Source organism: Symphalangus syndactylus, chromosome 8 (genome assembly GCF_028878055.3).
Source record: "Symphalangus syndactylus isolate Jambi chromosome 8, NHGRI_mSymSyn1-v2.1_pri, whole genome shotgun sequence".
Taxonomy (NCBI): Eukaryota; Metazoa; Chordata; class Mammalia; order Primates; family Hylobatidae; genus Symphalangus; species Symphalangus syndactylus.
In genome coordinates this window covers 80,645,561-80,717,649 of record NC_072430.2, presented here as the reverse complement: position 1 = coordinate 80,717,649, position 72,089 = coordinate 80,645,561, and the positions used below count along the sequence as shown (strand labels likewise).

The 72,089-nt window shown below is 39.1% G+C and overlaps 1 non-coding gene and 1 pseudogene across 1 annotated transcript; one reads left to right on the top strand and one right to left on the bottom strand.

Moving 5' to 3' along the window:
* Positions 1 to 14,783: 14,783 nt before the first annotated feature.
* LOC129489060 (U6atac minor spliceosomal RNA) lies at positions 14,784 to 14,905 on the bottom strand. Its single transcript, XR_008659876.1, has one exon. It is a non-coding gene; the product is annotated as a U6atac minor spliceosomal RNA (small nuclear RNA).
* A 25,287-nt stretch (positions 14,906 to 40,192) lies between these two features.
* LOC134737423 (collagen alpha-2(I) chain-like) lies at positions 40,193 to 62,638 on the top strand (annotated as a pseudogene).
* The last annotated feature ends 9,451 nt before the right edge of the window (positions 62,639 to 72,089 follow it).

Here is a 72,089-nt window from a genome sequence, read left to right as displayed (position 1 = left end):
GAATCAACTCCAAATTTGCAAAACCACCTCTTTTCCTTTGCCAGCACCCTCTGCCACCTGCCATCTTTCCTGTGTTAAAACCATGGGGCAGAGAACACTTAGCAAATTAATAGAAAAAAAACCTCACTTTTCTGGCTCATAAAATGTTGAGCCAGTTTCTTTGAAACCTCCTTAGCCAAGATACTGAAAAGAATGGAATTTATACTACAACTTTCCTCCCAGATGGTAAAGTGCTTTACAAATAATGGAACTAATGCAATTCATTTGTAGTGAGTAAATTTGTCACCTTGGATGTTGTATTAACTCTCTGAAGCCAATTCAATTGGGGATTCAATAAATAAGCTCTTCCAGTGTACTACATGAGGCCCTGCTGGTTAGAAAGAGTCCTACATAAATGGTAATTTGATCCTTTGCCACTTTGAATTCTTTAATCCTTGAAACATGCTTTTGAAAGATGTGGAAAGAATTAATGCTTCCATTTTCTTGCTGGAGAAGCTGAGGAACATATGCCATAAGGAATGCATCAGCCAATCTCAGTTCTTGCTCAATTCTGTGACCATTTCATTGCTCATTTTATAAACATCATCTAGACTGATTACTGGTCATGGGTGTTAAAGTGATCAGCAACACTCTGCTTGAAAATATTTCCCTGACTCAGCCGTAGTTGCTGCTGTCACCTCAGGTGAATTTGAAACTGCTCTTGTTTTGCATTCTGCTCTCATCAGCTTCGGTTCTATTCTTACCCTTAGCCATTCTGAAGGGTTTCATTCTTTGGAGGGGCACAGCTCTGTGCATTACGTACTAGATGCTTCCTTCATACCAAGCTGAAAGTCATTGTTTATTGAACCAAAGTTGGCACCAAGAATGGAAACAAATGGGAAAAGGATGTGTATCTGCATTCACATCGTGTTATTTATGCCCACAGGTCCATGGCATGTAGCACGTATTAGCATTTTTATTTATTTATTTTTTAGTGAACTCAAGTAGTCCTTAAAGAAATGAATAAATATAGAAAAAAATTGAATTGCAGAAATAAAGAAACTCGTATTAAAAAGCAATGCATGTCACCATGTTCAATGTAATTCCCTGAACAGAATTCCCTTGGAAAGGTAAAACTGACACATCTGGCCTCACTAAACTGTTATGATGAGTTAAACATTGATTATGGGGGAAAAAATGAACCCTGGACTAGAGGAGAAGTCATTCCTTATAGTGCAACGGATAATAATTCTGTAGCTGTGCCATCCAGAAGTCCACGTAATGCCCTTTTATTCCGGGATATCTTATGTGGGATTTAAAATGTCTAGAGGGATTTTCTAAAAGCGTTGTTTTGTTTTGAATAAGGAAGATAGGTCAGAATGGATAGGGTCTTTTTTTTTTTTTGGCCTTAAATAAGAAGGCCCATTTTTAATACGACCACTGATTTGGTGATTGTGTTTTCTTTATTAGTAGCTAGTAGTATTTTTGTTAGTATTTGCTGCATATTTTAGCCTCATGATGTCATCGTACATAGCTCAGTATTTCTGGGCTTCTCCAGATTCTTCCTTGTGAGTAATTTGTCTTCTTTGGATTTTTGATGGATAGCATTGTATGAAAAAATATTAAAATACTCCAATGAACAATGTATATATCTATTGTGAATTCCACATTAAAGGGGTCCAGAAGCATGTTATGAATACAGAGAATTGGTTCATTTGCTTTCTCCAGCTTGCTGAATGTACTGTTTGTCTTGATGTAGACTGTTATTTATGAAAAGTCTGCATAGTGGAAGAAAACATAGGCAGTACTGTTCAAATAATCGTTAAGGAGGTATTATTTCAGATAATAATGTAATTAGACTCCTTTAGAGGAAAATGTAACTTCATATTTTCAGCTTTTCTATGGGAACATAGCTGTGGCTAATTAAGGGAAAAGTCAACTAATTTATAATGTTTAAATTTAGTGTTAAACTTGATAATATATCTGAAATTACAAAAGCCAAAACAACTCCAGCCCTGGCTCAAAAGCAGTTCTTTAATTTAGGATTAGATGAACACTCTTTCTGTAACCAAAATTCTAATTTTGTAGAGCCTTCTAGATCTTAAAAGGCATCAAAGGCAAAAGAAATTTTCTCACAAATCTGCCATGTGCAAAGTATCTACTTCAAAACAGAACCTTTTTTTTAATCTCCAATTTATCCCGACAAAAATTCTCTTGGGCTTTTATTTCAAAAGATGAAAAATGAGCCATGGCAGTCAATGGAGTGCGGTGACTATTTATCTGTTTACGCCTATCCATGCGATTGCTAGAAAAACCAGATTTGACTTTGAATGTGATATGAAGAATGTATGCTAGTCATGAGCCCATATTCCTCAGAGGAGAAATAGGTTAAAAACTCAAAACTAAAATTTAGAAACCATACATTTTATTTTTGTAAAAAATAAGTCAAAGCCTGATTTTTTTTTTCAGTTAAAATGTGTGTCCAAGTTTTAAATAAACCTATCATATGGCAAATCAACTCCCAGTTTACACTTTTTCCCAAAACCAAAAAAAATCCAGGTTCCCTCTCTTGACTTTGGAGCCCCCCTCCCTCTGTCTCTGAACGGGGGAGCTTCTATCTTCTGCCTTCTCCCATCTTTCTTGCCTATTAAACTCTCCACTCCTTAAAACCACACACACACACACACACACACACACACACACACACACAAATCATAAGGCTAACTATTTAATAATATCCATGTTTTACTTTATGTAACCGGTATCTATCAGAAAAATACTAATTTTGATTAATTGAAGAATGACAAAAATGCACAAAAGATGCCTTTTATTTATAGAATTCTATGGCAAATACCTTTGCAAAGCAAACAGCATTTCTATAAAGCCAATAATAATTCTGAATCATTCTTATTTTGTAGTTCCCAATTTTCATAGATTGGGCTTTAAGTGGATGTACACTTAATTTATAAGGAAAAATTGATACAGAAAATTTATATGGCAGCCATTCTGCCATAATCAAAAAGCAAATTCATTTTTGAAGGAAACTAGGAAATACACAACGGCATAGTGCCTCTTTTATGGCCACATCTGCACAGCTCAGGGAAAAGTTAGCAGATATGTCTGCTGATCACATTACAAAGCTGTTATGAGAGAATAAAGTTGCACCTTTGATGGGCTATTGCAGCTGAGTTAGGGGTCCCCAGTCATTAGAAGTTTTGCATGTCACAGTTCAGAGCAGACTGGAGACCCAGAAATACTTTATGCAACTAGCTGAATTTTAGCCATTTCCATCAAATATCAGTGGACCCATTAAATAAAGATCACACACACACACACACACATACACACACACACACACACACACCCCAGAGATAAAGATGGGTTTAGGTTATTTCTGACTTTCACCTCTGTGACAGAAGGTCCATTGTGCTCACGCAGTACCTTCAGGACACCTGCTGAGAACAAAGCTGCTTTCAGGAGCAGTAAGTGATTTCATTCTATTAATGTCCAGGTGATATGTGAAGCCCATTATCACATCGCTAATGTGGCGGCAGACATTTCCTGGCCAACCCAAGGTAGTAGCTCAAATGTTTGTAAAATGTGTGACTGGAAAAGGTAGTCCCTAGAAATCTTTTCAATTTTCTACTAGTGAATGCTAAAAACAGCCATAAAACTGATCTTTTCAATTTCAAAAGAAGATGAAATTGAATGCTGCATGAAAAATCACAGGAAACATTTACACAAAACAATTTACAGGAGTTAATGGAAGGGTTTGGGTGAAGTGTGTGTTTTTCAGACACAATGGGTCCCATGTTGTCAGAGAAAGCTTGTCATTTGAGGGGAAAAGTGAGTAATGTAGAAAAGCGGGTAATTCCAGCTCACTTCACAGCACACCGAATGAACAGGAGTCACCCTTGACTGTCGCTCACTCTCCCCATGAGAACGTATCATAACACATTGGGGGCCACCTCCATGGTCCCCACTCAGGCAACGTGCCCTGTGAAACCAACATAATCAGCTCCTAGACACATTGAGTACACTGAAGTACAGAGATGAATAGGCAGGTTAAAAACAGAATCTGCAATATTATTAAAAATAACCACTCAATTTTAAGAAGATACTGGAAAATGATGCACATATTCTCGATTAACATCTTGTCAACAGTTCTGAATCCAAAGAGAGCTCATATTACCCAGAACTGTAACTACTTTTCTGAATTTAAGATCCCACCTCAAATAAATGAAAATGTATCATTTTTCAGAAGGCAATGACGGCCTACCCGGTAAGCCTGATTTTTTTTTAATGAAATATGTTACTTTAAAAATAGTTAAGATTTGAGTTTTAGGCAAAATTTTTAAAATCTAAAATGAATACAGTAAAATCAATATTGATTATTAGGCATAAAGGTGCTAATTGAGCCTGGAAAACCTTTTAAGAACTAAGAGGAGAAAATTTCCAGTAAAACTACAATAAATTACTATTCAATAACCAGAATATTTGTGTGGAATTTAACATCAGTATATCAGCCTCCCTTTAATTTTTTTAAAATCATGTATTACTGATTCACTCAGGAAGTCTCTTCCAGTAATAAGAACAGTGTCACTTTGGCAAGTTACCTTTTCAACCTATATTTCATTATGTTCTAAAGAAATCCACTTTTTAGATTTCTTATGCTTTTAAGAATTCGTTTTTAATCACCCCTTGTTGTTTAGCGCTCAAGTCTTTCAGAGCTTGATATATACTGTTCTCACAGTAAAGTGAAAGCAAAACCATTTTATTTTAATAATGGATCACATTTTAATATTTCACACAACATTCTGAGAGCAAATATTCTTGATGACAAGTTTAAGAGAAAAAGATTTTATTCTTTATTGTGTTACTACAAAAGCTGACCCAAAAGTTCAATAAATTGCCCTGACTGGGCAAATACTGGCAAAGTCCAAATCCCCTATAAACGTTTGCATTAAACAGTGTCAAGGCTGGTGCTGATTGTGAGTTGAAGAACCCCAACATTAAATTTGTATGTTAGCATTTAGACACTCCATTGAAGAACTTTTCATTCCCGAACACTCCAACGGCTTCATATAGGCTGAAACCTATTGTCTGAAGCAACATTCAAATGCCCTGAAACGTATTTCTGCTCCTGTTAGACACAAAAGCAATTCTGGTCCTTTCCAACAGATGCTTCTCTATGGTACCCCCACCCATTTCGTACTAGATAGACATTCAGTCTATCTAATTATCCTCTTAGAGAAAAAAATCTGTAACCAATTCATATTTCTGGCTTCCTAGACATATTTATGGTTTTCTTCCCATCCACCCAGGGAAATGAGAAAAATGGAGACATTTGAAACTGGGCAACAGTTTCCTCATAATCTTTTTTTTTTTTCTGAGACGGAGTTTTGCTCTTGTTGCCCACGCTGGAGTGCAATGGTGCGATCTCGGCTCACTGCAACTCCAGCTCACTGCAACCTCCGCCTCCCAGGTTCAAGTGATTCTCCTGTCTCAGCCTCCCAAGTAGCTGGGATTACAGGCGCCCACCACCATGCCCAGCTAATTTTTGTATTTGTAGTAGGGATGGGGTTTCACCATTTTGGCCAGGCTGGTCTCAAACTCCTGACCCTGTGATCTGCCCGCCTCAGGCTCTCAAAGTGCTGGGATTACAGGCGTGAGCCACCGCGCCCAGCCCTCCTCATAATCTTTATTGACTGGGTTCCCTTCTCCCATCTTACAGGTGACACGGGGTGACAGTGGTGCTCCATATTCCTGAAGACACCTGGAAATATTGTGGGACGTGCCCTGAATTGACATCAGGCAGGTCCTACCTTCCTGATTGGCCCCTGTTGGTGCTTGAAGAGCCCACTGAAACAACAGACTGAGCAAAGACTTATAAACACTGTACCTGGAATCTACCTCAAAGAATATCTAGTTCAAACTGGTCATTTTGCAGATGAGAAAATTGAGGTCCAGGGCCATGAAGAGTTAACAGAGGATTGAGACTAAGGCTCTGTCCCCTGATTTCCATCCCAGTGGTCTCTTTCCAGCACACAGGCTGTGCCATAGATTTTACAGGCATCTGGAATTTTGCTGGTAGTATTACTTCTAAGGAATCTTTCGGTGGAATCTCTTTAAGTGGCCCCTGGAATGTAAGCACTATGGGCAGTCTGTAGTGACCCAGAGCTCCAAAGCAGAGTTTCTAAACAGGCATGGCAGCAAATCCCAGCAACATCGGGCAGATGCTTTAGACATTTAAGGATCTGCAGATACTGCAGAATCCCTCAGTTGTATGGTCAGCACATTATAACTCACATAATTGTAAAATTTTTCTGCAATAAAAATTATTTTTATAATAAAAAACATACTGTTATAAAAATATTACCACTGGTAATAGCACCTGTTTTGACATCACTTTATAAAGACTTTTCCTGTAATTATTTCATCTTGTCTTCACAAAACCTGTGATGTCATATGAGCATACCTATTTCCATAAAAGGAAACTGAGGCTCAAAGGGATTAAGTGATTTGTTTAATGGTACTCAGTTATTAGGCAGCAGAACAGGAACCTGAATCCCAACTCCCCTGCTTCTATACTTTGCTCCTACTAAATCACAATCCCTCTTGATATGAGCTTTAAAATGGCTTTCTTCGCAAGTTTCATGAGCATCTTGATAAAGAAAGGTCTCTAGGAAGTCCAATGTTTTTCACTGACTACCACCTGGCTTCTAGTTCTCTTTCAATCTTTTCTTTTTAGTCTTCTTTGCATTTAATTCTGAGACAATAAGATCCTGAGGAGCTTGACTGTGGCCTGGGGATACTTCAGGATTGTGAACTCGGGGAATCTGAGGCAGGAATTAAGAGGTATATAAACACAAATAGGAACACATCTTCTCAAGAACTTAGGCTGTTTGTTTTTTTTTTTTTTTTTTTTTTTTTTTTTTTTTGGATAGGCCTCAGCCTCTTTAGTAGCTGGGACCACAGGTGCACCACCGTGCCCAGCTATTTTTTTTTTTAACTTTTTGAGACAGGGTCTCCCTATGTTGCCCAGGCTGGTCTTGAACTCCTAGGCTCAAGCAATCCTCCCACCTCAGCTTCCCAAAGTGCTGGGATTATAAGCATGACTCACTATACCTGGCAATTTATGCAAGAATCTTTTTTTTTTGTAATCTCTCTGTGAATTCATTATAACACCATTTTACTGTGTATTTAACAAATAAAGCTGTCCAAGAAAACAAACAACAACAAGAACAACAACAAAAACAAGGAATTCAGTAATTTACTACTAACTCAACATTCACCAAGCCTCATGTAATACTTATCTAAGGTAGCCAAACTACTGTTTGCTATGAGAAATCTTAGAATTTACAGCAATTTATGATCAGGACTGATGTCTGAGCTCTTGAAACAAAATTGAGAGCTGGGGTGTCCAGGAACCCAAAGAGAGTTGCTATCTGTTTTGTGTTTTGATTTGATTTGTTTTGCCTCTCATTTCTCAAGGAAGCCTTTCTGTGATCTATAGCCTTTGCAAAGAAGAAGAGTTGTATGGAAGGGCCAGCTTTGGGGTCCTTAGATGAATTATCTGGGAGCATTGCCCAACACTACTTTTACTGACATTCAGCCAGGTCAAGGCCATGGCTCCAAATAAGGAAAAAATAAAAGGCTACTGTCTAGCTGGGTCAGTGGCTGCTATCTTAGCTACTTGCACCAAATCTCTGGTATAAATATTTGTTTGTTTCTCTCTAGATTTTTTGGTTACATTTCTGGGGAGAATAGAAAAGCTACAGTATACATGCCTGTGTTTACACACACACACACACACACACACACAAACACACACCCCACCCCCCCAGCCCCCCCAATCACACGACAGTAAACATTCATTGGAGGTGGAATTGTGGTTTAACGATCAACTCTGCCCCAGATTGTATAAAAATAATAGTAGCATAATCTTTTATACCACTGTTTTGATCCCTAGCTTATTTTTACTTTATTAGTTAAATAATTAATGTTCACGTTAAGCCAAGGATGTATCAGTGGCTTTAAAGCTTTAAAGCAGAATCCAACATGTGAAGTTAATTTCTTCTTTATTCAAAGTGTTGTAGTGAATATAAATGTGAAATCACTTTACAAATTATAAAGCAATATACAAATGCAAGCTGATATGATCATTAATTGAGTCCATGCATTCATTCATTAAGCAAACATTTACTTAATGTTCATCACATAGCAGCACAGTTCCAGGTACTTGACAGTGTCAAAGTTGCCTGTAGACCCCTTTGATTTTGGTTTAGAACAGTGAACCAGAAATTTATCCAGTGAGTAATATGCCTTTGAAATGGGTCCTGATTTCAAAGAAAAGCATACAAAGCCTTTCAATTTTAAGCTTACAAACAACTGGATTTCACTGAGTAGGATTTTGAATACACACCAATCTATTCAAAGCAAAACTAGTTTCTTAGCCTCATCAGCTGAAAGAAATGTTACCTAGCAATTGAAGGCTGGAGGTTTACCCAATGCAAAGTAATGTAGTTATTTGGTGTTTTCTTAATTTTATCATTGCAGAAAGCAAATTAAAATAATTTATGCCTCTAAGGAGATTTTTCTTCTTTCCTCCTTTCCTTTTTATTTATTGTTGCTGCTGTTAGTGGTTGAGATATTTTGAGAGAAAGTGGGGGAGGGCTGAAGAATCATCTTGGTGAGCTGAGTAGATCAAAGGAATAGATTCCATGGGCTGGGCGCATTCTAAACGTTCTTTGGTTTTTGATGAGCCAAAATCACACTAGAACCTGTAATTTAAATTTCATTGTCAGAACTTTATCTAGTTAACTTCTACCTTACCTTATCAGGAACAAGGTTTCTTTGAATAGTACAGAGAAAAAAAGAGGTAGAGAGAGAATTCTCCAATAAACCTTTATTTAGGATCTATAGATAAATACTCATTTCACAATTTCTGCTTGTGTTCTATACAAGCCCTCATGGCACAAAGAGAGATTTTTAAAAATTTTTAAATAACAGATTCTTGAAAAAGAGTTTCAAGCTCCTTGCAAATAGTGAGTTTATTTTGTTTTATCTCTTCAGTACATAGTCTGGGCCTGGCTGTTTGTTAAATAAGCAAGTGAATGAATGAATTATGATAATACCAGCAGCATCTACCAAAACTACTGAACAAGGTTCCAGCCAGTACTAAGTGACATTCAACCAGAATTTTTAAAAAAGCATCAGGCACAAAGAAAGTTAGCCGGAGCTAGGAACAAAGCTATGCTACGGCCATACAGAGGGAATTTCATAATGTTGCTCATCCTAGAGAAGTGATTTCCCAAAGGCAGGTCTGTGCAAACATTTTCACAGGTCTAGGGCAAAATGAGGAAATTTTCTTAAGAAAGATTTTACTTTTAAATTATAGTCTTCTCATATTACAGTATAAAAATTTCCCTTCTTGTATGAAACAAAGGAAAAAAGAGACTGGTTGTGTTCACTGTCTTTACAGGAGTAAGGTGGGAGGGAGTTAGCAATTCTGTTAGTCTTCAAACTATTTTTGGAAACTGCCAGGTTATGAAAAGCCAAGATAAAATAATCAACAGACCACAGAACTTAGCCTCTCAGCCTGCTCTCCTGAAGGTAAATGGGACCTACAACTACAAGTCACAGTGACCTCCTATCACTCTCATGACTGCCTGCAACAAGGTAGTGAAAACACAGACCATCTCCTCCTGATGTCTCCAACTCTCTGGGTGTGATACTGATCACAGGTGAGGTTTTCACAGTCTGTTTCTAATGCATTCCTATGCTGACACAGGCTGCACTTTTAACCAAGTTTTTGCTGCTGAATGCTTCATTGAATTCTCCTTTCCTGGAGAGACTTCAGAATCACTTGATCCCCAGATTCAAACAGCATTCCAAGGTGCTGGGGTTAGGGGAAGCAAAACTAAGGGCACGTTTCAAATGACAGGAAAGGCCTCTGCTGACCTCCCTGTAGATGGTCCTGTTTGTCGTGATGAGACGCTAATTTCAAATCAGGAAGTCAATAGTATTTAGTCAAGGAATGGAAACTCCCCACATGACACCAGGACTGTTTATGATCACACACGCACAGTGCACTAAAGTCATTGAAGAAAATCACTCTGATTCTGGGCACTCCAGCTGTCTGAGAGTTCAAAAGCTTAGACCATCATGTGCTTGTTGCTATTATTCATGCTGAGAAAATCTTTTCATCTTTTTTAAAAGTTGGTCAGAGAAACTGGGTGGTGCTTTTCCTTAAAATAACTTGAACAAAAATTAGAAATGAGATAACATCATGACAAATGAAAACTCTACATTGTATTCATTCACTGAAAACTCTCCCAGCAATGTACAAAAACCCAGCCAAGCCTGGAAGGCAGCCTCCCTATCTGGGGAAATACTGTGAAGCTGGACAAATGATGAAACTGAGCTTTGAACAAATATACCCCTAATCCAACATAAGACATGGCTGAACAGCAAACTCAATGAGATCTTTGGTTTAGCAGAGAAATTATGTAATGTCAGAGAGCCCCAGACTTGCTTAGCTACATGTCTGAGAATGCTTAAAATGGTCCTTCCACAGCAACTAATACAGATGTACAATTCACTGACCTAGTTTTCCCAAATTGGATCAGTAGCAAATGATGATGATTTATGTCCCAAACCTTCCACCATGAGCAATCCAAAAACGTAGAATTCAAAGGGAAAAAAATCACATGTTCAAGGGAATACAGAATACCCGGCTGTTGTAAATTAGGTTCCAGGGCCACTGGCTAGTATCAGAATATATCTGCAGCATTATAAGCTGCTGCTAATCTATGAATATACAAAGAAAGAACATTGGTCTGGCACCTCAGACATTTATAAGGAACCATTCATTCATTCAAATGAACAAACCTAAGGAAAGAAGAGTCTACCTGTGAAGTTAGACCCTAATGCAGGGCATACACATTGGTATTAATATCAGAGGGCAGCCTAAAAAGAGGGTTCTTGTCGACTAACCAGCAATGCGTCTTAGGCAATTGATTTTGCTCTCTGGCCCTTACTCAGTTTTGTGATCTGTAAACAGGGATTAGATTAGAATACATCTAATGTCCTAAACATCTCTGATACTTTCTAATTCAAGTTGTTGATCAAATACCAAGAGAAGATTGTTAAGGACTAACATGATTTTCAAGATAAATTTAGATCAATCTCCTCAGTGCATACTGAACATCTTCCATGATAGACCACTGCCTTAGGATATGCGGGAAGTGGGCCAAAATGTTCAATTCCAGTCTTTAATTTGAAAGGGTCTGACACTTTGTTTCAGGAGATAGGGCACATGCATAAAATTGCAATACAGAGTAATCAATGCTAAATTCCAAATGTCCGGCACAGATACAGCACATAAAGGAAGAAAATCTTCTCCAAGGTTTAGGGCAGAAGGAATCATTTTCAAGGAACAGGTAGAGCTTTAGCTTAATTCTCTCTGAAGGTAAAAAGCTAAATTGGATAACTTCTCAGGATCCTTGCAAATCTAAAATTATCCTGTAACAACAATTAATGTTATTAATTGTTATTGTTAATGTTATTAGTGTAATATTAATTAATGTTAATAGTTAATAAAGGTCCCACCTCTAATAGGTATAGTAATATTACTAGTACCATAAAAATTAGTTCAATTTATATAGGACTTATTTTTCTAGTAAAGGTATTTCATAATTAATTACAAATTACCTTTGAATAATTATACCATACAAGCTAACTACCTACCTTATATGTGACTTAACAACTAATTCAGGTTTAAATAATTGCTTCAAAATAAATTGAAGATGATTGTCGAAAATTATGACTGCCCAACTACAAGGATTTATTTCTTGACCTTCCAGTAGCTATCTCCTCACCATTAGTACTTCCAGGGTGGAACACAGGTGAATTAAACCAGTTGTTTGGCAGCTGTAAAGAATTCCTCTCTTTCCATGCCACTGACCTTTTCATTGGTAAACTGGTGGACAGGTTTAAGAGAGTAGACTTAACAATTCTGCCATCATCAAGCAGTTTTATCATGTTTGGCAACTTTACTCAAATCTGAAAGAACACAAAAGAAAGCTTCCCCATAGCAAGCGGCAGAAGGTTACCTGTGACATATCCCTCCTTTTAGTGACCCCACCAAGATTACAGTACCCAGGAGAGAAGAGGACTCTCAGCTGCTACACTCAGGGGGACATTTAAAGTACATCCAATTCTGAATTAGAAACATGGGCAAAAGCCTAATTTCACAAAATTGGGCCATCCTGTGCTTGCAGCTCTGCTAATGGTTGAAAGGGAAAGATTTTTTAAAAATTAAAAAGAAAGCAGAAAATGGGAAAGCCCTTATTTAAAATTAATGTCACTTCTCATTTTCAATTAGTCTTTCCTGAACTCTGCCCTACCCCTAACTCTTTGCTTGTTGTATATACTTAAACCTGTAGACAAACGTGAAATTAGTTTGCATAAAGACACTAATTAACATACACTGCTTGATGATAACAAACCCATCTTTTCATCTATTTTTAAATTCTTATTGTGAATCCTTAAAATATACCGCATTTTAAAGCATCACTGATTCAATTTTAAAACATTGCCAGAACCTGCTTTGCTAATCTGCAAACTCGATAATTCTCCCCCAAACCTCAGCACACTCAGTAACAATTTAATAGCAAATATCTCTAGTGGGACCTCATATTACTAAGATTCTATTACTTTTTATATTACCAAAAAAGTGCTAGTACACTCTAAAGTATTATAAATAGTTCAGACCAGGCAATGCTTGTCAAAATATATGAAAGTTTATTTTTTTGCACTCAGAAACCCGGTATTTTTATCTTGTGTATTTATAACCTATAATGTGCCCTCCGTAATTAGTACAAAATGTAGATTACTAATCAACTTTCTAAAGTTTCTAGACATTTTATTTCTGTTAATGTGATTACTAAGGTTAGTACGTTGTATGCTTAATAACCTGATCTTGCTACTAAATGCAAATTACAAACATATCTTAAAATAATTGCATATATGCCTAAAATGGGCTTCTTTAATTATATTCTTCTTAGTCTGCTAAGCAGCCTTTTTTTGATTGAGGGAATTTGTGTTTATGCTTCCTGAAGATTTTTAGTTTGGGGTTTAAGAGACGGATATAATCTACACACTTATTTAATAGTTTTAATACATTTAAAAATGAACTTTAAGAAGTATATATGCCCCCTTAACTACCAAATGCTTTGGATCTTGTCAGAACTCACTGTAAAACTGTTCAACTTTTGAAACATTCAAGTTCTCCCATCATTAGTACAAGTCCAACTAGAAGTATACAGAAGTAGATCAATCTATAAATACAGAGATATTTCCATAAAGAAGAGATTTTATAATGCTCGATCAAGGTATGTCTTCAGCAATTTCATGCTAGCTCCATTTTTAAACAGATTATTACTCATTCTGTGTGAGACCACTGTGCTTTTTTTTTATTTGCAATAAATACTATTCACTATATAAACCAATCTTTAACAAACTACTCACATTCTTTATTACAGGTGAATTGCAAAATGCCACCTTAATTATAAAGCAAATCCACTGCTGATATTTGCACCAAGTGTGCATGGACAAACCAGCAACACAGACATATTAATAACCTCCAACTTGTATTCCCATGCCCTGTGAAATTTCTCTAAGGGTTAAAAAGTGATGCCCTTTTGGCCCAATTTTCTGCCCCTCCTCTAGACTTCACTGTTTCTCTAGTACGTTCTATCCCTTTAAATTCCCTCTCCATGCTAATACAATCTACTCTTTTTTTTTTTTTTTTTTTTGAGATGGAGTCTCGCTCTGTCACCCAGGCTGGAGTGCAGTGGCGAGATCCTGGCTCACTGCAAGCTCCGCCTCCCGGGTTCACGCCATTCTCCTGCCTCAGCCTCCCAAGTGGCTGAGACTACAGGTGCCCGCCACCACGCCCAGCTAATTTTTTGTATTTTTAGTAGAGACGGGGTTTCACCATGTTAGCCAGGATGGTCTCAATCTCCTGACCTGGTGATCAACCAGCCTCGGCCTCCCAAAGTGCTGGGATTACAGGCGTGAGCCACGGTGCCCAGCCCAATCTACTCTCCTTTTTAAAAATTTACAGTGAGGTATAACTGTCACAGGAACAAAAATACTCCAGCTTCTTCTCTCCCTGTAGATGGATCTAGCTGGCAAGCCAAATCATAAGGAAGAGGCTCTTTAACAAACTTGATCAAACAAAGGAGGGTACCTGGAAATAGACTCAAAGTGGATCCTGTGCATTGAGAGATGGTCTCGCTCATTGCAATGGAATTTTTCACCTCCCAGTGAAGGAAGCATAACACTGCTCTGGGCTCCCCTTGGCAAAAATGTAGTCCTGCTCCCTTACTATTTCCGTGGTATGATCTGAACCATGCCCCAGAGTGAGACTGACTCCATGGCAAAGCTAGAAGGGCAGGCTTAGTCTCTGATACACTAATCAGGTGGCTTCAAGTGACAAAAGTCAACACGCTTTTTCTGGCTTGATGGGCAGAAGTCGCCCTATCCATCCATTCCTCATTCAAACAATTTCTGACAAATTCAGCACCTACTACTATTCCAAAAACACATTTGTGCCACAGGTGTGGTCATCAATAAGCTTAATGCCCACCTGCTTAGAATCATAGAAAATTCCAAGCTCCTTCTATAGACACAGAAAACAAGACCCAGAAAGGTGATACGATTTTCCAGAATTAGACAGCTGGCTACAATACTCTGGCTTTTCTTTATATCCTTTTGTTATTTGTATTTTTTTCACAAGACAGCATTTAGTACAATCTTTACTGGTTTTACAGCTATTTTTTTATTTTATTTGTCAGGCCTGAGGGTCTCTTCCATCCTTGTCAAAGGGGGTGCAAACCTCTCTAGCTATTAAGTAAACTAGACCACAAGTGACTACTGCAACCAAGCAGGCAGGGGCAGGGTGTGGAGCACTGCATTCAACTTTAGTTTTCAGAGGTCCTCGGTAGGGTGCTTTTATGTTCTTGTTAATGAATATAAACAAAACCTTAAAGTTAGTCTCCTCAGAGTGAGGGTCTCTAAAAGCACAATTCAGACTCCAAAAACAAGGAAAACTCATGCAGATGTAGATCATTACTTGTGGAAAGCAGTAAAAAGGACATAGAATAATGTCTCTGAGCTTCTTGAATTTACATCTCTGCTCCTACCTTTGTCTGTGAGAAATAGATAGATATAGATATCACATTAATATATATGTATATTGCATATAATATATGCATTATATATATATATTTGTTTTCTATATACAATGTAAAGAATATGTAAAGCTTTAATGTTTTACATAAAGAATGTAAAGAATATGTAAAGCTTTAATGTTTTACATAAAGAATATTTAAAGCTTTAATGTTTTACATAAAGAATATGTAAAGCTTTAATGTTTTCAAGCTTCTATAACTGGAGCTAATGTGAAATTGTGAAAATAACTAGACTGAGTGGATTGGCTGTGTCACAGACAGATACAGATTTGAGATACGACTAGAGGATAATTTTTTGCTGTCCTGATCCTCAGTGTCCACCCTTCCCAACCCCCTGCTAAGGAGAGAGCATATCAAGTCATTTCCTCACACAAGTAACATCAGGAGTGGCGGGAGGAAGTCACACAGCTCCTAGGACAAGAGATTAGAATCAAGAGATTAGAATCAACTGTTGATGACAGAGGATATTTGGGAACTTAGAGTCCTGTGAATTATATCATGTATAAAAATTCTACATGAGTGAGCCAGGCTGTCACAAACCCTGGTTGACAATATAATTGGACAACAAGCCATTCACCCCAGGAGCTTCTTCTCCACCCTGGAAGCAACCCTCATCCTCCTGATGGCTCCCTACCCTCTAAAGCTCACACGTGTCTGCCTCTTCATGTTCCTTCCAGTCAGAAAGCTGCTCAGGAGGTAAGTATAGATGTTCTGTTCTACATTCTTCAGTGGCAGAAAAAATAATGAAGGCATTTTGGTTGCAAGAAGGCACTTGGCTTTTAGCCACTGGCCAATTTTCCCACTCATTAGCGGCCTTTGAGCCTTTTTCACTTATCGTATTTATCTTCTTGTTGTTGTTCTGCTTTTTTGGAAAGTATATCACTTCTGATAAAATAACTCAAAAAACCAGTGGTCTGAATGTTGTTTTAATCCCTGAGGACACTGCCACTGGTGCAGAATTCAGCCCCACGGATGTTCCCATACACCAGATCCTGGCCCAACAAGAAAAGATTCACAGTGTTTTGCATACACTGTGTATGACAGCAGGTGAAGGAGAATACTTTAGAAAGGCTTCTTTATGAAGTATTCAAAATTAAGGCAAAGTATCCAAATCTTAGCTCTTCAGAAAACCCAAATGCAGATATCCACATTTTTGGGGTTTTGAAAAGATCTTAGAGACCATCTCATATTGCTTTATTTTACAGACAAGAAAACTGAAACTAAATGAGCAAGAATCATTTGCTTTTTGAGAACTAAATGCATTTTTAAAAACTAAAATGAGAGACAGAATTAATCGGTGTCATAAAAAAGTAACTTCTGTCTGCATATACTTTCTTCTGTAAGCCACTGGTTACTATGTAAATATTAGTGCCAAGGGTCTATTTAGTAACCATGCTAAGTTACAGGAAAGACCTCATAATAGTGGCTTTTCTTAAATATTAGACTATCAACTGTGAGAACCAGTGGCTCATCAGAGAATGCTTCCATGCCTCTGACAACTTTAGAGCAGAACAGAACAGGGAGGACTGATGAGAACATCCAGCTGCTGTTGGCGTCTTGGACCATCCTTTCTGGAGGAAGCACCAGGATCCTAAGAAATAAATGACGTGGGGTCTAGTCTTAGATCTGCAGTAAGTAGCTATATGGTCTTGGGCAATACATACAGTCTCTCTGGGTCTTGATTTTTCAACTACAAATTAAAAGCTTAAAATTGTATTGCTTCCTTCTAGCTCTGAAACTCTTTGAGCTCAGTATGCAGAGCTGGGGAGTGACTATATGATGTGTATTCATGTGTTTGTGCAGGACAGATGTGCGTCCAACCTCTGTAACCAGCAAATAGTGAGTGGGCAGAAGGGTCAAAAATTTAAGCACGTTGGAGTAGCACCGAAATAAATGAGAGCCGCAGGTCCTACCTCTTCCTTATCGCCATTTGATTCATAGGAGAGTTACAGAGAAAGTGTCTCTTTTCCAGGGAAAATTAAGAGAACCAGAGCATCATTCTGATGCAAGGGTTCAAGAAGAATGGAAAGAGGTGCTGGGTAGAGTGAGAAGTGCACTGATAGGAGATGAGAGGAATGCAGACACGCATAGGCGGTATTGTGGGTTGGGTACTAGGCCACTGCAATAACACAAATCACACACATTTTTTGGTTTCCCAAACATATAAAAGTTATATTTATACTCTTCTGTGGTCTACTAAGTATGCAATAGCATTATGTCTAATAGCACAACGTACACACCTTAATTTAAAAATACTTTATTGCTAAAATTAAAAAAAAAAAGCTAACAATCATCTGAGCCTTCAGTGAGTTGTAACCTTTTTGCCATTGAAGGGTCTTGCCTTGATGTTGATGGCTGCTGACTAACCAGGGTGGTGGATTTTGAAGGCTGGGGTGGCTGTGGCAATTTCTTAAAATAAGACAGCAACGAAGTTTGCCATATCTATTGAGTCTTTCATGAAAGATTTCTCTGTAGCATGCACTACACATGCTCTTCACAGAATTAAAGAGAGTTAGGGCCTTGTTCTGGATTAGACTTTGGCTTAAGGGAATGTTGTGGCTGAACTGATCTTCTACCCAGACTACTCAAACTTTCCCCTATCAGCAGTAAGGCTGTTTCATTTTCTTATTATTCATGTGTTCACTAGAGTAGCACTTTTCACATCCTTCAAGAACTTTTCCTTTGCAGTCACAACTTGGCTAACTGTTTGGCACAAGAGGCCTAGCTTTTGGCCTGTCTCAACTTTCAACATGGCTTCCTCACTAATCATTTCTAGCTTTTGATTTAAAGGGAGGAACATGTGACTCTTCCTTTCACTTTATCACTTAGAGGCCACTGTAGGTCATTAATTAGCCTAATTCGAATATTGTTGTATCTCAGGGAATAGGGAGGCTCCAGTAGAGGAAGAGGGACTGGAGAACGGGCCAATCAGTGGAGCAGTCAGAATATATACAACGTTTTTTTGTTTTTCACAAGAAATACCTATTTATTTATTTTCTTTAATCAAATTGTCTGACACCCAGCCCCTGACACCTGACCAGGCTGATGGGAATCTTCTGTCTCCATCGTTAAGGAGCATTCTACCTTCCCAGGGATTTCCCAGTCAGGAAGCCTTACCTAGAGCCCAAAAGACTGTGGACATTTCTTGGTTGTTCTCCCAGGAACCATTCCCCCTCCACCATATTATTAATTCCAGATTTTCCTTTGTTGTACAGCAGTCATGGGGTTTAGGTGAGACTGACCCCATCATCAGTTTCAGAGGAGGGCCCTGCTAGTCTAAGGCAATCTTCATCGTCTTATCCCACCTGCCGCTGTGCTTGGTGTGTAGTTTGCATCAGTCCGGTCAGAGCAAACCTCAGGAACTTGTTCTCCGATTGTGGGAACCAGCAGTTTCTATCCTGTAGGTGAATGGGGAAGCTGCAGCCCCAGGGTTTACAGCAGCTTTCCTGAAGAGTCAGCCTGAAAATGAGGCTGATATGTGGAAGAGCGAAGAAGAAAGAGAATAAAGAGAACCTCAGAGCAAACAAGCTGGAGCCCGATTAACCATGCCTGAGGCTGGACTTACTTTTGAATAATCACATTATTTTTTATTGATACATAGTATTTGTACATATTTATGGGGTATGTGTGGTATTTCATATTTCATTACGTGCATAGTATGTATAATATAATGAATGATCAAGTCAGGTATTTAGGGTCTCCATCACATCACCTCAAGTATTTATCCTTTCTATGTGTTGGCAACATCTCGAGTCCTCTCTTTTAGCTACTTTGAAACAGACAATATATTGTTACAACACACCCAACACTTAAGAGTTAAGTTTGCCATTTCATATGAGCACAGTTAGTGGTGCCCCAAAATAACTACAATAGAAACATCAAAGATCCACTGATCACAAGATCACCATAACAGATATCATAAAAAAAAATCTATGAGGCACAATAAAGCAAAGTGCAATAAAATATGTCTGTCCATCACTCAAGTGTATGCATGGATAGGAAGAGTTGGCCCGCAAGTGTCTTATCACCTGCGATCAGCATGGTCTGAAATTTTCAAACTTCCTTTAGCTCAGGAATCTTGTTGTGGCAGCCTCTATTGGTTAAGGAACCAACAGTCATTCCCTTCACTCCTCCCCTTCTGCCCTCCCACACCAAATCTCAAGCAACCATGAGCTTTAGGTAGATAGGGGTTTTCTTTAGACCCAAAGACCAAAGTTGAAGAATCCTACCCAGGTGTTGAATACAAATGCCTGAACCAACATCCAGATGTTAATTTTAGTGTCTTTACTAAATGTGCCAGGGCTACGGCTGCCTGGGCACAGATTATACAACCAGCTTTCAAAAGGGATTAACCTCGACTTAGGTGCCAGGTAAGTCAATACTCCATCACCACATTTCTAATAATTGTTTCAATACATAAGTGTCAGAGACTGGGTAAGTGAGATCCAATTGCAGTGAGGAGGAAAGATAAAGACACAGCTAATCAGGCACCCACACTTCCTTCTTGAAAGGATGAGCACAGGGGACCAGATTCTGGCTACAGGGAAACCCAGCTGGACCGCCTTAGCAGCAGTCATGATAAGACAGGACCAAATTTGTTTGTATGTTTTTGTTGCTTGCTCACATTTTAATGAAAAAAAAAAAAGGTATTTCCTGTGCTTTTTGTGTTTTTGAAGATTTTCAGCATCAAAATCTTATTGCTTTTGTTAGAAAAATAAACCATAAATATTTTAATGGTACGAACTTTGATAACTATTGCTCCTAAGACTACATGAATTTCCCTTAAAATATGATACATAGTTATATATATATATATATATGTGCATGCATATATATTTTAAAAGAACCAGTAGATAGCATAGTACTTCAAAGAAAAAAAAATGTGGATATTGATTTTTTTTCCCTAATGAGATATTACCTGGGAATCACAGCCAAGGTGAGACTATTTAGACCACTTTATCATTAACCTTTCTCCATATGTAAGTTCACAGACATCTAACTATAGAATGTGGTTGCTATATCTAAAGGGACCTCAAGTCTAATACAAACCCTTATTTTGAAAATGAATATTTCTATCTTATTTCTAAAGTACTCCAAAAGTTCTTAGGGCATCCTTTCCCCACGTTCAGTCACAACCACAGGTCATCAAGTCTTCCTGTGTCTTAAAAACAGATTTTCTCCTGATGCAGTCTAAATCCATTTTCTTCTGTTCAGTCCAGTGAGATGGAGAAGGTTGACTGGTATTCTCCAGAGTTCCACCTCACTGCCCATAGGTTGTTAATTTTGTCTCCCTTCAGCCTTCTTTTCTCCAGAATAAACAACCCACCTCCTTTCCTTGTGTACATAGTCTCCAATCCCTGTCATCATTTTCCTCTTCTATACGTGGATTCTATGCAATTTTCCTGCATATGTTTTAAGTTACAGACCCAAAGTGTAATATTCAAATAAAAGCCCAACCTACAATAAATTTGACACAAGGGTTATTTCCTAGCTGCAAATAATACTTGTCTTAACACAGCCCAGGATAATATCGCTTTCTTAATGCCATCACTAGGTTAATGATGCATATATTTCTGGAATGCCAGATCTTCTGCAGCCAAGTTTGTGTCAAATTATACCCTCTATCTAGACCCTTCTCCTACCATCTATTCTCCAAAGGAAGTCATTATTAATAAATTTACATTTTATTTCTTCCAGTGGTTTCTACTTTAACTTCAAAGAAATAATATGCCTGCATCTCTCTTTCTTGATCTTTCAGTCTTAGGTAGCCAGTACCTACTGACTTGTCTGCATGAAAGATGAAGAATTTCATTCATTTATATGCCTTCCTTCCCTCCCCACCTGCTCCCCAATTTGGACTAACTCATGATTTTTTAGTTCTTCAGTTGGATAGATGCATTCATTTCTGGATCTAGCAGCTTTAGAAAAGAGTTATTGACCTTAACACTCTCAGATAAGAAAGTTAACATACCTCACCATCTCTGGACTTCTGTCAGGGTATAACTCTATACTGTCAAAGTTTATAATATTTATATTTTGTTTTATAGATATTATGACTACTGATATTAAGGAAATGTTATTTATCACAGACACAAGAAGAAAATTAATCCTATGTCACCAACTCATGCTATTCAAAATAGAATGTTCCAAGCATCACAGTCAGTAAAATACATTCTCTTAAACTCTAACAAACTCTCAAAATCATGCCACAATTTAGTTTACTTGTTATTTGAGTCCTGGATTTTTAGGCAGTGCTATAAATACTACAACTGCTTACAAGCAGTTAATTTAACAGATTAACTTAAGAAATTTGTTGGAAGTATATAAGAGTCACTCTCAACTCAGAGGAAAAGCTAAGGATTAATAATTAAAAATAATGGTAAAAACCGCAATTACTTTTGACCAACGTAAATACAAACTTTGAAGATCTTTATACTATTAAACTAGAGAAAGAGAGCATGAGTGAGTGAGAGCGTGCACTCATTACTGGAAAAGGACATCTTACTGGCCCAGCTCCAATCACAAGCTAGGTAGGGGCAGTGCCCCTCGACTAAGAGTCTCATCAAGGTTGCATGCAATGGTGAAGGGTAGTTCTCAGAAACAAAATCAAGATGCTGTCACCAGAAGAATAGAATCAGGGTAGACAAAACAACAGCATTTATTGCTTCCGATAGCACTTATCACATTTTCATTAATAAACAATTTGGGTAATTTTCTGTTTGATATTGTCCTTCCCAACCAGATTTTGTGTTCTACAAAGGAGAAGTTACATAGAGCATTCATTCTCTTAATTCACATGCCTAGTAGTGTCTGACAAATTACAAGCACTGACTAAATAGCTCTTGAATATTGTTGAATAAAAGCCAAGGGTTTCCAGGATGTACTGCCTAGACTATTTGTCATAGACTATTCGTATTAATTTATTTTAATAACAAGTATTTTCAGATGGCTGAATTACATATTAAAGAAGGGACTACTCTTTCCAAAGGCACGTTATCATGGAGGAATACAGCCTAAGTTTTCTATTACAAGTATTGTAAAAGAAGGGCACCTCTCCAAACTTTTGGATCATGGCAGGATACCACGATCTTGTCTGCATGCTACCCACACAACTGATGGTGTACAATCACCTGATCCAAAGACTTAGCCAGCAATTTAAATTTTCATTATTCATTCAGGACGTCATAGTTAACAGCCTGATGATCTTTGCAGTCAGGACTTGGTGATAGCACTACATAATACCTGGTCTAATATCTCCTCTGCAAGGGCTCAGTCCTTCTCCTGACTCCTCTCCATGCCATCTTTCCCACTTCTTTCTTCTTCCTTCCTCCTTCCTTCTCCTTCTCTCTTCCTTCTCCTTCCTCCCTTCCTCCCTTCTCCTCCTCCTCCCCCCTTCCTATCTTCTACATTTTTCTAGCTTCTACATTTTTCTCTGTGTTTCACTGGCACTTCTCCTCCCTCTGTGTTTCATTCCCCCTCATCCTCCTTCCCCCTCTCCCACCCTTCCCTCTCCTCCTCCTCCTCCTGAGACAGGGTATTGCTCTGTTGTTCAGGCTGGAGTGCAGTGGTGCAATCATAACTCACTTCAGCCTTGATCTCCTGGGCTCAAGTGATCCTCCTGCTTCAGCCTTCCATGTATTTGGGACCACAGGCATACGCCATCACACCTAGCTAATCTTTTAAAATTTTTTTTTGTAGAGATAGAGTCTCACTTTGTTGCCCAGGCTGGTCTCAAACTTCTGGGCTCAAGTGATCCTCCTCATCCTTAGCCTCTGAAAAGTGCTGGGATTACAGGCATGAACCATGGCATCCAGCCCTTGCCCACTTCTTAACAAACTGGGTGATATTTATTTACAAACCTGCCTCTCCAACTAAACTGGACCCCATGAAGGAAGGAAGGAAGGAAGGAAAGAAGGAAGGAAGGAAGGAAGGAAGGGAGGGAGGGAGGGAAAAAGGAAGGAAGGAAGGAAGAAAGGAAGGAAGAATGAAAAAAGGAAGGAAGGAAGGAAAAAAGGAAGGAAGGAGAGCTTTAGTTCTCTAAGCTGTAGAGAAAATTTAAGTTATTTTTCAAAGAACTTAAAATTCATGGATTAGTCAGAGGGGTCTAATATCTCTAAATCAAATGATGACAAAAGAAAAAACAAAGAATGCAGAAATTATCCTCTTCCAGGGTTTCATTCCTTTATGTCAATCAAGAAAAATGTTAATAAGGAGGGTTGGGCAGGGGTCAGTAATTCCTCACTGATGTCACAAATTTAGCTTCACTTTTCAGAGGCTGTTCGTGGCCATGCTTGTGAAATCTGTAATTCACCTCTAGACAATAACTAATTATTACTGATTACTATGAAGTAAGTCAACAAAGATTCTCCTGTTTACATTCTTATCAGACTGTATCAGAACCATCTGTTTTCAAGTTTGTTGTTGCTGGGTGTTTTTTTTTTACCCCAAGGGATAGATTCTCCATATTGTTCTCTGAATATATGCATGCAAAACTGCCTTTTAATGCACAGTTGCAGTTTTCACTAAAACATTTGGGTAGAGGGGAAAAATCACGTTTTTGTGAAAGAAGATTATAATAATTAGGTATCTCGCTGAATTTATTCTATCTTCAAATGAAGGATATGTTGGGTTCTGTCCCATCTCTAATTACCATCTCTTCGTTTGCATGGGGTGACTATTGATTTTGCTAAAAGTACTTATGTGGAGCTTTATGACACTAAAGTAACTTCAACCTGGAAAACATAGTAAAGGACTCCATTAACATGGAAAGAGTCTACAATTTTAAAACAAGCAATATGTGACCCCTTTGCTCCATTGTTCATTGACACCAATCTCCTGGGATACAAGCAATAATTTTGTTCCATTGTTAAGGAAGCACGAGTGTAAGATTTTAAATACTGGTACTCACCAAGTTGCTACATGGCTTTGGGCAAGCAATTGACCTTTGGTGTCTCAGTGACTTCATCTGTAAAATAGGGATAAGGATTTTACACAGGTGTGATGCCTGGACTAATTAGTATAATTATCATTATTGACGGGAAAATAATGTTGGTCATTGATATCACATCTCATGTTAGCACCTGGAGAATCACATTCTTCTCTACGTTGACTCCATTTTATAGGAGTCTGTAAAAAAAATGATGACAAAAGCTACATATGAAAACTGGGAAAATACAGTTAAAAAGGTCCATATCCACATAGGCTCATATCCTTAATGGATTATTTTTGAATTTGCATTTATCATTTAGATGCTTTCTAAAGTTAAACTAAACACATAAACTATGAAATTACAAGGAAATTTTTCAAGGCCCACATTCAATTGATAAGCTTCCTTGCAGCAAAATGCTTTCCAGTTCATTCATAGGTAACACCACGAGCTACCATAGAAGTTTAGGGTTGAGCAATAGAATTTAGGGTAATCAAAGTCAAGTAAAAGTATACACTGAAGACATTGCTCATGTAACATCCAGACTCCCCACTTGTGTGTGTGTATGTGCCCCGAAAGAACCCCAGCTCAAACAGTTAGGGACCAGGACAAACAACAGAGCTACATGAGAAGCCAACTCTGCAAGACTGGAGTCATTGAAGCTGGGGACAGTAGGGTGTCCTTATGCCAGAGCATGGGTAACAACTCATGGGGCAAGGAAAGGGACATGTTGAAAAAAACAAAAATGGTGTTTCTCTTGGGGTTCATCTAGGACTCCTAAGTGCACTTACTTTGATTCCTAAGTCAGGATGAAATAATTGCTTTAAAAAAAAGATTACCTCTACATGTTGGCAAAAGTGCCAGTGAAACACAGAGAAAAATGTAGAAGATAGAAAGTGCTCAAAAGATCAGTACTCAACACTATAACCTCTGTATCCATTACCATAGACTCATGTTCTTTCTAGGTCCAAAATTTCTTCTTTTGGCTTTAGTTACTCCCAGCAGAGAATTCTCTTTTCTTGAGCTCAGTAGATGTCAAGCCTCAAATCTCCAGTGTCTCCAAAGAAGCAGCCCTAAATTAGCCTCTGGACAAGTCATTCATACTAAGGACCGTGTTTTTTTCCTCTATATTTGCCTCAAAATTATGGGCAACAACTTCCAAATGGAAATGCTGAAGTTGTTGCCATTTTCCTATTATCCTCACCTATCATATGAAACATAACAATTAGAATTTTTAGCAGGATTGAAACTGCTAACACAACTTCTCTATGTCTTACACCATTAAACTTGATGAGAAATCCCTTCATGATTAACATTCATCTCGCTGTATCGTGCTTGAAGGTTAATAATATCTACCATCTCCTGAGAGAGGGGGAGGGGAGCTTATTTATTAAATGAATGGCCGAGTGAGGCAGCCAGGAAAGGAAATTCCCCTCTCAGTCCACTAGAGGGTGGCTTGGCAGAGCCAAGGGAGGATGGCCGAGGCAGAGAGGCACAGACAGCTTCCTGTCTTGCTCGCCTGCACTTTAGTTGGTAAGAAGAAGCAACATTAGTATTCATTGCTTTCTATTCCTCACCCTGGGTAGGCTTTGATTTCTATTACGGACACTTTACAAATGCCAGAAGTCAGTGTTGGCTGGGCCATGGCATGGTGGGGGAAAAAAAAACTATAGAATTAGACTGCTTAAAAGAACATCCAGTCTAACTTCTTCTAAATCAACACTGGGTGAGATAAATACATGTATTAACAGATCCTAAGTTTAAAACTTTCATAGATTATGTAGCAGTATGTGTGCACTTCAGATATGGATGTGGAGTGAATGTTGCATGTACATTATGGGAAATTATACATAATACATAAAGAAATGTACCTAGCCTTTAGCACACCAGCTGTTTCTGCTTATAAGCCTGAGTTATCCATGAAATGCAGTAGACATTTTGTAGTAAATATCCTACTTGGTTGACTTTTTTTAGGCCTAGTCACCTATGCTGATTTACAGAATTTAGGAAGAAATATAAATTTTAGCAATGAAAGATAGAATTTTAAAATTTCCCATATCAAAACATGTTGTGTTCTGAGAAAGAAGAGATGAGCAATTAGCCTGTTTTGGTGGTCTCTACATAGGTGGTAAAGCAAAAAAGAATACGTTTTTCCTATCTGTAATATTGTTCAGTGTAGCAAACCCTTTTGCTTGTTACAGTACAGCAAATGGAGTGTTTAATTTGGGATTCAATGTAGTCTAGAGTCAAGGTGCAGCAGTTTTATTACAGAAGTACAATTTTATTGGAGGCTGAAGATTTAATTTCCACCTTACGTAGAGAGCCATAAACGGCATGCCTGTTTTACATTTTGCATAGTATTTGATATATGTAATTCCTGGCCTAATTTTAGAGTTTGAAAAGGTGGAAGAATCACAATACATATATTCAAATTCTTCAACACTTCAGCCACAGATGACTTTTTAAAATGAACAATTTTCTGTTTCTTAGTCATGGATTTGAAACCCTTGCTTCCCTCCCCGGAGCTCTGCACCACATCCTTTTCAGGTCTTCCTAACTAGGTAAGCCACAAAGCCGCCTAAAGGACGCCCTCATGCTGGAACAAATGCTTTCTTTGTTTAAATCTGTCTACTAGATGGCATTCTACTAAAACCTAAGATGATCAGACGATATGGATAGTCTGCCATCAATTGTACCTAGTATCTGTTAGGGTCATCTGTTAATATCTGTTCAGATGTATGTATTTTGAATAAAATAATTTGTAAACATATTGGAATGACTGAATGTGAAAGAAATAATCAAATAACGTTAGCTGTAAGCCTATATCCACACTGGAATCCAAATTTGGAAGATTTTGTCATTCTCTTTCCTTCAAACGTATTCATTATAGGAGACACACACACACACACACACACACACACACACACAAATGTTGCTCTTCCATCTGTTTGCCTTTGCAGCATTAGCTCTCTTCATCAACATTTCATACCTCCTCTTTACCACCAGGTGGAGCCCTTTGTTTATGGACATCTGTCCATTTCCTTTTTCTCAAAGATGCTACCAGATAAATAGCTCCAGAGCTAAAATACTGTTGCAAACACGAAAATTTAACACACAGAGATAAAAAGTAAAGCTTTTCAGGCACTGGTATAATAAACCTTGCTTTGAGTCCTATTGCTACTAGATTTAATGGCTTACACATTTTCCTATTTACAACTCCTGCACACCAAACAGCAGAAAATAATATTGTTGCATGTGCCATAAACAGTGTTGCTGCAGGTCTATTTTATGTAGTACTATCGTTTTTATAATCTCAAATGTTAGGCAACTGCAGTCAAAGAGAAAAATCCTAACCAAATACTACATGCTGTAAGCTTCAGTTGTCTTCAGTCTTAAAAACATATACCACATTGAGAAGAAAATGTTTTTCTTCAGACAAAAGAGAGTGGTAATTCAGCTGTAACAGACAACAATGTAAAAATCTTCTCTTAGTCAAATTCATCTCTCCTTAATTTGAGATCCAGTTAAGGGTACGTCAAAATCCATTTCAGCTTTGATTCTATTTAGGAGCTAATTAAAACTGAATATTATTAGCACAGGTACATTGTTCAATTATTTTAATATTCTTATTTTAAGAATTTAATCAAAGCTCTTCTCATGAACAAAAAGCAATAATATTTTTAAAATTGCAACCCCAATTTGCATGTGCAAATAACTGTAGAATGAGCTCACTAAACTGTCTTGCCAATGACCTCAACCTTGATCTGGAAAGATCGTTTATGCACAAGTAAAACATTCACATTCTCTACGCTAACTCTGTGTTGGATCTTTTCTCAAGGTAGTTTACTTATGGCAACGTTGGAAGGTCTTTTAATAACATATGTATTTACCAACACCATTGAATTATATATTTAACTGGAATATCATTTCTGTCCATTTTTTATTTTAATCAGGATTTGTTCCCTTTGTACTTATATATGTAAGATTTTGGTTAAGCATCTGCAAAGCAGTGAGTAGAAGAAGATTTGCGTATATGGTTTATGTAGTCAGTCTCCCAGCCTGAGAAGTCTGGCTTTTCTATCGGTATACAAACTGGTTCTTCAATCAGAGGCTGAATGCGAAGGAGTCCTTATACAACAAAATGCTGGAACCACCATTTTGCCGTCTGCTCGCATACAATAAAATGGTGGCATGGAAAACAGTTAACACATTGTGCCCACGAGAGTTGTCTGAAAGTATTCTACTCTCTAATCCAGATATCAAGCTGCTTTCTAAAATACTGTTACTAAGTGGCTAGAGGTATTTGCTTATGTATATAATGCACATGTGTGTGTGTGGTGTGTGGTGTGTGTATGAGATGCCAGAAGAATTGGATGTGTACATTTGACGAAAGGATAGAAAGAACTAGTCAAAAATTAACACTCAAGCTGAGAGTGAAAGCAAACCTATGTAAAAGCACAGGTCCTGGAAATTGCTTCTAACAGTTCACAAAAGCTGTATAGTGAATTTGGCCTTGATAACTCCTTTCATTTTAGCATTCACTGCAAGCAACTTTGAGCTAGGAAATTTAAGGGAGTTGGTATTCTTTTTCTTTTTTTTCTTTCCTAATATCCTGTATAAATTAAAAGCAAGCCCCCGATTGACTCTCACCTGGAAACTCCACGGTCTCGCTTAACAGAGGGGAAGGAAAACCGAGCACCCATCTTTCTTTCCTCTTTTACTTCTTCTGCTCTTATTTTTAGTCATTACAAATGCTGCCTTGGCTCTTTTAAAGTGTGAAAATTCTCATTTTTCTGCAGTGCTTCAGACTCACGCAGACTCCTTGGGGATACAGTGAGGAGCTAACCACTTGCACATGGGAAATGAGACTGTTCGTGGTTAGAAAAACTGCAGTCTTTGGTAATTTTCCACATGGAGTAGAAGCCATAAGTGACTTCTTTTCCACATAATGACTTTACGTGAGTAGTTGGTATAGAATTGTAGGCTCAGGTTTGAACATGTGAATGCACTAATGTGTTTTACAAAATTTAATTTGACTTCTTTCTATAAACAGTTTCAGTATTTTCAAGTGCATAATAAATAGGTTAAAACAGGGCACCCTCCCTCTGCGATCCCCCCACTTCCAGACAGAATTATAAAAGGCTACTGTCTGTAAATGAGAAATAGCCCATAAGACCCACCAGCAGGTTATGCAATATGTGACACAGACCACCAGGGGCTGAACTGAAACCACTAATACTTTTTTTTCATAGCATCATTAGCTAGAGTTAAACAAGGTGTCAAAATGGAAAGATGGGGAGGTTAACCTGGCTCATTATATTTGCATGCCCTCATTTTAATTATTTTTTGCACTAAAACACTAACATTCAATTTTATTATTTAAATGTGTTACCCCAAAACAGTACATTACTGTTTATCTTTTTAAACGATTAATGCATTACTTTGTGATTGTTATCTAAACTTGATTTTCAATAAATACTAAAATTCTCTTGACAAAAATGCAATTTAAATGTAAGGCTAAGGAGAGGTTATTAGTAAAAATTTTCCCTGCTGTACTTTATGAGATAAAATTGATTTTCTTTTTTTGAAATTTAGATCTTAAATCAAAATCTGCCTCCAACCAAGATGAGTGGGCCCAGGGCTCATGGAGTGAGTTTGCATGCATTCTTGATCTCACGTTGACAGTCATCGGGAAAAAATATGTTCTCTTTATAATAGCTCCTTTACAATTTAGGACATTGCTAGGTTTTTACATGCACTAATATTAGTTGCCCCATGTACCTTAAATAAAGCCAACCCAATAAATTTAGGATTGTGACTGAGAAATAAATGCCATGTCAGTAAACCTCAACCAGATACCAGAAGAAGGATTATGTGATTGTTTAGTCCAAAAATTAAGTTTCATGTCTTTAATTGGTGTCATATCCTGTCCTAAGTATGTAGTGCTTAAATCAAAGGCAACCACATTAACCTGGAGAGGAAACATAATAACAACTCCTTTCATCCCCTGCCTCAAATGTTTGTATGCTCTACCCTAATTTTTGTTAAAACACTTTCAGGCAAAGACAACAGGAAATAGTAAACATGGCAACACCATGAAAATAATTTTCGGATGCACTATTTCTCTACGTGTTCAAAGAATCTGTTGTACAGGCTGCGGAAGAAACTGATGCATCATTAAACCCAGTGCAGACAAAAACAGCCACCCTTCCAGCAAAATGGATACTTCTGTTCATTTTATAAATCTTGGTTCTAGCCAGACTAAAGCCGGGAATTAACTCGGTCTCTCACATCAATGGCCTGAAACGGTGGTGCATCAGAGTAATACATTCAAAGGGAATCAGGAGTATCTAACCACAACTTTAGGAGCAGGAATGCAATTATAACTGACAGCCAGATGTCTGGTCGGGCTGCTATAACTACCCATCAAGACTGCAGATGGTCTTGAGATCTTTGCATCTAAACAGCGAGTCCAAGTGAATGATATACAGATAAACGACAATACCACAAATCATCAACACAAAGCAAAAAAGTTGCTGCGACTGCTAAAGATTTCAGATGTCAAGAGTTAGCCAGCTCAACTCCTTACTCTCCCGTTTCTCTTCTATCCAAACAAAAAGCTTGTTAGTGGTTGAGGGCCCAGCAGGAAATGTTTGGACACCCAGTGCCAAATGCCAGTCTTTCACTAAAAACTTCAATATACTTTAATGTTTAGATTACAAAGGCAAAAAAAGGCTCCAGTAGAAATAACTTTACATGTGGAATATTAATAATTTGACTAACTCTATATTACATGTATTGTGCTTCCTCTTTACCTTAGAAGAGTACGGTAAAATTCAAAGAGAAAGAAAATTTAATTACCATTAAAGTGATGATCCGCATAAAGCTTTTTGTTCCTCGAATATGTGTTTCAAAAAAAATTTGAGGTTATGCTAGTAGATTAGATAGCATTTCTTGACCTAGCTAAATACACATATTTCTTCATTTTCACAGATTCCATATTATCTTGAAATATTTTTCTTTTGTATACCAGATTTGACATGAATTTGCCCTTCATAAACTACTACAAATATCAAGCCATTCTAATCCAAATGTGGATAAAGAATTTGGGGGAAAAACTTAGAAAAAATGTCTTATTTTGTAAAGCAGTTTGAAATTTTAATGAATTTTATGGTATTAAACAGTTGCAAAAATAATGGAATTATATTCAACCTATTTATTCTTTTAGTGAGCATGGGTGGATATTTCAGTACCATCAACCATTTTGCAGTTTTCAAAGTCTCTTCGAGCAAAAATTATGCCCTTTCAAGCAAACTCTTTTTAATGAAGTTAATCCAAAGGTTCCTAGATTAAATATTTCAAATACATTTCACTTATGTGACATTCTTCTCCAGGGCTCTAGTGTACCCTCCTATTGTTGTCGGTTCCAAACCCATTTTGAGATCTCTGCTTTTTCCATGAGAATATCAAAACTGGAGGCCTTTCAAAGTAGCTGCTGTGAACACGGAGGCCCCACAGCCAGTCTGACAGTCCCTCCAGTTGCTCTCAGAGACTTGCTTCATGTGGATACACAGAGCAATTCTCCAGTCACAGACGCATCTGATGCCCTTTCCCGAAAACAACATTTCCAGAAAATATGCTGACCAAGAAGAAACAGCAGGGGTGAGAGAAGTGGCCAAAGCACTTGAAACATCTTAACAAGCACTAATTAAATGTCATGCTTAAAAAATATGGCTGAAGAAAGCCAAATACAATAACTTCTTACAGATGGTTTTAGGAACTAACAAGACCTGTAGGAAATGGCGCATTAAGATTAGTGTCCGCGAAGTCTCTTACAACCATTAGTGACTGAAGGTGCTGCGCACTTTAGAAAGAAATAATCAAAATTTGCCTGATGTGAAGCTGTTTTTTTTTTTTTTTTTTCTCATTTCTCTCTGAAGGGAACTGCGCATCTGTCAGTGCATTACACAGTCAATATTGACACGGCCAGCCAATGGAATACAAAAGGAGCATTAGCAGCCTTGAAATCTATTTTTTTCTGATGGGGTACAAAGCCATCCTGAAAAACAATTGTGAGTATCAAGAAGGCAGGGACTGTGCTCCATCATATATGTATGACAATGCCAATATAGTGGGCATTTTATAACTGTTCACTTATTTATTGGACAAATATTCCTTCGGTGGTTACGCTCTGCTGGCTATGGACTATGATTTGGAGATAAAGTAGACAGATATGGTATCTACCTTTCAGAGTGTGGAGGCTGTGTAAGGTTATTTGTTGGAGATGGATGAATGGATGGATGGGAAAATGTGTGCTAGGGGGAAAAATGCTGCTTCTCAGCCACAGGTCTGGTGGTCTAGTCTAATATTCCTTTAAGATGAGACCCTTGGTCTGAGCACATTCAAAGAAATATATAGGTAGATTCGCCAGGTGAGATGGCTCAAGACAAACCCAGTGGCAGTAATTAGTCCCAACATGGGCCTGAAACTAGGTGCTAGTATGGAAGTCTGAGCTTCTAATGAAGGGGCTTTGAAGTTAAGTGAGGTTTCCCACAATCTTAGAACCTATACGACATTATTGTTAGTATTAGCTTTCTTGGTAGAATCTGGAAGAAGAGCCTCTGGTAATAAAGGAAAATATAGGCCTAATATTTAAACATTTTTTAACCCAAAGTATAACTAAAAGATTGAAGGGTGTATGTATGTCTGACTCTATTGTCAAGAAGACACCTCTTGTTTCCAGTTGCTTGTATATTACCCCTTGGGAAGATGTGACTTAGCGGCCCAAACTGCCTTTCACGCTAGCAGGCTTCTTGATCTCTTTACTGTTGTTTGTTTGTCTTAATTCTACTCCCATTTGCCAAGTATTCAACTGTTTAATACTAGTATCCTACACCTTGTCTATACCCATGATGCAAATTGGGGTTCAGCTGTGAAATGACTGTGAGAAGCAGTTAAGACTCAGTGGAGGGGAGACTGGAGATTGTCAACCTGCGCTTTCCAGAGCAGCCAGCAGAGCGCTTTGGGGATAGAAGGAGCTTTGGGCGGGAGTTCTGTCACAGAAGCTCTGTCGGGTCAAGCTGGTCGGTTGGAAATAATGAGTCAATCTAGCCAGGCCATCAGGGAGGTGTGAGGAGACATTCAGTGAAAAAAACTTCTACCAACTTGGATGTTTTCCATAAAAGAACTAGTTAACTAAATTTTCATTTTCTAGCTGGTTGCTTTGCAGTTTAATGAAAAGGAATTTCCAAATGATTGGGTTGATGGGCTAGCCATCCGTAACTCCACACAACCACCTGTGCCACATCACTCCTGGTTATCAAAACCACATACCAACCACCACTACCTATCCCATTAAAAACAAAATCCTCATTAGAATCAACAAGAGAAAATAAACTTGCTTTGGAGGTGGTGGTATTGTTCACTTCATACAGTCACTCAACAAACATTCACTATTAAACTCTTCGGTGTCATCTACTGAATAACTCTACACATGCAAGTTGGTAGGAAAAAAAGGCTGCTGAAGGAACTCTTAAGGGAAAAAATTATCAAAGTTGTAGCATTACAAATACAAGTTTCAGCCTTGGGAGAATACAAAACCTAAAGAAAACAAGGCTGTTTTCCTCTAATGTCATGGATGAGGACAGAGTGTTTCAGGTAATGCCACTGATGAAGATGATGAGCTGATGTGGATGCTGGTGCTGCATTCATATGGTGAGGGCTCACTGCATGCCTGGCACTGTGCACAATACATCAGTTATTTAATTGCCGTAACAAACCTGTTAAATTGGACTGATTATTTCCATTTTACAGATGAGAAAACTGAGGCCCAAAGAGGCTAAGTAGCATCTAGTACTAGTGACATACAGTAAATGGAGGAATCCAGACTGAACTTTACAGTCAACTCACTTCAAAGCCCATAGCACTTTGCCTTCTTTCTAATTTGGTTGACTTGCTTTTGCTTGAGGCCATTTAATATCCAAGTCAAAATCTAAGTGATTTTCACTCACACATGTGAGAACTGGGTGAATGTTTTTGAAGCTAGGTCTGGAAGACGATTAAGATGATCTGTTAACTGCATATTTAAATGCAACATTCCCACGTATTGTCTGAATCATAGTAATATTTCATGGGCTCCAAATCTCATTCTTTGTGTTCTTTTACATCAGACCTCTCCAAAGAGGTGCCACAGATGTAATGTTGCAGGTCCCAAAGGTGTTGCCCTTCATGTCCAGATGGCACAGCACTGCCCTAAAGCTGGCCCCTCAGCAGCTGTGACAGTCAAGGAGCAACCCCCACATGTGCAGCTTAGCAGGATGCCACCCAGAGGTCTGAGACACTGTCAGGGAAGAAGAAAGAATGGAGGAGAAAAGAAGAGAAGGCGAGGGAAGCATAGACAAGAAAGTAAGGGAGAGAGAGAGGGAGAGAAAACTGCAAAGAGCCATCTGCCACCACCTCCCAGCTGGCCTCCCCAACCACAGGCCAGCCTCCTTCCAAGTCCCTTAGCAGAGAGCTGCATTCAGAAAGAAGCAAATGAGGGACGTGGAGGCAGAAGACCCGGAAGTCTTGGCTTGTCATCTGAAACGTTTGAACTCTGGCAAGCCATAAACCTCTCTGGGTCTCAGTTTCCTCATCTGTAAAAATGAAATAAGGATAAGGTCCATTTCACCAAATATTGAACACCTAATGAGATCATGTATTTTTAACAGCTTTATCGAGTTGTAATGGACATATAATAAACTGTACATGTTAAGCGATGATGCATTTGAAAAGAAGCATTTGTAAACCATAAAAGTTTCATCTCTACCAGGCTCTTAATCCCACAGTAGCTCCCTAATTTCTTTAAGCCATTTTCTGTCTGGTTTTTAGGAGTCTTCATAACTGGTCTGCACCTTATCCAGCCACCTCATTTCTCACCATTTTCCACTACAGACTCTGATAACAATGAGGCCAGTCTTCTTCATTCAGCATTCTCTCCACTGGTTCTTCCCTGGAACACCAACAATAACCACCAAGACCCTCTGCTCATCTTCAGCATCTTCATTCTCCTGCATTTGTTCAGCCGTTGAACGCTGAACACTCCGACAAACACTGTCCTATGTACTGGGGATGCTTCTGGGAGCAAGAAAGACAAGTTCACTGCCATCAAGGGCCCTCCGAGAGAGCTCTTGACAGTAAACAGGGTGTTCCCCTGCCAGCATCCTCCTCCCTAGGTGAATCCTCCAGCTCTGATGCTCTCTCCTCTCTGAATTCTCTTTTAATTACCATTAACTCATTATCTTATCTCTCTTTTATCCTACAGCTCTTGTAGGCTGTTTCATATAATTTAGGGTATGATTTTATTTTTTAAAATTCTCACCTAAAAAGCACCACCCAGGAAGCTGTTTTTTTTTCCCATATTCTTATAACCCAGAGTAGACATCAAATGCTTGTTGATTTCAGAAGAGCACATCAGAAAAGCTGGACACATGTGAGAAACTTTCCCAGGGAACAGGACCCACCATTGCCCCTCAGTGGCACCTGTATGGTAGGCTGGTCGGCCCTGCTGGGAGGGCGGCACTAGTGAGGACAGTCTGATTCATGGCTTGTCCAAATCCAACCACAGGGGAAGCCATGCTCAAGGACATCTTCCTGCTGCCGGCAAAAGACGAGTGTCTCCTAGCAACCAGCTTCCAGTGGCTTCCTGTCCTGGGAGCCTCCCTGCGCTCACAGCTTTACGTCCTGGGGTTTTGTATTTTGGCCTTGCTAATCACTGTGTTTATTCTAGGTTCTGGAAATTGAGGAATAAATGCAGGCTAGCTGCCGATGTTCACGCAGAGACACCATTTCATTCATAACCTCCTTTCAGCAACCACTCATGACTTTCACGGAAATGGAATGTTTGGTCTTAGTCTAAAAAGGGTAAATATATTTTTTAAAGATTCCATTTATATCAAGGCAGTTGGTTTGAAAGATACATAAAAAAGGAAAAGCACACGTTCTTTACATCGAATAATCAAAAAGTACTCAGACCTTTTCAAAACAGATACACTATCATTCAAAACCTGTTACAGCAATAAACTCTAATTTGGCAAGTTCACAGATGCAGAAAGAAAGGCAAGGCAAATTTGAAGAAAATGGTTCAAAGGTCCTTAAAAGTTTTGGTGGTTTAAAATGATGTCTGCTGCAATATGAATTGAGCATTTATTTCCTCCATGTTCTTCCTAGAGTCTAACCTCAGTTTCAAGATCTATAGTGCTGCATTTTTATTTTAGTGGGACTGAACTCTGCAGCTGATGTTGCTTTTTAATGTTTTCTCTTGTTTTTATCAAATATTCATCAATACACAAATTCCTCATCTGTTAAAAAATTAATCAGACTTCACAGTGAAGAGCTCGAAACTATAAGTACATCCTTTATTCAAAAAACCCATAAATTTAAGTTAAAGGTACGATTACTTTTCTCTTTCAATAAGAAAACTCAAAGACTTAAGGTGAGTTGAGTGCCCACAGTTAAATGTATGAGAGGGCTGGTAAACCCCAGAACTCTTTTCTAGCAAAGCCACCAAAGCCTGGTACTGCCTGGGGTTCCCTGAGCAGCAAGTTGAGGTTTGGAGTCTGTCACTGCTGTATTTATGTAGTGAGCTTGGTCTCTGCAGACTTGTGAGTTCTTTGGAGGTATCCCTCAATTCCTCCCCCCATTTCCCTCCCCCTGTCCCAGCAATAATAGCCACAAAGTCATGAGTCCAAGATTAATTCTAACTGTCTTGGCTGTAGTAGCCTCTCTAAACCTAAGAATGACTTCTGCCTTCTCAGGGATAGTATAGGATTTACCAGGTAGAGCCCGTGACTTCCATCTTTTCAGCATCTACTTTTGAAATTTATCCTTGGATGGAGTTTTTAATAGAGGGTGTTGCACATTCCTTAGAATAACTCACAGGGTCCTTGGCTTCCTCTTTTGGGGTTGTGTACATATTTGTTTCAGGGGTGCAGAATGAATCATATGGCTACAGCAGAGCACTCTTGCATGACTCTTGCTTACTCATTAAAGAAACTCATACATGAATCAAGGCTTTCCTTATGGTCTCAGGCTGTTCTTCATTCTCTAAAGTGGTCAGAACACCCATCAAATATCTTGGAAGAATGCATATCTTTAAGATATGTCTGAGTTCTCCTTTCTTCATCTTTAATCAATATGTACATCTGTTCACTTGATGTTTTAATCCTAGTTGAGGTAAATTCAGCTTCATCATGTTTTTCCACAGAGGGGAAAAAGTAACCCTGACTTTTCCTCTGGCCCTTTTTAAATATCTACATGTAGTGGTGGAATGAGCGGAGGACAGGAAAGACCCTGGGAGGCAGGCCTGTGTCTCACCCCACTGGGCCTAGTATTCCGACCACCGCACATGACTAATTCAAGAATAATAGGCCTGGGTCCCAGCCTTAATCATTTCCATTTTCATTATAGTTTGTACATTAATTATAAATGATCAGATTGATTAGGGACTCTTTAAAGCCAAACAGATTGGGAGGCAGTGCAGGGTAGTGCTAACTGTATACGTTTGACATTTCCATAGACCTGGACTAAACATCCAGACCTGTCATTTACTAGCTGTGTGACCTTGGGAAAGTCACTAGGCTTCTCTGAGCCTCATATTTTCCTTACCTATAAAATAGGGATTGTAACTACCTGTATGAAAATCAGTGTGAGAATAAAATGAAACAATGTATGCAAAAGATTTCGCATAGTGCCTGTAACCATCGTTTATTGAATAAAAGACGGTAATGCATACTGCTCTGATATGTGTGGCATACTGTCTTACCAATTGTCTATTACTTATGTACAAAGCACTGTGGTGGGTGCTATAGAGACCCCTCAAAATTTTGGATACTTTCTTTTCTCAAAAGCTTTATAACTCAATTGTTAATCAAGAAGACAACATAGAAATCTGTAGAAAAAGTAAAATTGCAGTTGGATAAAACTTCTCTTGGAGTGCTGCCCACTCTCAGTAGTCAAGTCCACACCTGAAGCTGAGAGTGCTTCAGTCATTGCTTCATGGTTCACACCTGAACTAACTAGGGCACTCAATGAAATAACATTCAATATTCATCCAACAAATATTGATTGACCTACTATGTGCCAGACACTGTGCTAGGTGATGGATATGTCAGTCTTCCTGGAGTTTGTTTTAAGAAGCACTCAGGGTCTGTTTTAAGCATTTCATATGAATTAACTCTTTAAACTTTTCAACAAAACTAGGAGGGGGGTACTAGCATCAGTCTCATTCTACAGATGAAAAAACTAATCACAGAGAGGTTGCATAACTGGTCCAGGGCCACACAGTAATAGACAGCAGAACTGGATTGGAAACAAGCAAAGTGGTTCTAGGGTCTGCCCTGGTATCACCAATACCTTACTGCTTTGTAACAGCACATTTTCTTATGAGGAGACCATTGCATGCCTCTGGTGTGGTTCCTTTACTCCTGTTTTTGAAGATGGATTCTCTAGATGAAAAGATTGAGGCTTCACTCTTTTCTTTCCTTTCATCACTGAAGACTTGAGAAGGGACTGTAAAGTCCGTGTGGACACTAGTTAGCCCTCCATTAACCAAGCTGTGTGTCATCAGTTACCATATTTAAGCCAATCTCTTGCTGTTTTGAGTAAGAGTTAAAAACATACTTTGATGCATTAAATGGATCTACCTTGGGGAGGTTTACTTCATAATTGAACACAATAGATTTTTAACTTGAAAGCTACTGCAGGCTTTTAAGTATTATTTAAATTGTCCTAGACACAAATTACTCATAAAATTGAACTGTCACTTCATAGCAAAATGAAAATTAATATGTTCCTCTTGATTCCTGAATTTGAGCATAAATTCCCTTATGCAAAACACTTTGGAATTTGGAGAGCTAAGATCAGAACCTTTTTCTCTGCTCCGTCTCATATCTTGTGTCTCGTGTGGTAAAAGGCAAAGAAAACAAGCCATCAGTAGTAAGCAGAATGAAGGAAGAATGTTTAGTCAGGGCCTAACATCACTTTCTTTCCTAGTTCTTTAACTGTTAGAGAAATAATTTGAAAAAGAGAAAAAAAGAAAAACTGACTCATATTTGGAAACAGAAAATACCAGAAAAGGAGATAAATGGCTGCCCAAATATCTCAGGACATAATTATTTTTAAGGGAGGGCTGCAGTCCTTCGTAAGCTCTTTTCAGAACCTAGGCCATCACGGACACACAGGAGACTATTAGACCAGGTGCTGAATTTTGTTCATGGTTAGCAAACGACATACAAAAAACTAAACTGCTCCCTTGAAGTTGAAATCAAAGAGCATCATGAGCAGCCTTATGTATTTCTGAATGGGAGAGAACACACATGTGTGATGGAGGCAATCCAGAGAGAGGCGCGCTTCCCAGAGGCTGTTTTAAACAGTGACAGACTACAAAATCCTAATGTGATATGTTGGAACATGAAACACACACACACACACACACACACGCTTGCTTGTGAAAAACCCTGCTGAAATCCTTAAAAAGCCAAAGTTTAGAAGAACACGTGCTATGGATACACCAACAGTAATTTCAAAAACACTTTGTTTATGAGTCCATTCCTCACCTCTTTTATCACTTTGACACACTCTTTAGGAAATAACAGAGAAAGAGAAATATGAAGCTGAAGACAGAAAATTTAATTATAAAACAAAGCCACCCACCTTGCTTTCAGGGTCAGGAGATACAATGGCCTTCTTTTGCAGCAAGAATGAACTTAACACCCGTGTGTTAAATGATCACGTATCTATTTAAAAGAAAGGGAAATGGTTTTTAAAAGAAATGAAAGCTATATTCTCAGTCCTTCTCATTGCGAAGTCTTACCAAAAAATAAAAATAAAAGCAGTGTACTGTGGCTCTCTGGCACAAGGCAGAAAGCCGAGTCCTTAAGTTACTATTCCCGTTTCGCAAAACAAAGTAAAACCAAAAAGCAACAGCAAAAGGTGTTTGACAGGTGGGAAAGGGCCTTAAAACACCTTGTGCCCTCCTGGGTCCCTCCCAATGCCTTCAGTGTGGGCTGTGGAAGCAACACCGCTCAACACCAATGTCACCATCGGCTGTTTAAATGCCACAAAAGTACACTTAGAAATGAGAAGAAAGTGGGGCCAGGCGCGGTGACTGACATGGATATGTACAGCCAGCCCCACTGCCACTAGAACAGCCTTAAATGCCCACACAAGGAGAATAAAAAGAAAAGCACATTTTGCAATAGAATAAACTTTTTTTTTTTTTTTTAAATTGAGACCGCGGAAAGTCACATGACCCTGCATGTAGCCTTTTAGGAAAGCAACCGAAATGGTAAAGCCAGGAGGGGGGGCTGCCTTCTTCCTCCTGCAGCCTTTCAGCCCGTCCTGTCGCGCGTCCACATTCTTCTGGGCGCATCTGTGGAGCTATTAAGTGGGATAATCCCTCTGGCCTTTGATACATTTCTGGACATGATTATTTCATTACTCGCAGTATATCAGTAGGATCATAATAAAAAGGACTTCTGACAACCTGCCAAGAGTTTTGTGGCCTTGTAAACACAAAAGTGCTCTAATAAAATTTTATTAAGTGTTAAAAAGTCATAAAAAGTGAAATAACATAAACTACAAAATTTACTGTCCTCAGCAAATGCTGAAAATATCTTCCACAGTAAAATTAAATTAGCATGTAATAGAGAAGCAGTGTGGAGTGGATTTAAAAGAGGATCCAGGGAAAATGACACTGTAACCCAATCAGGGTCACGGAGATTTAATTCGGATTTTCCCCCTTAAATGTGGATAAATGTGCTGATTACAGACGAGAGCTCTGGGGTTACTGGAGTCTCACACATTGTCAATACTTCGGAAGAAATAATATATTGCAGATTGTAACGAGCACGGGGAGCCGGCGAAGGGCAGGGCGTCCACTAGGGCGCGCTGAGAGACCGGGAATCCCCGCAAGGGCGCCCGCGCCGCCCGCCACCCGCCGCCGCGCGCACGCCGCTCCCTCGCCCACCTCCAAATCATATTTACAGTTAGGGTTTTTTTTTTTTTTTTTTTTTTTTTTTTTTTTTTTTGCTCTCGCCTGTGACATTTTCTCCAACTCGGAAAAAATGAAGTGTAAGTCGAGCTTTGCCGCAGGCAGCCCTCGGTCTCCGCTTTCAGATTCGGGGTCCAGGAGCGGAGCGCCCTGCCCGCGGCGGTGCTAAACTCTGGGGACAGGGTGCTGCCCTCAACGAGCGCCCTGGGACTGACCGCCCCGCCGAAGGATGCCGAGGAGCGGGCAAGGCCGGCGTCTGGCTCTGCGCGGGACGCGGGTGCTCTCCGAAGGCCGCGGGCCACGGGCCTCGTTGCGGGTTCAAGTGCATCCGGGTTTGGACGCCGCGGCTCCAGGAGTGTGCTCTCTCTACTGCCCATCCCCTCCCCGGAGTTCAGCGCATCCGCGGCCCCAGAGACCCCTCTTCACCGCCCTCCCGGCCGCGCTTGGGCCGCCCGCCTGGGGCCGAGGTTCCTGGCCGACGCGCGAGGGCGCGGGCGGGCACCGGGTTCCCGCTTTTCCCAGGCCCCGATCCCCGCCCACGCACAAGGCCCCCGGCCCACGCACGAGGCTCCCGCGCCCATCGTGGAGGCTCCGCCTGGAAAAGACGTCCGACTTCCTCTCCAAGCCGCTCCGAGGGGAATCGGGAATCGGCAGGAAGTGACCCGAACTGCCAGCCTGCGCCTTTGCAGCCGGCCCTCGCTTTGCTGAAGACAAGCAGCTCCCACCACAGTCTTGCCTCCCCCTACCCCGAAAGCCCCGCTCAGGTTTGTAAAGAGGGGTGTGAGATCTGAAAAGTATTTGTCTTCTAGGGGGAGAGATGTTGGTAAGGGGCCCAGTGAAAGACGGGTCCTTTTTAGCTCATCAACGCGCCACGTCTTGCTTTGCAGCTCCAAAATGCTGCCAGCGCTGCTGTCCCAAGGGTCAATATTAATGCGTTAAGTGAAATGGGAAATAAATGGACAGTGGCACATTTTGTGGCATCATTTTTACAAGGGGATGTCGAAAGTTTTAAGCTGCATTTAAGAATTAGCCACATCTTGCCTGAAAGTTAATATTTTTTGATAAACTCGTTAATAAAGCCTAGAAGAGGTAAGTTAAAGTTGGTTACCACGTAGATCCTCCAGTCTCTTGTAGAGACTTGCGCAGGTTACTAGGATGAGGACGAGCTGTATTTTTAATTTTCTAGACTAAGTGCAAAGGCATTGAGTTTTGAGGTGGCAAGGTTAATAATGTTCAAGGGCAACTGGAACAGCCAAGGATCTCTTGAAAAGTATTCACTTACTATTAATACTTAAGCCTGAAATAACTATAATTAATTTACAGTGGGAATTATATGCCCATGTTTTAGACTTTTTTGTTACATTAGCTATATGAAAAGGGATGTTCTTTAGTGATTTAAAAAACCACCTGTTTATTGTCATTTGCAATTTGAAATAGCCGACAGCAGTTAAGGCTAGCTACAAAAGCTAACAAGTCAACTTCAGTGTGGTTTGACATTTACTATCAAAGCTTTGAGCGCTAAGAAAAACAGAATTTAAAATAATGTATATAAATAATAAAATTTCATTGTGATTCAATGTCCCTGCCCCTGGAGAAGGGACAGATGACACTCAGTGACTGGCTTGGAACCATTCCCCCTGCAGATGCATTTGTGGATACGGTGGGCCAGGGCTGCCTCTGAGTATATACAGCAAGTGCTTATGGACTTACAGAAACAAATGTTTTACTATTTAGGATTTTCTCAATAGTTTACACTACAAGTTTTGCATGTAGAAATGTAGGATAAGTATTTCTTCGAAAGGAAAAGTTTCGAAAGGAAACTTTATACTTGTATTTTTTTGTGTGTTCACGTTTCTAAGTTCATCTCTTTCAAAAAACATTTTCATAAATATTAAAACATTGCAACTATTATTTTTAATTCTTTTGAGCGCCATGTTTGCTGTAAGTAGTTTTTTCTTTTAAGTAAGATTAATATAATCCTGTCTAAGGAGTTTAATAGAGAGAACAGGATTTCCAAGCCTATAAATGCAGTCTGTATAAAATAGTGAGATCAAAGGTTTTTGTTAAGAAACTCGAGAATTTATGCATTTTAAATGAAGATAGAAACACGTTTTAAAAGTAGTTTTTCCACACCATTTCTCTCCCCCAAAAGAATTCAGAAACTATGTTCCATAGTCTAAAAATGGCATAATCAGATATAAAAATTATTACCATAATATATAGTTCTCTCAAGATGGTGGATACTTTTTAATATATTATGAAGAGTTATATTCTCAGCCCACTGTGTGTTTGAGGGAATGGAAAAGACAAGATGTTTCTAAACACATTTTACTACTGAAATCCATAAGACTATTAAGCTGTGCAGGTAATTGTGTTCTAAGTGGTAGAAGTATTTTTCCAACTGCTTTTTAAACTTTGAAAAATGTATATGTATTTTAATTAGCACTTTTCTTTTAAAGGTTCCAAATACTTAGCTATATCAGCTATGTGATAAAAATTATTGGAATTTGTTCCCTACTACTTTCTGCATAAACAATTGAGAAATATTTTATACTAATCTTTTTATATACAGGGGATAAATTTGAACATGTGTCTTGTTGGTGTAATAAACAATCCAAATTCATTTCTTTCTTGAAAACTTGGCATCGATCTTCATCTTATTTTTTATGCACACAATTTGGACATGCCAGTTTGTAGGCAAGTTTTAAGACAGTGCAAGTTTTATATGGAAGAATGTATATTAAGGTATGAATAGCTAATAGCCAAAATTAAATCAAGAGGTGTGGCATTCACTCCTTTGGATGATTATTTTAAAGGTAGTTTTGCACTCAGGAAGGATTTTCTTATGCTCTGTATTTATGAATATCTAAATTATCCTGCCTTGCAACTTCAAAACTCAATAACCAAATACCAAATTTATGTATTTTCAATGTGACTAAGGCTAGGAATATGAGAAGCAGATTGGTTTTATAAAAGAAAGCAAGCATTTACAATTGTATTTTAAAATATAACCCTAATTTCAAGTTTCTGACAGAAATCTTGTGGTCAGCTCATCAGTTTTTCAGATCAGTTTCTAAATAGCATATAAAAACTACCTTTTCCACATCAGAAGTTCATATTTAGGTTTCCTTAACTGCAAAATCACTTTAAAAGAGAGTGTTTTATGTGAAGGGCCATTTTATGTGTTGGTTCCATCGATTACATATGAATGTATAAAAATCTTGTTTAAAGACCAGTAAAAGTGAGGAAATTCCAAGTCAGGCTGGCTAATTCCATTCATAATTCATCCCAAGTACCTGACTGAGGAAACTTGCAAACAGTTTACAGCTATACATACAAAATAAATTGACTTGCTTTGTAAGCTGGAAGCAGAGTTAAGTTTGACCTCCCTGCTTGGAAGGTCTTAAATTAATAAAATTATGGAATATGGTTAAGCTTTTCAGTTTCCCAAGAATTTTCCAATATCAATGCTTTTTGGATTTTTGCATTTTGAAAATGTAAGCATGGAAGGACAACTTTTTTTGTGCTGAGATGAAGTTAGCTTTCACCCATCCATTTCTTTCCCACTTACACATTTGTTCAGTAATTCTTTGAGTGCTGGGGGACAGAGGCCCTGCCTTGAGAAAATAGCATATGCCATTTCTCTGCCCCCTTCAGCCATCCCCACCCCCAGCTCTCCCTTTATTTCAAGCCAGTTGGACAAGTATTTAGCATTGACACATGCTTCAAACTGCCACATCCACAGCTCTAGGTAGTTTTGGGGATTGGCAGGAAATCCATCTAGACTTTGACTTCTGAGCTGGGAAAAACTACTGGGAAGACCTATGCCTTGATATTGGGGCACTTCTAGGCTGTCTTTCCAATTTTAAGCAATCTATCAGTTGTTTTCTAAGGCTGCACTGTAGACTGATGCCTTCTCTTAGTTTTGATGTTCAGAAGATTTTTTAAACATGTTCATAGATTTCTTAAACATTCTGAGTAATTGTAATTTTAAACTAGACTAATTTTAAGGTTGAAAACTGTCCCAGAGAGAGTCCTTACATAATAACTTCAATCTGATGTGAACTCGAATGACTTTTTAAAAATAAGATGTTGAAAATGTGGGTTTCCGGTGGAAAAGGCTGCCATCCACTTAGAGTAGGATCCTTAGGACCAGTTAATATCCACCAGACACGCTTCAATAAACTGGAACAAGCCTGATGTGGAATTACTGACTCCCCGTTTTCCTGAATGTAGGTCGTTTTGTGTCCTTACAATTTAACGTTTGAAGGGATTTCCTGTCTTTGAAGTACAACAGTTTGTCACCTGCTTGGCTAGCTGCCTTAACAGTTGGGGCTCCTTTCCTACTTTGAAAGACTTAGTGACTCCATGTTCCCTGGCTAGAATTTCCCAGCTCACTGAATGCATGATACCTGCAGCTCTGGGACTCTCCTCTACAAGTTAGTGCCTGCAGATCCCCTGTTCCAAGCTTCATTTCTCTAGGTCAAAGAGCCTAAAAGAAAAGCCCAGAGCTATACACTCACCTGGTTGAAGCCATAAAGAGGTAAGCTTTCATAATGTAGAGCCATATATCAAAATTCATCCCTTTTTAGAACCGGAGTAACTAGTGCTCAGGCATTAGAGTCTCAGGCTAGAGCAAAACACAGCAACTGGTGCCAAATGTACGCTAGTGGCTGAAACCCATTTAAGTAATAAACAAACAAATGTCCTTTTAAGAATGTGCTGTTATTTTTACTTAAGAATGCATATGACTTCATCACCCCTTATGATGCAAATCCTACAGTTCAATATTTCAAGTGAAAATTTGCCTGTTCAAAAAGAAAATATTCACAAATGAGCAGTGTATTAGAAGACAACTGAATTGCTTCTAAGAATGGTGGGTATGCTAATTTTTACCAAATGATACAACGTGCATGCCAAAGCTCTTTGTAAACTAATACACCTCCAAATGAAACCTATTTGCATATATTTCAATAAACTTGTCTGCCTTTACCACATCCACCAATTAATCCTTATGCTCCCACTGCAAAGACTCTCCTCTTTTTGGAGAGGAGCACCAATTGTTTGAAAGCCTGGACTTTCAAACAATCTTAAGGCATCTTCATAGTATCCCTCCTTAAGAGTGCTTTCGTCTTAATATTAAGTAAACATTTAGAAGATTATGAACTTTGGGGACTTTCTTTTCAGAGAACTGAACACGTGTATATAAAATTACAATATTCTGATAAGTGAGGGGAAGAAAATAAAAATAGGTATCATACAGTTATGGCGTAAGATCTTGATGAAATCGAGAAGAAAGTAGAAATCAAGTGCATCAAAGGAAGAAGGGTCAGACTGAATTCTGTTTGTAATTTTTTCAAAATGAACTGAAATGCAGTTTTTCTGACTATATGTTTTCTTTTATGGATATTAATCACTTTGATGCATTTAATTTCTCTGAAAGAAACTGTAGCTTTTGTAACAGAATCTGCTCTACTGGGTTGTGTATGGGCACCTACCAGTTTGCTTTCTAGCCAGTATCATGTGAATTGTCTAGAGAAAATGCCTTTAGCAAACACCTTCAAAAAGCATCCATTCCAAGGGCACACCTCTTGTGTCTCTCACAAAGCAAGTGGTACTACGTCTAGCCAAGGAGGCAGACTCAGATTCATGCATTTATCTGGTGACCTTCTTCCTAGGTCCTGCTCTTGGCAACTGTAAGCCAGTGTACATAAGTATCAGAATGGATTCTCTGGGTACCAAGTGAAAATTCTATCTCTAGTCACATGCTCCTGCACCTTTCATGTGGGAATAGTGTTCCAGTCTTTCCTTGATTACATCACAGATGATAGGAGAACAGGACACGGGACAGGGAACTGCTGGATATCTCTGGAAACTCAGAGCACTTAAAAACACTTTGAAGCCATGCAGCTGCTCGTCTTCAGTGAAACTCCAAAACCCCAATAATATCTACCTTAAAAGCATCAGGAGTATTTTAATTGGGCAATAACCATCCATATTTTCCTTCTGATAAAAGGAATTAAGAATGAAATTTTATGATGATTATAAAGTATATTACTGACCCAAGGGACAAGAACAATTATGAAAAATATGTCCTACATATTTGGCATGAATATGAATTGACTTTAAACCATTCATCTTAAATGTTCAAGCATCTTATTAAAGCTTATAAAATAATATTCACGTAATAACAGAGTAACTTATAATCATGATTGATATTATATCATCAATATTGCAGCAGGCTTTGTGCCAAATACTGAAATTGACTTGGTCTTTGCCTGTTGGACTTAGAGTAAAAATAAATACATTATTAAAAAGATGAAACATGGTAAAAGATTTTGTGCATTTGAGATTTTTTTCTTTCTCCAGTTAAAATTACTAACCATGAAAATGAAAGGTGATTTTTGAAAAACCTAGAAAACCTAGTGAGTTGGAATTGTACTACTAAGTGTTGGAAGAAGATCTGATCAAAATTAAACTTTAATAGCCAGCAGCTGTTTGAGGACAAGTTCACCTTACATGAATGCGGGTCATCATTTGAGGGTAACCCACCAAGCTTAGACTAGTGGTGGCCAGGCCGTAAAATAGGAGTTGTCTTGGAGAGCAAGAGTATTTCTGTATTTGAGTTAATGCTACCCACCAGCAATCAAGATCAATTAACTCTTGTAGTAAACTTTTTTAATGAATTGGAGATGACTACAGAAATTGCCAAAGACAATGTGGGCAAAAATGGATGGGCTAAGTGAAGGGGCTGCCTGTATCAGCATTTACTTAGGCCCAGCCCCACAAAGCCCTAGCAGTTGCCATTCAGACCCTCGTATATTAACAACATTAAGACCTTTAGAGTTTACATTTAACTGTGAGTATTTTCTGCCACATAGGTATTGGCACTTTTTAGCATGACCTACCTTTGTGTGTCATGCTAATAAGTATATATGACTAATAGAACACACACATTTAACTCATTATGGGCCTGGGTCTCCTCGGTTTCAGCTTCAGTGTATGTCCCCTGGCAGGTTTCTTAACTGGTCTGAGCCTAAGTTTCCTCATTTATAGAACAAAGGCAGTAAGTGGTGCCTTTTTGCAATATTAAAATTAGTATTAAATGGCATAACGTTTACAAAATATCTGGAACAGTTTACCATCAGTAAATATCTGCTACTACAGTTGCAAGGGAAAAACAAGATTGAATCTTTGTTCTCAGTTTCTCATTATATAAAATTTTAGAGATTGTTTAAAGAAAAGAGAGAGAGCATCTAAATGAACAGTTTCAATAGCATCTTGTTTATATTCGGAGATACAGCCCTGAACTCAAACTTGAAACTTCAGTGTTAGCCAACCTTCCCTCCTGCCATCACCACCTGAAGGAAAATATCTTTGTGTAGCACAAAAGAACTTAATTCTAATTCTTTTTTTTTTTTCTTTTAAGACAGGGTCTCATTCTGCCATCACCCAGGCTGGAGTGTGGTGGCACTATCATGGCTCACTGCAGCCTTGAACTCCTGAGCTCAAGTAATCCTCCCACCTCAGCCTTCCGAGTAGCTGAAACTGCAAGTGTGAGCCACCATGCCTGGCTGATTTGTCTTTTTAAATTTTTTTATAGAGACCGGGTCTCAACTATATTGCCCAGGCTGGAAAAGAACTTCTTTCCCTCCAAGTGATAACCTTTTCCAGACAGGTCAGCTTAAAAACTGACCCAAAGGCCCTGAAGTACAAAATTTCCTTGGAGAAAGAAAAAAATAAGGGAAAAGGACTTGCTGACTTGCTAATTCATTTTGGGGCCTGTGGGTAACATCAGAATGGCAATGCACTTGGGGCTTTTTCCTAATTTGTATTTTTTTAATCTTCTGAGAAATGACTTTTATATGCCAAGATTCATTCCATGATTAGTTTTTATGACCAAGTTATGAATGCTTTTGAATATGGGGACCTAGAATAGAAATGCTAACCTACCTGTAAGGAGAGGTCTGTGATTGGCATCCCCATCATGCTGTAACTGACACAAAATAAACTTAGGGTAATTGCCACATAATGTAACTTTAATGCATAAGCATATTGTAACATCTGACAAACTTCTTGATCTAGATCAGCAATGTGTAACCCATTCATTGTTGTCACTCTCAACAAGGCCTTATAGGCAAACATCATCACTCTCACTAAAGAGATAGTTTACTGAAATATACTGAGATTTTGAAAATGGAGTCAAGAGGTAGCACAGTGTTTTATGTTGATCCATTTAATGGTCCTTGACAGCCAATAAAAAGACACTGGACGAATACATGGATGCAGTAATTGTTAATATGTCTATTGATAATATTTTCAACATCAGGTAGGGAGGGAGACAGGGAGGAGGAGACAAGGAGGAAAGGAAGGAAAGAAGGAAGAAAGGAAGGAAGGAAGGAAAGGGAAGGGAAGGGAGGGAGGAAAAGAGGAAGGGAGGAAAGGAGGGAGGGAGGGAGGGAGGGAGGGAGGGAATGCTCTGACATCTTACTCCAGAAATAGAGCTGTTTTTATATATTTTACTCCATTATTTTGGATATCAATACTGACCATACTGAGGTTTGTGGTCATTTACACAGTTGGCCAAATTTCACTGAAGTTTGTTTTTCAGATTCTATTAGGTGTTTTCATGTGGCAGTTGCCTAATTTTTTACTATATTTAAGATTTGTCCTTACATTTTGGATATTCTGCCTTTCTTCTTCACAAATGCTCAACTGTCTTAGAGGGTCTTCTGATTTTTTTGGCATGGGGTCACTCAACTAAATTATAGCTAGATAATAACTCCAAAGCCTAGTTCTCCTGGCTTTCCCTGCTGACCTACTTATGTCCAGATGTTCTCATTTATAAAGTGTGAGTCTTTGAAGAGTCATTCTAAGATTGCAAACTGCCAGGTTGTATTCAATACTCTGGACGTAAATTATTTGGTACATTTTGGAAGAACCTAGTAGGTAGGGAAGAGGTGGGTGGGGTGTGGAGTCTTTGTTAGTCAGGAAAGAACATTCTACTTGGGGTACGAAGATATCAGATTATTCAGTAAGGTAGACCACTAAGAGCTAAGTTGTATGGTGTGCACCTTAGTGCTTTAGGAGATCAAAGGAAAGAAATACCAATGAGGACAGAAAGAGTTCTCCAGAGGAAGTAGACTGCAACTGTATTTGTGAAGGATGAGTGGCTGTGGATGGATGAAAAGAACGTTTTCAGTAAGGGGACATGGTGGGTGAAATGCTGAGGCAGGGAGGGACTCAGTGTTCCCAGAGCTATAAGGACCCCAAGAAAATTTCACTTGTACTCTATGTGCTTACTATTTTTGTCTGTCCAGAGTGAATCAGTTCTCCCAGGGACAGATTTGACAGTCTGCACACATTGAGATCTATTTCATTTTAACTTTTCTTCTTGATTCTCTCAAATCTGGCTAAAATACTATTCTGGTCATGTCATTTTCCTGCTTCAGACCCCTCTATGGCTCCCTGTTGCTCAGTCTCCTGAAGATTTCATGCTAGATCTTTGCACCCACCCCCCACGCCCTGCCACCTTGAGCTTCGTTTAACATCTGGACCCTTCTCACTTCTTGCGTCCCAGCTCCAGCCACCTGGAACTGGCAACCGCCATATTCTATCTTGCCTCTGGCCCCTCACATAAAGCTCAGGTGTTGGTTTAAACATCACTTACACAGGAAGACTGGACTAGGTTCCACTGCTATTCCTTCTCACCCCTGCAGTGAGCCCTTTTTTTTTTTTTTTTTGTTTAGACACTGCCATTTTCAAGTTCAAACGCATGATCTTGGAAACACTTAGATTTTCTCACAAATTATTTGCACATTTTTAATAGACTATTTTTTAGGTAATTTTACATTCACAGCAAAGTTAAGGGGAAGGTACGGAGATCTCACATATGCCCGTGCCACTCCCCATGTTATCAACACCCCCCACCATCAACATCCCCTACCAGAGTGGTACATTTAAAACAATTCATGAACCTACACGAACATATCATTATCACTCAAAGTCCATAGTTTACATCAGGATTCATTCATAGTCTATGGGTTTGGACAAATGTATAATGACATATATCTACCATTATTGTATCACACACAGTAGTTCCACTGCTTAAAAAAAAAAAATCCTCTATGTTCCATCTATTCATCACTCACTGTCCCTAAGCACTGGAAACCACTGGTCTTTTTGCTATCTTCATGGTTTTGCCTTTTCCAGAATGTCATATAGTTGGAATTATTATAGTATATAGCCTTTGTAGATTGGCTTCTTTCACTTAGTAAATTGCATTTAACTTTCTTTTCATGGCTTGATAGCTATTTATTTTTAGTACTGAATAAGTATTTCATTGTCTGGATGTACTCAAGCTTATTTATCCATTCACATACTGAAGGACATCATAGTTGCTTCCGAATTTGGGAAATTGTGGATAAAGCTGCCATAAACATCTGTATGCAGGTTTATGTGTGGACACATTTTATTTTAATTACTTAAATATCTGCCATCCTCATGAGACATAAACTCCTTGCAATGAGAAACCATATTTGACTTGATCAGTTGTGACCAGCAGAGAACCTGGACCCTATTCATTCATTCATTCAAAAATTTATAGTAAATACTCGTCATGTGCCCTAATGCAACAGAGAGCAAAACAAACACAAATTCTGTCCTCACATTCTGCTTGGGGAGATCAACACTAAAATGAGCCAGAACTAAAAAATATAGTATGTATATATTTATAGTATAGCAATAAATATGTAGGGGAAATATAAAGCAAGGAAGGAGAACAGAAAGTGCCCGGTGCAAGGAGAACTTTAGACAGAGCGGCCGGGGGAGGCCTCACTAAGAGGATGACATTTGAACAAAAACTTGGAGGAAGCGAGGACGAGTCATGCAGATAGCTGGAGAGGAGCCATCAGACTGAAGAGACAGCAAGTGCAAAGTCCCTGTCCTGCTGTGTGCCCTGGCACGTTAAGCAGGTCACTTGGGCTGAAGCAGAAAGAGCAAGGAGAGGGGAGGTAGGAATTGAAGTCAGAATCCGGGGCAGGCTCCATCCTGGCCTCACTGTCCACCTTCCAGCAGATGTGGATCAGCAAGCGGGAATACGAGTCCGGCCCCTCCACTGTCCGCTGCAAATGCCTCTAGGCAGACTGTTACTTAGTTGCGTTACACCCTTTCTTGCCAAAACCTATCTATGGGCAAAAAACAAGATTGGCAAGGCTTTTGTTTTGTTTTGTTTTGTTTTTGGATTGACTCAGGATTTTAAAAAACTAGACCAATGAAGGTGACAGCAGTCAGTTGGAGTGAGCATCCCCTAAAGTTCTACAATGTGTCTGAGGACTTTGATTAATCTTTTTTTAATAGTCATTCCAAATATCGTGAGATGCATTGTTACAGGAAGACCCTTGCCATCCCCAAAACCACCCCACTTCTCTCTAAGGAGAATGGCCCAGTCCTCTCCCGAGTCCCACACAGGGGAGGTGATAGCAATGCTTTCAATGTAAAGAAGGTAATGCAATTTTTTTAATCTTCAATTCAATACTTTTTTGTTTTATTTTGAATGATCAGCCATCGTGGCCCCCCTTTTTTGTCTCCCAATTTGCGATGTATGAATGCTTTTGGTCTCCCTGGGAGTGGGTGGAGGTGTGGAGGCAGCCAGGGCTTACCTGTGCACTGACTTAAGACCAGTTGAATAAAAGTGCACACCTTAAAAAAAGAAAAAAAGAATCAGGGGGAAAGGACAGTGATCATCACTTAACCAAGTGGTTGGAGAAAGACTGTTGTTTGCTGCTATGTAATATGTGCACTTCAGACTGGAAGATCCAAATAAATGGATAGAGTAGGTTGTGTCCTCTTCTGCTTTAAAGACTATTTTAAATGACAGTTTTAATGATTTAAAACAATAATAGTAACTCAACGTGGAACAAAGCTCAGCTATCAAAAGTTCATTAAGTAAAAGGATCCCAACACAGTCAAGTCCTACCCAGGGATCCTATGCAAGATGCAGATCATATGCACATCTTTTATTATTATTATACTTTAAGTTCTAGGATACATGTGCAGAACGTGCAGGATTGTTACATAGCTGTACACGTGCCATGATGGTTTGCTGCACCTATCAACCCATCATCTACATTAGGTATCTCTCCTAATGCTATCCCTCCCCTAGATCCATCCCCCCGACAGGCCCCAGTGTGTGATTGTGATGTTCCTCTCCATGTGTCCATGTGTTCTCATTGTTCAACTCCCACTTACGAGTGAGAACATGTGGTGTTTGGTTTTCTGTTCTTGTGTTAGTTTGCTGACAATGATGGTTTCCAGCTTCATCCATGTCCCTGCAGAGGACATGAACTCATTCTTTTTTATGGCTGCATAGTATTCCATGGTGTATATGTGCCACATTTTCTTTATCCAATCTATCATTGATGGGTATTTGGGTTGGTGCCAAGTCTTTGCTGTTGTGAACAGTGCTGTAATAAACTACACATGCGTGTGTCTTCATAGTAGAGTGACGTATAATCCTTTGGGTATATACCCAGTAATGGGATTGCTGGGTCAAATGGTATTTCTGGATCTAGATCCTTGAGGAATTGCCACACTGTCTTCCACAATGGTTGAACTAATTTATACTCCCACCAACAGTATAAAAGTGTTCCTGTTTCTTCACATCCTCTCCAGCATCTGTTGTATCCTGACTTTTTAATGATCGCCATTCTAACTGGCATGAGATGGTATCTCATTGTGGTTTTGATTTGCATTTCTCTAATGACCAGTGATGATGAGCTTTTTTTCATATGTTTGTTGGCCACATAAATGTCTTCTTTTGAGCAGTGTCTGTTCATATCCTTTGCTCACTTTTTGATGGGATTTTTTTTTCTTGTAAATTTGTTTAAGTTCTTTGTAGATTCTGGATATTAGCCCTTTGTCAGATGGATAGATTGCAAAAATTTTCTCCCATTCTGTAGGTTGCCTGTTCATTCTGATGATAGTTTCTTTTGCTGTGCAGAAGCTCTTTAGTTTAATTAGATCCCATTTGTTAATTTTGACTTTTGTTCCCATTGCTTTTGGTATTTTAGTCATGAAGTCTTTGCCCATGCCTGTGTCCTGAATGGTATTGCCTAGGTTTTCTTCTAGAGTTTTTATGGTTTTAGGTCTTACGTTTAAGTCTTTAATCCATCTTGAGTTAATTTCTGTGTAAGGTGTAAGGAAGAGGTCCAGTTTCAGTTTTCTGCATATGGCTAGCCAGTTTTCACACAATAAAAAGTGATAAAGGGGATATCACCACTGATCCCACAGAAATAAAAACTACCATCAGCGAATACTGTAAACACTTCTACGCAAATAAACTAGAAAATCTAGAAGAAGTGGATAAATTCTTGGGCATATACACACTCCCAAGGCTAAACCAGGAAGAACCTGAATCCCTGAATAAACCAATAACAAGTTCTGAAATTGAGGCAGTAATTAATCGCCTACCAACCAAAAAAGCCTAGGACCAGATGGATTCACAGCTGAATTCTACCAGAGGTACAAAGAGGAGCTGGTACTATTCCTTCTGAAACTATTCCAAACAATAGAAAAGGTGGGACTCCTCCCTAACTCATTTTATGAGGCCAGCATCATCCTGATACCAAAGCCTGGCAGAGACACACAAAAAGAGAGAATTTTAGACCAATATCCCTGATGAACATTGATGCAAAAATCCTCAATAAAATACTGGCAAACCAAATCCAGCAGCACATCAAAAAGCTTATCCACCATAATCAAGTCAACTTCATCCCTGGGATGCAAGGCTGGTTCAACATAGGCAAATCAGTTAACGTAATCCATCACATAAACAGAACCATTGACAAAAACCACATGATTATCTCAATAGATGCAGTAAAGACCTTCCATAAAATTCAACACCCCTTCAGGCTAAAAACTCTCAATAAACTAGGTATTGATGGAATGTTTCTCAAAATAATAAAAGCTATTTATGACAGACCCATAGCCAGTATCATACTGAATGGGCAAAAGCTGGAAGCATTCCCTTTGAAAACTGGCACAAGACAAGCATGCCCTTTCTCACCACTCCTATTCAACATAGTATTGGAAGTTCTGGCCAGGGCAGTCAGGCAAGAGAAAGAAATAAAGAGTATTCAAATAGGAAGAGAGGAAGTCAAATTGTCTCTGTTTGCAGATGACATGATTGTATATTTAGAAAACCCCATTGTCTCAGCCCAAAATGTCCTTAAGCTGATAAGCAATTTCAGCAAAGTCTCAAGATACAAAATCAGTGTGCAAAAATCACAAGCATTCCTGTACACCAATAATAGACAAACAGAGAGCTAAATCATGAGTGAACTCTCATTCACAATTGCTACAAAGAGAATAAAATACCTAGGAATACAACTTACAAGGGATGTGAAGGACCTCTTCAAGGAGAACCACAAACTACTGCTCAAGGAAATAAGAGAAGACACAAAGAAATGGCAAAACATTCCATGCTCATGGATAGGAAGAATAAATATCATGAAAATGGCCATACTGCCCAAAGTAATTTATAGATTCAGTGCTATCCCCATTAAGCTACCATTGACTTTCTTCACAGAATTAGAAAAAAACTACTTTAAATTTCATATGGAACCAAAAAAGAGCCCATATAGCCAAGACAATCCTAAGCAAAAAGAACAAAGCTGGAGGCATCACATTACCTGACTTCAGACTATACTACAAGGCTACAGTAGCCAAAACAGCATGGAACTGGTACCAAAACAGATACATAGACCTACGGAACAGAACAGAGGCCTCAGAAATAACACCACACATCTGCAACCATTTGATCTTTGACAAACCTGACAAAAACAAGCAATGGGGAAAGGATTCCCTGTTTAACATATGCACATCTTATGCAAAAGGCAGATCTTATGCACATCTTACGGAAAATGCTTATGCACATTACCATAGTAAGCAAGAGATTCATGCACAGAAGTGAAAGAACAAGAAAGGAGGTAACTTCAGCTATCAAAGAAGTTTTAGAATCCACCTTCACCCTAAATGATTATCCAGTTATGATGACATAGAAAATTGTGGTTTTCTTATTGTTGTTTTCATCTAATCATTCAGAGGCCCTATTCTTCTCCACTACTAGTATAACTAGCAAGTAAAGTAACTATTTCTTTTACTTTTTTGAGAGAGTCTCACTCTGTGGCCCAGGCTGGAGTGCCGTGGCACCATCTCAGCTCACTACAACTTCTGCCTCCCAGGTTCAAGTGATTCTCCTGTCTCAGCCTCCTGAGTAGCTGGGATTACAGGCATGCACCACCACGCATAGCTAATTTTTGTATTCTTAGTAGAAATACAGGCATGCACCACCACGCATAGCTAATTTTTGTATTCTTAGTAGAAACAGGATTTCACCGTGTTGGCCAGGCTGGTCTCGAACTCCTGACCTCAAGTGATCCGTCCACCTTGGCCTCCGGAAGTGCTGGGATTACAGGCATGAGCCACCACGCCGGCCTAAAGTAACTATTTCATCAGGTTATACTTAGCACCATACAAAATTCCTCCATCCACAGGGAAAGTATTAGACGCACCAGAAAGAGGATGCATGCAGATGGAATTTCTTTCTTGAAATACCTCTTCATAGCTACAGACTCCAGAATTCATAACTTGTGTGGGTACCACAAAGCCCTCTGTACAGGATGTCTGCTGAGGCTAACTGTGTGGAATGTCACTCAGCACGGCTGCCGGGCTCCCCCAGCCACCCTCACTTCATCAGCACAGATCATGCACACCAGCTTTCCTTCTCTCAACACTTGGCTCCCAGCCCTTCACAGAACCCATGAATGGAGCCTCCTAAGGAAAAAGACACACAAGAAATAAGGGCTAGACAAATACCACATCTATTTCCAAAACCAGTAAACTTATCATGAGAACACCTTTCCAGTGTAGGGCTTAGTTTGAATTCCATCATAACAAAGAAAAACAAATCTTCATTACGTTTGTCCAGAATCTAGGCCACATCAAAATTCTGATTGTCATAGCACATCACATGGCATAGAGAGCATAAAGGCACTAGAGAAATAAATGTTAACATACAAAACACAAGAGGGCAAAGTGAAAAGATAGTATCTGTGAGGGAGGTGTTGATGCCTCTGTTATTAACTGCAGCTCAAAGCATTGTTCATGAGGCACTGACTGCCTCTCAACACAGTGTTATCTCCTTGGCATGTGCTTGAAGTTTTGGGTCTTTCTTGCTTTCCTCTAACCTCCACCTTCTGTCATTGTTAGTGAGCCTCAGTTTGGACTGAAATCCTGTGGCATGTAGAGCTACATGATCAAAGCCCTGTGTAGGCATTTGGGTCAGTGCCAGCAAAGTTCAGGTTGTACTTCAAACGAGTCCTCAGAGTGCCTCACAGCCAAGGGCAAGGGTTCACTGGGTTTGATCTTGAGCTGCCCACATTTAGGGAGTCTTCAGCCCCTTCAATTGATAAGCCCTGCTTGGCAGAGCTCTGCTTTAATTAACGTGGCCCTTGGGTGGATTTGATTTCTTATGTATCAGCACCTGACTGGGTGTAACCTTATCTTTGCACATCGTACTCATGATGGATCTGAAACAGTACAGGTGAAGTTTGTCTTTGACCCGACAGCTGGATTACATCCCAGTTTCACAGCCACAGAAGAAAAGTCCGAAATCTCAACTCGTTATTGACATTTTATGAAGCAGCCACATTGGGTGAGATGCTAATATGATTGGACACGGTGATTCCAGTAAAACGACGATTACTTAAAAGTTTATTTCTCTACTAAGTGTAAGTGTTAGAGGCAATAGAAATAAATAAGTGATAGATGGTTCTTGGGGGTGACATGGAGGTATCTCTCCGAAGCTTGGAAGTTAGGGCAAGTAGTTGTTCTCTAAGCATTAAGTTACTTAAATACATGCATAATTGAAGGAGACAGAATGTTTCTTTACCTTTTGCAAAATGTGATTTCAGAAGAGGCAGGAGTACAGCCCAGTGTCCTAAGGAACATGAGTCCTACAGTGCTTCCCAAATCTGTTTGGGACAATCTTCCATAGTCACAGTGCCGATTTCACTTTGTTTACATTTGCATTTCTTAAACATGTTTTAAACCATAGAACTCTATCACATGACCTCTTGCTTTTTTAAAAATGTCATACTCATTAGTGTACTAAGGAGCTAATTTAGAAAGCATACTTACTCTGGGAATATGGCCTACCCAGGCTAAGGAAAAAAGCTCACCTTGGATGATCTGCACTGGAACACAAAATAAGTAATCATAGAGGCAGAGTTTTGTGACTTGTGTAGAACTGTCCTAGAGAGGTGGTGATGGAAGTGAAAGGGGGAATCACTCCAGTCACCAGAGATCATATCCATGTGCATGTGTGTGTGTGTGTGTGTACGCGTGTGTGTATGACTTGAAGTGTCATTTCATCTGTCCTTACCGTAGTCTGTATGGAACATCCTCTGATACTGTTCATTCTCCCTTTGCAGATTTCTGAATAAAAATGTGATATGAGGAAGGTGTTCCATGGATAGGAGCAAGGTATTCTGGACCCCAGAAAGGGATATCCTCCACTATGGATAGTCAAAATTTTCTTTTACTTATTAGTTTCTTGTGAATTAACCAGATACAGTATGACCATCTCTGAATACCCTGAAAAGTACCTGGGTCCAAATAGTGGCTTTGCTACTCACTAGATGTATACTCTCAAGCTGGGCTCCATTTCTTCATTTGCATATTGGGGATACTGCGATCTTGTGGGATTTCCATAAGTACTAAACAAAATATAATTAGTACCTTTCACATCATAAGCATTCCACAAATCTATTTCATAGTTTTGTTGTTTCTATTATGATTCCTTATTGCAAAGATCAACAGGCATTAACACAATTTATAAGGTATTAGAGCCCTTCAAACATGTTTCTCAACAGGCCATTGTTAACAACATGTGCATGGCTGTCTTTGATTCACCATTGCTAAGGCAAAATGAGTGATGAGATATGTGAAAAATCAAAGAAAGGGTCTATAGATAGGCAAGATGCCTTTTTCCTTTGACTTTCAGCTCCCGGAAGACAGGGGCCTTGTATCTCTATACCCAGAGTGCCTAGTAATGGGCAGGTATTTCTGCTGAATGAATGGATATGCTAATTATCAACTAGAAGGTTCTGAAAAAGAGAGTTGTCATTGGAGGTGCTGTGTAGATCCAATAATAGAAACCAACTCCTGGAAGGGAATGCCAGCTTGGCAGAGCTTGCCAGTGAGAAGCAAGTCTTTAATAAGCTATTGGTGTTCATAGCTAGAGAGAAAGGGGAATTTAGATTGGGAGATGGAATGGCTTCAAGGATTCCTGATCAGGTATTTATTCTGACAAAAGCTTGCCGGAAAAGGTCCCAGCTCTCTGATATTGTGAATGCCTGTCTGTGAGAGGCGCAGGAAAAACAGGCGAAATCGGTTAGGGTGTTCTGCTCAGTGTGGCTGAATGTGATGGATGGCTCGGTGTGCTGTTTATCTACTGCAGGTTGGTATTTCACCTCTGTTTTCATTAGACTGATGGTAAGGTAATAATTCTTTCCTCTGGCTGAAAAATCTGTCTTTAGCCATTTGTTGATCTTCTTGAATGGGCAGTTCAGGTGCACAGAAGTCACCCTAAAGGAGATTTTGAATGAAAACTTAAATAATGCTGGTCGGCATCCACAGAGCTCTCGGGCAGCACAGGCCTTCGCTAGACTGGCTGTGATTATTAGGTGTGCAGCATCACATTTGCCCAAGGACAGCAAGCCTACGGAATGGTACAGGGTAACCACTGCTGTAGGAGACAAAGCGTGAACATCACATTTGATTTCTTTGGAAACACTCAAGCTTATATTGTAAATTAAATTAAGGCAATGCAGTCTTCATGAGATGTTTCCATGTAGCACTGTGTTACAGTGGAAAATGCCCCAGCCTGGGTCTCGGAAGTCTCCACCATGATACTCTCTCTGGACAAATCTCTTAATGTTTCTGAGCCTCCATTTCTTCATCTCTCAAGAGATAATAATAATGTATGCACTGGTTTTAATAGAAAGCTCTTATCAAGATGATATAGCTTTGAGTTTTTTCCCAAGGCAAGGAGGAACAAACAGAACAATGACAGAGGCAAGTGGCTTTAGTAAGCTGCAGCTCTATAGCTCCTCCCTTTCCAACCTCTCTGATGGAGGGCACAGAAAGGAAGATGACAGAGTTGGCTCATTAAGCATTGATCAAGGAAGGACTCTCCCCACACCCGACAGAACAGATCCATCCCAGCAGTTTTCTGAGTTTGTGAGCTGATGGGCAAAGTGATAGAGCTTCCACTCACAGGGCTCGTCAGTTGCTCCATCGGGAAGGGGACTGCTGAAAGGTTTCATCCACCAGAGACAGAGTGGCCAGTAGAAAAGATAGAATCTTGTAACTGCTGGTTCTAACTCGTGGGACTTCCATTAAGAATGAGGGTCCCTTTCTTCCTATCAACCTGTGAGGACAGCCCATCCATTACTTCTATACTATGGGTTACTTGCCTAAGAAACAGTTCTCATTTAGTATAACGAGGTGCCCATATGTCCTGATTTGTTCCTGACAGTCCTATTTATGCTTTTTGTCCCAGAATAAATATTATAGCACTACCATTAACTCTCAAAGTGTCTGGGTTTGGTCAGTAAATTATATGACACAAACACATTAATTTTATAATAGGCACCTTCTCAATTCCCAGCAAATGCTTCCTGTGTATCGCCAGTAACCTCTCTACCATCAGTTTAGTTGATTTGTGATATACAAATACATTTTTACTTTATAATTTTCACATAGCAATTTCTAGTCATCAATATCATTTTCACAGCACTCCTGAGTTGAGGGAGAGTAATTACAAAGAACTGTGGTTAATAAAATGATGAAGGATTTTCTTTCAAATACATTTATGAGAATCAACTAACGTAACTTTTGTATAGTGTCAAATAAATGCAAACTTACTGGCCAAGCACAGTGGCTGAAGCCTGTAACCCCAACACTTTGGGAGGCCAAGGTGAGAAGATCACTTGAGACTAGGAGTTCAAGACCAACCTGGGCAACATGATGAAACACTATCTCTACAAAAAATAAAAATACAAAAAATTAGCTTGGCGTGGTGGCACACACCTGTAGTCCCAGCTACCTGGGAGGCTGAGGTGGGAGGATCAACTGAGCCCTGGAGGTCAAGGCTGCAGTGAGCCGTGAGCATGCCACTGCACTCCAGCCTGGATGACAGAGTGAGACCCTGTCTCAACAACAACAACAAAAAAAGTGAACTACTGTAATTTATAGTTCTGAAATAACAATGTCAACTAAAGCAGTATTATTATTATTTTTAGAGACAGAGGCTTGCTCTGTCAACCAGGCTGGAGTGCAGTGGCATGATCATAGCTCACTGCAGCCTCAGACTCCTGGGCTCAAGCCATCCTTCTGCCTCAGCCTCTGGAGTAACTTGGACTACAGGCATGCATCACTATACCCAGCTAATTCTTTAAACTTTTGTTTGTTTGTTTTTTATAGAGATGGACTCTCGCTATGTTACACAGGCTGGTCTTGAACTTCTGGTCTTAGATGATCCTTCCACCTTGGCCTCCCAAATTGCTGGGATTATAGGCAAAAGTCACCATGCCCAGCCAATAATTATTTTTATTTATTTGTTCTTCAGTTAAGCAATCATTCAACAAATGATTGTTTGTGAAATGTTTCCAGGTACTGTGCTACATAAGGGAAATTTAAAAATGAAAGACAGAGACTCTTACCATAGGAATTTATAGGAAATGGGTTTAAGAGACAAGTAGATTATAATAAGACAAGATTATAATATGGCTAGAGTAGCACAGAACAGGAGCACCTAACCCAGCCAGCTTCATGCCACCAGACAGCCAGGAACAGAGGGATGTAGTAGTGAGGGATGGCTTCCAAGTGGCAGTGATGTGGAGCTGTCTTGAAGCACATGTAGGAATTAGTCAAGGGAGAATATAAGAAAAATACTTTATAGTGTCTTTTCCAATATTAGAAAATAATTGAGACAGATGTTAAAGCCAGGAAACATTCTCTTCCTTGGATATTCTCTTCCTGTGTGATACAGTTTGGATGTTTGTCCCCTCCAAATCTCATGTTGATATTGATTGCCAGTGTGGGGGTGACTGGACCATGGAGGCGGATCCCTCATGAATGGTTTTGCATCATCCCCTTGATTATAAGTGAGTTGCCACCCAGTTAGTTCATGAGACATCTGGTTGTTTAAAAGTCTAGGACCTCCCCGTCTCTCTTTCTTGCTCTAGCTCTCACCATGTGACGTGCCTGCTCCCACTTCTCCTTCTACCACGATTGGAAGATTCCTGAGGCCTTCACCAGAAGCCGAGCAGATGCTGGTGCCATGCTTGTACAGCCTGCAGAAACATGAGCCAATTAAAGCCCTTTTGTTTATAAATTACCCAGCCTCGGGTATTTCTTCATAGCAACACAAACGGCCTAATACACTGTGCATTTGGCAGGAAGCTGTTGCTGGTGGTCTGGGGGACTGAATGATTGAATAAGCTTTCAATTTAGGAAGCTCTTGAGAGAATGCTCTAATAGCACTTTCCAGTAGAAATATGTGATTCATGAATAGAATTTTAAATGTTCTAGTAGCTCCATAAGCACATTACAAAAAAAACCAGGTGAAATTCATTTTAATAATCTATTATATTTCACCCAGTATTTCCAAAATACTATCATTTCAATGTGGAATCAATATAAAAATAATGAGCTATTTTGCAATTTTGTTTTTAGATGAAGTCGTCAAAATCTGGTGTGTATTTTACATGTATGTGTTTCAGTTTGTACCAGCACATTGCAGTGCTCAATAGCCACATGTGGCTAGTGGCTCTTATATTGAGGAGTCCAGTTTTATAACATCAACATCAAATCCCACCATGGTCACAAATGAAAATGAACCCAGAGTATTCTGGCTGGATTTATTAATGATAACTAATCCCTCACTTACATAAACAGCGTATGCTTCAAGAAGGGAGAACAAAGATTCTGTAAAGATCTATGTCCTAGGCATTTCTCATATGTGACAGCCAATAGTGTTTACGACAGGCCCTATACTTCATAAGCAAGCTATGATACAGTATTGTAAATACAAATATTTTAACTGTGGATATAGTAAAAGCATTTTGGGCTTCCCAGATTGGCTACAGATTCCACCATCACTGGGGCCAGTTTGTGATTATGCATCTGTGATACAACTCAGAACCAATTATTCCATCATAAAAGGCGTGGTCAAGGCAAACTCTCACACATAATGTCACCTGTGGTAATTTTTTTCTTACTGAAATAGCTGCAGTGCGGTTGTATACAAGCGTATTTCTTTTAGTGAGATAAGACAAAATGATAGCATTGAGATGAGAGACTTGTAATGACTTCCCACTGGGAGCAATGATCTCTGGTTCTTAATTTCTCTACCTGTGAAATGGCAGTAACAATTTTGGCCCTAAGGTCTTAGTACCATGAGGATATGAACAAATACTTCTCATTTTTCTGATTCTCAGTTTAGCACAGGACTTACGATTGCAAAAGTATTTCTTCAATCTCCAGAAGTGTTTGTGAGAGAGAGGGCCATGCAGTGAGTTACTTTTTCTTTATTTTCTTTAGTGGGTCACTCACAGTTTGTGACAAGAGCATTACTAATTGCATAGCTGGTGCCAGGGGCACTGTGGAGTCATTGAGGAAGTCGCTGTTAGCTACAACCCGTATAAAAGCCAATTACTCTCTAGAGAGGCAACATACCATCCTGAGAATACAGGGCTGGTGCCTCAAAGTTTTTCCACACACGAGGTACACAGCCTGGGGCAAACTATTTTAACTGCAGCTTTCTCAGCTGTGAAAAATGAGGATGGCAATCCTTACTGCTTTGGAAGAGAGTTGTGTTTATTAATTAGTTTGTATTTCAAAGTGCCTCACAACTGGAAAGTTTCACTATTGGATTAAGGAAAAATTTCCTTTCATTTTATCCCTCTCCACATTAGGATGAAAAGAAACTGTGCTCACTGAGGCTGGGAGAAAAATGGAGGGGATTCAGGCAAAAAAGCTAACAAACCTGACTTCCATGGTAGTGACTCATTTCCCCGGCTGCAAGATGGCACCCATTAAAGGGAGCTTTGTAAATTAGGTATCTTAAAGGGCAACCAAACCTGCCATCTGAAGAATTGCATTCGTTTTAGACTTAATTTTTATGATTGCTTCAAGAAAAAAAGGGAAAGAAAATGAGCCAAATCACACTGTGATAGGGGATTTGAAAATGAGAAGTAGCATAAACAATATGTTTTCTTGCCTGAAAAATAGGAGGTTGGATCTGCTTATATCCCAGCCTTTAGACTCTCAAATCTCCTTGTCCTATTTCTAGCTTATCTCCGTAGGTCCACCAGTATTTTCCTACGAAGTGTTCTACTATCATTAATTGTTTAAAAAATAAGAGAGAGAATTCATTTCTATTCTTCTTGTGGCTGTCCCTTAGTTTTTCATTTCTCCTTCCATACTGGGGAATGCAACTGCCTGGCCAGGGACTGCACTTCCCAGCCTCCTTTGCATCTAGCTGGGTCATGTGACAAGTTCTCGCCAATGGAAAATGAGCAGAAGTAGAGTTTCTAAGTGGCTGTGCCTTTTCCAGTATCTCTGGGGACTGGAAATGATTCTGAAGCCATAGAGAAAAGCCAAGCCTCAAAAGAGAAGGCTGAATCCTTTATCACCACATGGAGGAAAACCTCCCACAGATAAGGAACATCTGCTTTGGATTGTTATCTGAGTGAGAGAGAAACTTCTGTTGTGTGAAGTCGCTGGTATTTTGAAGTTTATTGTTAATAGCAGCTAATGTTACCCTAACACATACACTGCCAAAGCTGACACTCTTCCCCAAAGTTTCCATTATAGTTGTCTTTTCCACATCAGAACTTGAAATTCCTTTAGGACTTTATCATGATATTCAGTATAGTGCAGGACATGTAAGGTATTTAATAAATGCATATGGAATTGAGGAAGGAAGGTATAAACAAAGGGAGGGAGGAAGGAGTGGTTGAATTAATGTGTATACATTTAATGTGACTCACTTATTTTCTTTTATGCTTTTAAAGTCAACATGTCCATTTCCACCTTCCACCCTCATTCTCACATTAAGCTATGGAGAGGGGGAATATTTGTACTTTTTTCATGGTCTTCCAAAGGATGGACATACTGCCATGAGAGAAATTGCTGGTCAGAGAGAAGCAATTCCTTAGAGAAAGCAACCCACATATCATCACCCAAGAGAGCTGAACCATTGCCAACATCTCCATCAGGAACTTAGAAGAGTTGTCTGTCTTCCCAACACAATAAAACTGGAGACACGAGCATGCAGAGCTCCAGCCAGCACAATTACTAAAGCCAAAGCACATTATCACTTGCAGGCTGCAGGATTTATGACCAACTATGATGGAAAATACAGAGATACTTTACTTGTCTGAATTCATCACTCACAAAAGATAGTATGTATTATATTAATAATAGAGAAAAGTTGTATATATTGTACTTTTTCTAATGAAAACTTTAGTAAACAGAGCAGAAACAGATGCCAGCATCTTAGAGAAAACAGAAAAATGGAAAAGATGGCCAGTTTGCTCCTCTTCAGACAATATGCAATTGCTGTTCTTGTTGAAAAATTCCTTTCAAATGCATTGAGGCAGCATTTCTATTTTGGTGGTTTTCTGTGTTTGAGTTGCTGCTTCTAACTTGAGTGGAACAGAGAAGTAAGTTTGTATTCTCTATGGGTGTCTGGTGTTCCAAGTATGAAGCAGTGAAGCTAAAATCACTTTACTTCTAGAAACCTGTGATTTCTATTTGCTGTGAGGTTGGCACTTCCTCTGGCAGTGCCTTTGCCACGAACTGTCATAGAACCATGCTCTTTATCTAGCATAGCATTCTTCATCTTTATCATAGCTGCTTACCACTTGTTTCTGCTCTGGAATGCTCACACTGTACGTGCAGGGTATGTGGTGTCCTGGCCCAGTGCTGGCACAGGGTGAGCACTCACAAAAATATTGAAGAGCCCTCTTCAGGTTGTAATTTTATGCTACCAATGTTTTTACACAATTGGTTTGCATTATCAGTACACAATGAGAAGGTAAACCAGTGTGCTGTTTGTCTACCATTTTCAAATTTTGAATTATTTAAATATATGTTAGTGAAATCACTGTTTATCAGAACCAAAATTGCAATCTTAAAACTTCTGCAAGATAGAAAAGATTGTTTAACAAAGGAAGGAAAACGTTACAAAAACAGATTCCTCTCTTAATTTTGTCAGTGCTCGGACTTGGTCCCCAAATCTTAAAAGTGAATTTGTTTCCAGAACACCTGAAACAGAGACCACATTTTTATGTTTGCCTTTTTGCAGTGAAGTTTACATTAGGGAGCTATATTTTCCTTATATTTATTTTTAAATCATTTGAGCTTTCCAATAAAATAGGATTCTCATTTTCTTCCCTCTTCCCAGGTTAATGCATTTATTATTTTAATGCATGAAGGGGTCCACGTGGCGCTGTGGTTGGTGGCTGGGATGCTCTGGAGTGGTGCACTTGGAAAACAATGTGTTATTTGCATTTGAGAAAATACTTTGTTGGCTAAGTGTCTAGCCACTAAAACAATAACAGTTCATCAAAAGACAGTTATCCCAGATACCGTTCCAAGAGTGGTAATCAGTTTTCCTAAAGAGTCAAAGAAAAGAGTGAGAATTGTGGGAAGTGGGAGACTAGAAGGACAGACTCATTTGGAAACAGGAAGTGGTTCGAGGAACTTAGGATCTGGAATATAGGAAAAGAAATAGGGAAACATACCCATGCCTTCTCTTCTCTGTAGACATCCAATTTGAACCTACTCCAGGTTAGTAGGAAGTAAAATCATTATCCGATGTTCTGTGGCCACATGGAAAATACATTGGTAGTTGCAACCAGACTAGAGTCAACATTGAGAAACCAATAGAACCACTAACTTGGGCTAGTGAGGCACAGCTACCGGTCAAAACCTGCCCAGGAGGCCCAGTACCACTCACAGTCAGGATCGGGGTCATGGTAGGGGAAGGTCAGGTAGCTTACTGCAGCCCATCTCTGATGGGGAGGTAAGGACTTTCAGCCCTGGGCTGCTCATTCACCTCCCCTCTGGAGCAGTAAACAGAGAAGTAGCAAGAAGTTAAGCTCCTTTTGTTAGGCATTGTTAATTCCTCTAAGGTGACCATTGATGTATTTTTTATTCAGTAACTTAGCATATATGTGTGTGCACAATTAATAGTTATATATAATAAAAGTGAATATATTAAAATTTTTAAACATAAATTGTGATCGTTGCACAATTCTGTGAGTACACTGCAAACCATTAAAATGTATACTTTAAATGGGTGTTTTTTATGTTACTTATGTGATTATGTCTCAATAAAGATGTTTTCAAACCATAAATGTTTTTATCCGTTTTTTTTCCCTAAAACATCATGTACTGGGTTTTGTTATTATCATTGACTTACTTCCTTCTATGTTTTCATATTGCCTTCTTCAAGTCTTGGTGATCCCAGGATATACTCCAGAACTGATAAATGTTGGCTAATGAATTATAGCTTTATTCCAGTTTTAGTACTGCCAGGCCAGGCTATATTGTCTGTGTTATGGGATCAGTATGAAAAATTTTACTGAAAAATGAAACTGACCCAAAGAGAGGCTCTTCATGAGCTCCTGCACTTCCTCCTACTCACCTCACCTCCCAGAGTGCTCCTTGCCTTCTCTGGGTGTTGATGCTTATTGTGATCTTGTGTACCATAATTTGAAAGGTATTCTCTGATACCTTCCACTACTACACTCTGTGATTACAGAAGAGATTGGTGGACATTGTTATGAATGTAAAAATGGGTGGTTATTTTTAAACCTGTCTTCAAAGCTGATTCATAAACAATAATTCAGCCTTACAATGTCTTATGTGAGATAATTGCAGTTATTTTATAGATAAGAAAATCTTATAAGGGTTATATTTGGTTCATGAGAGTTACTCATTTCCTCTTCTGGAGATGGGTTGGTGAATCAAGTGAATAGCATAGAGAAGAGCTTCTCAAACTATCTCTTGTGGAAGGTTAGCTTTTTAAAAAATTTTCCAAGAGGTTGGCAACTTTTGTAAAACAAATAAAAATAAACTACTGTTTTTCAAAAGAAGATATAAAAATGGTCGTGGTGTGAAAAAATGCTCAACATCACTAATCATCAGGGAAATGCAAACCCAAAGCACAATGAGATACCACCTTGCTCCAATTAGAAGGCTGTTACCAAAAAGACAAAGGAAAAGTGTCCTTTCTTACATATTATTGGTAGGAATGTAAATTAGTACAGCCATTATGGGAAACAGTATAGTGGTATCCCAGAAAATTAAAGCAAGTACTACCATATGATCCAGGAACCCCACTAATGGGTATATATCTGAAAATAAAAATCAGTATATTAAAGAGATTTCTGCACTCCCATGCTTATTGCAGCACTACTCACACTAGCCAAGTGTCCAACAGTGGATAAATGAATAAAGAAAACGTGATATATATACACAATAGAATACTACTCCACCATAAAAAAAGAATGAAATCCTGTCATTTGCGACAATATGCATGAACCTGGAAGACCTTATGTTAAGTGAACTAAGTCAGACACAGAAAGAAACACCACATGATCTCACTCGTATGTGGAAACCTAAAAAAAAAGTTGGGGCCAGGCGCAATGGTTCACGCCTGTGATCCCAGCACCTTGGGAGGCCGAGGTGGGCGGATCAAGAGGTCAGGAGATCGAGACCATCCTGGCTAACACAGTGAAACCCCGTCTCTACTAAAAATACAAAAAGTTAGCCAGGTGTGGTGGCAGGCGCCTGTAGTCCCAGCTACTCGGGAGGCTGAGGCAGGAGAATGGTGTGAACCTGGGAGGCGGAGCTTGCAGTGAGCCGAGATCGCGCCACTGCACTCCAGCCTGGGCGACAGAGTGAGACTCCGTCTCAAAAAAAAAAAAAAGTGGGTATCACAGAAGCAGAGCAGAACAGTGGTTACTAGAGACTGCAGATGGGGATGAATGAGGGGAAAAACAGGGAGAGGTTTGTCAATGGGTACAAAGTTAACAATTAGGAGGAATAAAATTCTGGTGTCCTGTTGCACAGTAGGGTGACTATGGTTAACAGTAAGGTATTGTGTATTATAAAATAGCTGGAAGAGAGGTTTTTGAATGTCCTAAACACAAATAAATGATAAAGCATGAGGTGATGGTATGCTAACTAAGCTGATTTGATCATTATATAACAGGTACGTGTATCAAAACATCACATTGTACTCCATAAATATATATCATTACAATTTGTCAATTTAAAAAAAGTTAAAGAATGCAAAATGCTTGCCCCCTTTTAATATTAGATTCAGTAAACATAAAATTACATTTCAACTAATATTACCAAACATAAGAAAAAAAGTGAATTTTAAAAAACTGTACACATTGTTCATTGACAACATCTGGAGAGGCAAATAGAGAATATTACTGTTACACTCATAATTTTTGTAATTCTTCAATCACAACATGAAGTTATGAATGGAATACATCCTGCATATTAAACACCTATGTACACTAATGAACAATTTGTATATTAATGTGTAATTTTCGTGTGATGAATGAGCTTGCTTCTTGATGTTAACTTATCTAATCTAGGTTAGACTGATGACAGTGCTACTCATAGGGGATAATGTATATCAAAACTGTCTCTATGTTTTGATAACAAAACAGACAACCAGTCTTACATAGATATATTCATGGCAAAGAAAACAGGATACTCATTTTTAAGATTTTTTCCCAAAATGTAGCAAGTGATGCTCTATGTACAAAATTTTTAAATTCTTTATCAGTAAGCAGTTCCAACAATTTATTCTGTAAAGTTGTAGTTAAATTTAAATTAACTTTTGAACAGACAAGGACTTTTGTATTTATATACATTTGAGTTACAGTTGACAACTTAACCTTAAAATATTACATGCTTTAGCATGTTCTTACTACTCACCACCTGTAGCTCACCTTATGATTTCAAAACTCCCTGATCTGGTCTATATACTGTTCAATGAAGACAGTCCATTGACCATGCATTTGAACGTTAAGGCAATGTCAAATTCCTATAAAAATTTGTGCCCAATTACTCTCAATTTCTGTACATCTCATTTCAGACTAGTAATAGTTGATGGGCCACACTTTGAGTTATGTAGATAAAGGATTCCTTTAGTTCACCAAAGCAATTGAGGTCATCTGTTGTGGTGAACTCAAGCAAGAGATTGGTGGTTGGACTCAAAACACACTTTATGAGATCCCGTAGATTGATAATAACCCAAAGGAAAGGCTCAGAAAAATTGCCATTAGGTTCTTCATTTGAACCTTTCCTGTTCAATCCTTTTACCAATGACTTAGATGGGGTTATAAACTTATCAGACTTAAAAATATAGTTTATATTTATTAAGCATTTATTTTACATAATCCATATACTGAGCTAATTGTTCAAGGATTATTTCATTTCATCTTTAGAACAAAAATTTTATTAGGTACCTACTGTAATGCACAGTTCACAATAGGGTTATAAATCCCCAATTTATAAATGAGAGAAGTTAAGTAACTTCCCTGAAGTCATACTGCTAGTTGATGGAACTGGAATTTGAGTCCAAGCCAGCAGACTCCATAGCCAAAGGCAAACCACCTACTGGACAGGCAAAACTGGCCAAGATTGGCACAACTGTAAGTGAAGGAAACAGAATATTTGAAATATTCTCTAGGCTAAATTGCTAGGCAAAAATCAATAAGGTGAAAATAAGATGAATAACTCTCAATTCCTCTATTAGATTAACATAAGTCAATTGCACAAAAGCAGGCTGAGGAAGATCTCACACATCAGAGTCTCTTGGGCATCACCTTGTATCTTGCCAGCCTTTTTTTCTTCCCCCTTGAGACAGGGCCTTGATCTGTTGCTCAGGCTGGAGCACAGTGGCACCATCTCAGCTTACTGCAACCTCCACCTCCCGGGCTCAAGCGATTCTCCTGCTTCAGCCTCCCAAGTAGTTGGGATTACAGGCATTCACCACCAAGCCCAGCTAATTTTTGTATTTCTTTGTAGAGACAGGGTTTCACCATGTTGGCCAGTCTGGTCTCAAACTCCTGGCCTCAAGTGACCTACCAGCCTCGATCTCCCAGAGTACTGGGATTATAGGCGTGAGCCACCGTGCCTGGCCTGGCCTCACTTCTAACTCTAGCTGCTGCTCTGGCACATATCCTCTAAAACAGGAGTCCCAACACCTGAGCCAGGGACAGGTACCGGTCCATGGCCTGTTAGGACCTGGGCCACACAGCAGGAGGTGAGCCGCAGGTGAGCGAGCATTACCAGCTGAGCTCCACCTCCTGTGAGATCAGTGGCAGCATTCAATTCTCACAGGAGCTCAAACCCTACTGTGAACTGTGCATGCGAGGGATGGAGGTTGCACACTCCTTATGAAAATCTAATGCCTGATGAAATGACCACCACCCTATCTGTGGAAAAACTGTCTTCCACAAAACAGGTTTTAGTGCCAAAAAGGTTGGGGACCGCTGTGCTAGAAGCTCTGCAGACACTTCTGCTAACAGAAGCTCATTTAAAGAGCTCACATTTCTGCCCTGAGATGATTATTATTCTCCTCCTCCTTCTTCTCCTTCTCCTCCTTCTCCTTCTGTTTCTCCTTCTCCTTTTCTTTCTCTTCCTCCCACCTCCTCCTCCTTCTTCTCCTCTTCCTTCTCCTTCTTCTAGCTTTATTAAGTGTAATTGATGTGCAAAAATCTGCACATAT